We start from the raw sequence: 72,089 nt of genomic DNA on the forward strand, positions 1-72,089 counted from the left end.
ATGATTCTCTGACACGACAACAAGCCAGGTAAACAGCAGCAGTCACTTCCTGAGCACAGTGTTTTTGGAGAGGACCGAAATAGACGCTTCATGTTTTATTTAGCAGACAGCAGACAGACTGCCAAACCTGAGCTGACAGTTAAATGCACTGCACGTAATTAAAGAGGGGAGGAAAAAACTCTTAAGCAGCTGCCAAATGACTGAAGCTCTTGAGTGTGGAGGCAATTTGGAGATAAACTGCAGTAATGAAAAAAAGATCTGGATTGTAGCGCACATTTTTAATGTACTTTCCTTTTTTAACAGAAGTACATAATGTGTTGATTTAATTCCGATCCCAGATTGCATTTACCTTCATTTGAGTTAAAGTTAACTCTGGAACTGCTGTGGTGCTGCAGTAGAGATCGTTGTGTACAAACCTGTGTCCTTTTCTGTGTTATTTTCAGACATCCTTCCTGTGCAGTGGAAAGGCGTCACATCTCTGAAAAAAATAAAGTGCACATAAAAGAGGACAGTCTTGGCAGGCTGAATTGATGACCACATGTTTTGTTTAACTAATGGTGATTTCCAGAAAATCTTTGTGAAATCATACACAGACTCCTGGTAGCACTGATGAAGGTGAACGATGATGTGTCATCGGTAAAATTAATGTAACAGTGATTCAGCTCTGCAGAGTGCCGCATGCTGGAAACATTTTGCAAGTGTTCATGAACAACTTGGTCTCACTCTGAAGACGTCGAAATCTGGCGCTTGGGCAGTGACTTGTGATGCCAGATGTCCTTTCACCTCGGCACTCTGGGGGAAACGCAGCAGAACAAGAACAAAAGTTAAGGCAGCAAAAGTCCAAGTAGGGTGTGCGGAAGGGGTGGTGGACAGGTCCAACAAACATGGACTTTCACCCGGGAGAGTTGTGTTCATGTCCTGTGAGACTATTAAACCATACCCTGTTCTTTTTTCCTAAAGCTAACCACGTATGTTAGTTGTTGGAGGAAAAAAAACATTGATTCGCGTTGTTGTAGTTTATTTTGAAAGAGACTGTATGTAAATTGTAAATTTCCCATCAAAACAGATGGGTATTTTGAAATGAGATAATGCATGTAACAGGCAGAACTTGACATGGCGTCCCAGAACGTCAACAACCAACACACCCAGGGTACCTTTCATGTCGTATCTGGATGTGGAAAGTCATAAGATAAGATAAATAAATTTTATTGTCCCAAGCAGGAAATTTGTTTTGGGTACAAAGTGTGACATGGCTGCATAGCCCCACCAAGTCCATGACCAAATGTCGATATGTGACAAGGTAGGAGTGAGAATGTGTTGTCATGAAACAAAGTGAATATCATGACAGTAAAAGTGTACTCCACTGATTTAGCACTGCACCGCTACAACATCGTCAAACTCGCAAAGGAAAATTTAGAAAAGAATCAAGCAGCAAGACCAATGATATCTTCCTTTCGAAAACCTGACACTTACATTACCCATGATGCAGCTCGACCGCTCACAGCTTGTGCTATGCTAATCAGTCCTTTCAGGATGTTGCCATGTTGTGATCACAACAATTAATCCAGTCACTGCAAATTTTACTGTTTAAATTGGTGAAATCATATTAAATTGTAGAGCTGCACACAGCGTAGTGATTTGCTCACCCTCCTCTGTTTATCATGAGACTACTGCTGCATCAGTGTGCGCTCTGTGCCTGGGCATAGTCACTCATATGCAAGGACAGAGCTAACTGTTAGCAACACTCAGCTAGTGTTAGTTGCAGTTAACGACAGAGACGAGCTGTTTCAGTGTCGGTGTGAGTTTGTTGGGACCGCTATGGCAACAGTCCCCAAAATCACAAATAGATTCTAGTTTTGTGTTAAACACGTAATCCTTGTAATAATAGTCAATGGTTCTGAGATATTTTTTCTATTTTCACTTGCCCCCGTCATTTTATTGCAAATTTTTAAAAAAGGCCTCGAAATATTGTAACATGGATCAAAATATTATAGAAAAGCTGCCGTAAACTCAAGCATTTCAGGCCACAACAATCCCAAATACAGTTCACGAAACCCTGGAGACACTGGCTAACGAAGCAGGTGATATCACATAAGCAAAGACTTCCCTTTAGTCTCAAAAGGTCTCTAACTTTGTCACATAAGTTGCATTAAGCACTATGTGCCCAAAACAAATGTCCCCTTTAGGACAATCAAGTTTATCTTATATTATATTATCTTATAAACATGTAGTATTGGTTAATGTGTAATAAATATATTGAGTTTCTTTTTAATGTACAGGGAGGCCAACAAGCTGATTACACAGTTATCACTAAACAACTTTGATCTTGTTTACAACATAAGTCCTATACATCTCTCACCCTAAATAACCCCATAGCTTTACTCTCTCGAATTAGTCTATTGAATTAGCACACGAGGCCCATCTTAGCTGCTCTGAACTGGCTTACTGTTAAATTTACAATTGATTTTAAGGTCCTCTTCCTTGTATACAAAGCCCAACATGGGCTAGGACCAAGTTACATTGCTGACTCCCTTATTAACTATTTGACTCTAAGAACACTGCAATCATCTGCTAGTGGTTTACTGGAGGCTCCCAGCAACAGCCCAGAGAAGATCAGGGATGCGGCCTTTCTCAGTGACGCCCCAAAGCTATGGAACTTTGCTCCATTTTTCGTCTTTCTTCTTGTTGTTTAAGGGATAATATTAGTTTATAGGCTGAGATAACTCGGCCTTAGTTAATCTCCTTGCGATGTCAACCGGTGGTTTGTTCTGGCTTCACTATAAAACTATAGGAACACTAATCAGATCATTCCTAAACCCACTGCCTTTTTCCCTCTGCTGCTCATTTGTTATTTCAGCACTCTGTGCGATAAGAGGATTGAGTTAGCCTTCTCTCTCATTAAATGCTGCCGAGTACACCCATGAATCACAGGCAGCAGGGAGCCGTCACCTCGTCTGACCTGCTGCAGCGCTGAGGGGAAGGTGTGCTGTGGTAACAGGGTAAACCTCCCTTGTCTTTAACCCTGCCAAGCCTCCCCCCTGAGGTGACAACTGTGAGGACTGGAAATAGGATGGGCAGGTTGCTGTGATTAGCTGCCAACTGCCAGTGCAGTGTGGAGGGCGACCTGGGAGAAGGCGCCACCAAGGGGTGGCAAGGGGGGGGGCACAGCCACCCCAAAACAATCACTGCCCACCACATTCACGAAGATAATTGAAAATAGTTGAAGGCCCCTGTGTGGCTTGTTCCCAGTAAATGTTTTGACCTTTATAATCAATGTACTCCGTCAAATTAAGGCTGCCTCTAATGAATTTTTTAATTATAAATATAATTTGATTATAATTTTCGTTATTATATTAGTTTCAAAAGCCCCGTGTGATGTCTCCAAATGTCTTGTTTTGTCTGACCAGTTGCCCCTAAAGATATTCAGTATATGTACAAAGAAAACAGCAAAATAGTCACTTTTGAAATGCTGGACTTTTTTCCCTATTTTATTTTGAATTTCATTATATTATATTATATTATATTTTATTGTTGGGGGGGGGGGGGCAGTTTTGCTTGATTTTTTTTTTTCTTGGAGCAATTGAATTGATTCTCAAAATATTTACCAATCAATTATCTGTCCTTCAAATAACTAAATCAGCTCAGATGTCAAGTATCTACCAAAAAAGTTATTTTGTATTGTTTTTTTTATTTTACAACTTTGTGAATGAGGCAGAATTTCACATCAGCCCTCTGTTCAGCAGTGGAAACCAACATTAAATGTATTTAAGTTTTGGGTTTTACTAAAACTTTGGATTTAATCATTTTGTAGCCTACAGACGGATGAACTGCAGTGCGATGCATCAGTGACATTTCCTCCTCGTCTGTACTGCAGTGAACCCACCAGCTTGTGTCATGTGAGTAATACACAGTAATCAAATATATAACACTGATGACTAGTGATAATAATACTTATATGATAAGCATAGCAATAACCTGCACAATCATAGCTGCTTTGACACAACAAGTGGACCATTGTCTCTTGTGTTTCACAGGACTGAAATGTGTTTTAACATCACACCATCCTAAAAAATGCAACCCTGCAAATCTGTTTATTGAGAGAAAATAACATTAGAACATGTCATATCAAAACAATGCGATACCCAGTAAGTGGCTGAACAGGGGGACGTAAGAAAAAAAAGATCATGATTAGAGGGCAGCAGGGGGCGCCAGACTACAGCATTTAAATACACTATGAGCCTGAAACACTGCAGATTACCTGAAAGGTCAAAGATGGTTTTGTTCTCTTAAATTCCAGGTCCACAAATCTACGGTCAGTGCACTGTGATGATCTGAAAAACTGATGTTGGATCAGTTGTTTCTAGTCATCTGCAGTCATCTGGTAAAGATTCTGGACGTTTCTGAAGCACTGAGACAGAAATACGGGCAAATGCAGGGAACAGAGGTTCGTGCTCTCTCATACATCAAAGAAACAAAGGCCGATGATGACTTACTGAAGTCTATGATATTGATAAACACTCTCATAAAGATGTTCCCATACAAAAGGAATAAGACAGAGACAGAATTACATACTCCAAAAACCCAGTGACACTGTCAGTGGGATTCATGGCAGATGAACTGAAAATACTTGGAGAGATGAATTAAGCGGAGGAAGCGTGTGGAGACGGACTCTTGACAGCTGAGAGCACTTGAAGGAGCTCTTGAGGAGATATACTGAGGGAGAAAACTGCAACGAAGACCTGTCAAAAAGCAGACAGCCCCCCAAAAAAGCACTCTGCATGCAGCAAATCTGCACACAATGCACGCTGGATGACAGGGCCTCAGTCCCAGGTGGGTGGAAGTTTTATTTCTGAGGTAACAGAGCCATCCTTTCCTCATGCAGCGTCACGCTGAAACCCAACCTGTCAGAGAGAGAAAAGTGTACACCTGAGTGACAACTGAGATACTAAAGGACAATCAGAACAATAATGTGATCTTGAAAGGAGGGGATTAGAAGCGTGTGACAAAATACCTTTACACAGGGCCAATAAAGGGTCTTAGGCTCGGTGTCACGCTGTCACAGGCAATGAGAAGTGCCATATAATTATGTCATGAAATAATATTATACCAGTTCAGTGCGTTTAAACTCGTTGAGTTTGAGCAATTACCACACATTCCTGCTTTTAACACCCTTCAGTGAAAGTTACTGGAAGAAAAAAATGTCGGATGTTGGCAGGTATATTTTTTGTTGAAATGAGTAATTGAAGTGGATTAGTCATCTCATTTCATGCTCATTTTAAGAAGCCGGAGCTCTGAGGTCACACTCCTGAAAAAAGCAGCCTGACGAGTTAATGCACTGAGAGGATTTTAAGCTAAATCAATTAGTTTGACTTCATGTAAAACCTCCCTGAAATCACTTGTGTGATAAAGTGGGACAGCCGCAGAGCGAGGGGGGGATAAAAGATTTTTTTTTATTTATCAATGCATAAAATTAAGTTTTAACTTCTTTATGGAGACTTGAGTTATGATTAGACTTTAAGTAACTGTGTGTGTTGTGTTGGAGCGACTGGAGCCAAAGAATACAGAAACAGGAGGGAATGTGAAGCTGAATCTCAGCTAAATGCTAACACTAGCATGCCGACATGTTCATGACGGTGCCAACATGCTGATGTTAAGAGGGTGTGATGTTGAGCATGTTAGCATTTTAACACTAAGCCCGATCTCACTCCGAAGTCGTCGAAATCCGGTGCTTCGGCAGCGACTTGCAGCCTCAGAAACCAATGAAAAAAGGCTTCTGTTAACATCAGCATGATAAGTGGCTGGTTGCCGTTACAGTTTAATGGCTCCCAGCGGCATCAGGGGAAAATGTGGCGGGACGGACGAAAGTTAAGGCAGCAAAAGTCCAATTGGAGAGGGTGGGAGGGGTGGTGGATAGGTCCAACAAACACCAGGTTTCACCCAAGAGAGTGGTGTTTGTGTCCCGTAAGATTCTAAAGCCAAACCCTGTTCTTTTTTCCTAAACCTAACTACGTGTTTTTGTTGCCTAAGGAAAAAAATTGTCAATTCGCATTGTTGTACTGACGTAGTGCGTTTATTTTTAAAGAGACTGTATGTACACATTATATTTACAGATGACAGAAGTGTATCTTGAAAGAAGACAATGCATGTAACAGGCAGAACTTGACACGGTGTCCCAGAACATCAACAACCAACACACCCAGGGTACCTTGCACATCAAAGGTCAATATGTGACGAGGTTGGAGTGAGAATGTGTTGTAATATTCACTAATACAGTGCCCAAGGAATAAGTCCTAAAACCCGGAAATGAGTTAGCATTTTAGCACTCCCGGTTCCCTTGTCTAGAGGACACCGGATGTTTGATAGATGCCTGAAATAAGGTCAGCGGTTACTACAAGCTTAATAGACTTTAACGTTTTGTTCTGCAACATTAAATGCAGGAAATACCCAACTCGTAAATTCCGAAGCTTTTATGTTTCTTCGTCACGCTGACCATGGCTTTACAGCCTCGTTGAAGTAGAATCATGTGACTTGTTTATAGCCTAACGTTAGCTTTTTAACTCGATTGCATTTAGACTTCAAAAATCATAAAAGTGACGTGTATTTGTGAAGATTATCAGAAGATTATTGGTAGTATCATTAATATTTGTTTGCAACAAAGCTAATTTTCTGCAACAATCCAAAATCCAACAGAAAAATCCCACAGGCTTTTTAACAAGGGAACCAAGGTGACGCTAACTTCTATATCGGCCTACAGAGAAACATCATCCCTGGAGCACTCTGTTTGCAGAGGTTTGGACTCGGATCACATAACTTGGACTCAAGTCAGATTCAAGTCACAAATCTGATGAATTCTGATGAACTCAGTGAAGACTGGACTTGACAAAATCAAAGAAGACTTGTAAATTAGCTTAGACCTTAACACCAGTGATCCCTAACTTGACTTGAACGTGAGCCTTTTGACTTGAAAACATGTTGACATGACTCCTTCCCCCAGGGCCAAAGTATGTTCTTTTGAAAGCATTGTAGTGACTGATTAATTTCCCTTCATGTCCGGCAGCATCTAAGCAAGTTACAGGCGAAAAACTTGAAGAAGTAATGTTGCATTACTGAGCATCAGCTGGGGAAAATGATACCAAAGATAATTTTGTTCACGTACAAAACTACTGTGGTCAACAAAATTGTAACAAAATTAAATTGAAAATTTAATATATTATTAGTATATTGTTAAAATGGCATTACATTTGGTGAAGAGCACATTAGCTATGACTTGAAAGACTTGAAACTTACTTGTGACTTGCAAAACAATAAGTTGGTCCCACCTCTACAGTGTACAGCTGAGGCTATATGACATTAGTTTTCAGGCAGTAAACCAAAGTATTGGACAAATTAAAGTTCTGTGTGTAGCCTATAAATTTCATGGCAGTTCATCCAATAGTCATTGAGACATCTCACTTAAAACCACTAATGTGAAAGTCATGGGGTCACCACAAATCAGACAGCATTAACGATGAGCTCCAGACTCTGGGAACCATAAATGTCTTGACAAAATTTCACAGCAATCCTTCCACTACTTACTGAGATATTTCAGTCTGGACCAAAGTGGTTGACAGACGGACTGACGCTGCTACCATCACTGAAAATAGCATCAAGAATGAGCAGCATCACTCTGTTACAGTTATTATTCAAACACTAGAGGCTGATGTGGTAGAAACTGTGGGAGTCTCTGAGTTTTATCCACATTTACTCTGCTCATTAACTGTTCCTGCACACACACACACACACACACACACACACACACACACACACACACTGCGGAAGAGACACAAGAGATAGGTGTGAAAAGAGGGTAGCTGAAGAGGGACTGTGATTTGCAGGAAATAAAAATGTCAGTGGCGACTATTATTTTTCCAAAAGAGGAAGTGAGTGGGGAGGTAGCAGGATGTATCGATACACTGATTCACTGATAAAGGTTAATTAAACCCTTTCCAAATAAAAAAAATTGCTTTGGTGTTCTACTCTCCAACCTGACCCACAAATTTAAGGTATAAAGAGCAAGAAATGCAGCTTAAGGGCTGCAGAAATGACACAGGAAAAAATAGAGAACAGAAAAGGAAGTGTTCCTCAGTGACCTTCAGTCAACCTCAAATGCAGGGAAGGAAATTACAATCAGCCACCAGCCAAACTCTTGACTGTGGTGACGGGCAGCCAGCCAGAAACTGCAGCACATTTTCTGAAAATACTCTGAAAACATACCCAGTACTTACAAGTATCCTAGTACACTAGAGTTGCATTACATTGAGACAATTTTCATTCATTCATTCATCTTCTAACCGCTTCATCCTCTTGAGGGTCGCGGGGGGGCTGGAGCCTATCCCAGCTGACATTGGGCGAGAGGCAGGGTACACCCTGGACAGGTCTCCAGACTATCACAGGGCTGACACATAGAGACAAACAGCCATTCACGCTCACATTCACACCTATGGACAATTTAGAGTTATCAATTAACCTAGTCCCCAATCTGCATGTCTTTGGACTGTGGGAGGAAGCCGGAGTGCCCGGAGAGAACCCACGCTGACACGGGGAGAACATGCAAACTCCGCACAGAAGGGCTCCCACACCCGGGATCGAACCGGCAACCATCTTGCTGTGAGGCGAGAGTGCTAACCACCACACCACCGTGCCACCCGAGACAATTTTCAGCTAACTGTAATGGACATAGTATCGGAGCTGACTTTTACCCTTTTTCCATCGTCACTCTTAGCCGCACTGAGTAAAGCCATGCCGCGCCCATTTGTGTTTCCATTGTCAGTTTGGATGCACCGTGCCATGCCAAGATGTGCCGGAGATGGACCTTCTCTGGAGTAGGTCCAAAAGCTGGTGGTGACCTCTTGTCGACTTCAGCCATGCCCCAACAACCTCCCTTCTAGCTCCAAAACAAGCGTGTGTGTTGCGTGACTCACTCACCTCTGTCTGCAGGAGACCGGACATAAAGTCTCTCAGTACTTTTACTTCTAACAGAATCTTTGTGGTTTAGAGTTTAGTTTCTCTCCTGTATCCGGTTTTTACTTCAGATATCTGCTTTATTTTATTGTTTCATGTTCGCCATCAGTTATATTAGAAGTTGTGTGAAGTTGCTGCTCAAAAACTAGCACTAAAAGTTTATACGTAACAAAAATAACAGGGGACTTCACCTTTGGATCAGCCCACTGCTTTTAAACGTCATCACTCAAGACAAGCCATCTTGAGTTTAAGGGTGCATTCACACCAGGAGAGTCCGGGGGACTCGGTTTGATTGGGGGGGGAATGCCAAAAAATTTCACACTTTAATTTGGTTCGGTTCACTTTCACACTGCACTTTTTAAAGCGGATCAAACCGCGTCACGCGTCACGCAGTTACAACAGCTGCTCGTTTAGGGGCGGTATTGCCCGAAACGAGCACTGACCAGGAAGAAAAAAAGCATGAGGAAGAAGAAAACCCAGCTCATCAATTGGCCAGGACCGAAAATGGAAATCCATCCCTTCAGGCGGCTTGGTCACCACAAAAACACCAAACACCAAAATGGAATGAGCTCTACGTCATTTCCTCTCTTTGGTTCACCTCCTCTCATTAGTTCGCTGGATAGTCCGTTTGCATTTCCCACTGTAAGCAAACTGCACCAGGGTTCATTTGCAAGTGAACCGAGACCCCTCGGTTTTGAAGCAGACCAATGTTTGCTCTGTTTGGTCCGCACCAGAGTTCGAATGAGCGTTCACATCACTCCACACGAACCAAACTATCCGTGGAAGTGGACCAGGGTTCGTTTAAAGCGAACCAAATAGCGCCAGTGTGAATGCATCCTTAGACACACCTTTAAGAAGGTAGCCCTGTTGTAATGGAAATGGAAATCCCTGCTGTACTGGGCTGACAGCCCAAACCAAGCCGAGCCAGCCCATGACTGTCGAAAAGGAGTATTTGTCATCAGGAGGTGGAGGGAATGGAGGATGGTGTGACACCTATAGACGGCCGCCAAGCTGCAGACCACTGTTTGAGACCAACAAACAACAGAACTGGATGTTTTTTGCTGAGGCATCGGCGGCATTTCCAGCTGCAATTAACATATAAATGTGACATATTCATGGTGTGCAGAAACTCACAATGCCAACATTAAATCTGTTGATTGGGTTGGAGTTTTCCTTCATTAGGCAGCGCAGTAGAGAGACACAGGAAGTGTAGAGGGGGGAAAGACATGCCGGGGAATTCCCAGCTTCAGTTGAACCAGACACGTTTCAGTTTATAGTGTGTGGTTAGTTTGTATCTAAACCACTGACCTATCAGGACAGTGTTTTTTCTAATTCATCACAAATGAGTGGTATGTTTTTCGTTACTAAATCTAGCTTTTGATGTATAACAAAAATCTGTTAAAATAACGTCAGTACAGCTCATGAATTTCAGCTGATTTGGCCAGCGAATGCAGCTTGCTTGCTGTCTTGCTCGGAGAGATAAAGCAGAAAGCAATTGAGGAAGTGACAGACAAGCCATAATTCCTTAGAGGACGAAATTGGAAGCTTGGGACAAAGATGATGGCAGTACTGCTGCTTCAAGGACAGATAGAAAACGAGGGGAGGGTGGGGGAAGCTCCTGCTGGTGTACCATCGACTGACTGTTTTGTCAGACCTAAAGGGGCACAGAACCTGCTCTAGTAGTTCAGTATCAAAGAATAGGGTGGATATTTTGTGAGAAAGCAACAAAGATCTCCTCATTTCTGGCACAGGTTATTAGTTCAGCTTCCTTCTGGCATTCATAGTGATGTTTTGTCAGAATACTTGCTGAATGAATGCTCTATTAATCACCCTGAGTCAATATTTTGTAAAAACTCGACAGAAGGCTGAACAGCGGAACAGATAATATTATAGCAGAATCTGACAAACAGTTTTTACTCCAAGCTCGCTCTTGTTAAGGTCAGAGGCTCGCAGGCGATCAATATTTGGCAGTTACCTTTCAATCCATCGCTTCAGAGCACAATCAGCCCGAGCAGCTGTCCTGATGCACCTGATGGCTTGAAGCAAAGGATGAACCCCTTCCTGCATTAACTCTGCATTTATCTGCAGCTGGAAAACAAGATATGGAATAATTAAAGAGAGGAAGGAATGCACGTGCACATGTTTTATAACTACAGATAGAGACACGGAGAGGACAAAAAGGATTTCAGTCACCTCCTTTATTATCACAACGACTGCAATGTCCTCCAGCCGTCTAAGACAGAGACCATCAGTTTGGCTCTGCTCTGATCTCCATCTGTAACACACTGACATCTCCGCTGTTATCTGCCGCACACAATAAAACACAACAAAGATCTCAAAGAGTTGGAGTTTCTCTGTGAAGAGCAGCTGAGGCTCTATTCAAACCAGGAGCACATTAATCATTCATATTCACTGGTTTGGAAAAACAACAGTATTTTCTTTGTGTTTTCAGGGGTTATTGTTTGTGACACAGAGGTCTATTCATGGTAGCTGCTGCTGCAGTCCCAGCATGCACTAGTGCACAGTCGGCGACAGTGTGTGGGGTGCTGCTGAGGGCTGAGGAGGAGAGAATAATCAGAGGAAAGGTGAGGGAAGTGTAATAAAGAGAAACAGAGAGAGAGGGAGATTTATCAGGGATGAAGCTACACAAGCCTCTTTGTATTAATGTGCTTTAGATGTTAATTTGATTAGTGAGCTTTACGCCAAAAACACACCAGGCAGCAGCAGAATAGGGCTTGTGGCGCCATCATGCAATGTTCATGGAAAGCTGCAGCGGCCATTACAGGCTAAGGCCGTTGGATTCTGCAGCAAAGTGCGGCTAAACTAAAAGTTGGGGATAGTTTAACATTTAGTGGCAGATTGCAGCCAGAAAATCCTCGCAGAAGAAATGAAGAAATGACTAAAATCAAGAGGGTGTGAGACTGAAAATTATTTCTCTAGCTTTGAAGCTCTTTAGCTCTTTAACCGTAAATATGCTTTGTTCTTTCCACATCAGGGTTGTGTTGTCAAGGTGCTAACTGGACAATTAGCATCTTGAATCCGTCCTGTCCGTCTTCAAGTTTCCCTTTTTAAATGACATTTAAAGACTTCCGCTACCACCGTTATTTCCTCTCACACCGGCGCAGAAAGTTGGCTGTCATCTTTGCGATGTGTTCAGGTGCAACTTTTAGGCCGAAATGCGGGTGACGTAAGGTGATGCAACAGTTGGCCTCTGTTGCCACTAGTTCTTTAATGTTGATTCCGTGTGTCCAGGCCTTTAGAGGTGCTGGTTGACATATATTTTAACTTAAAACAGAGCCAGGCAGGCCAGCCGTTTCTCCTTGATGCACTATTTTTATGCTAAACTAATTGCCCCATGACTGCAGCTCTGTCATTGAAGCACAGACATGAGAGCGCTATCAGTCACCTCTAACTCATAGATTTCCCCCCCCAAATTTCTTCTATTATTCAGGTATGTACCTTTTACCATTTCAGTTCGAGCTAATATAGCTCCAATTTTTTTTTTGAGCTAATACATTCCTTCCATGGATATATTAACATATGGATGTTTCCCTTGGAATAAATAAAGTTCTATCTTATCTTAAAGTTGTAATCTCAAAGATTTTCATTTAGAAAAAAAATGTTTGTCACTATAAACTTCATAAATGGTGAATGGATTTTCACTTGTATAGTGCCTTTCCAGTCCTTAGACCACTCAAAGCGCTTTAAAAAGGCCCAGACCTACCAAACCAACATCAAAGAACTAGTGACGACTAAAGCCAACTGTTGCGTCCCCCACGTCACCTGTGCCTTGGCCAAAAAGTTGCACCTGAACACACCGCAAAGACTACGGCCAATGGCCAGCTCACCCATGCATTCTGCGGCTGTGTGAGAAGAAATAACTCTCCTTACCAGCAGGTGGCAGTAGTCTGTATTGTCATCAAAGAAATGGAAACTGTAAGACTGACAAGACAGATACAAGATGCTAGTTAGCATGTTAGTACCTTAACAATGCAGCGACCAAGAACACAAACAATCACAAACCACTTGTGGTAAAGAGCTCAATTAACTGACTTAAATTGTTTGTTTGCCTTCCTCACTTCCATTTCTCTTCTCATGCACTGAGCTGATGCCAATTCAACATGTTGCATCGGTCAGTAAAAGAGCCAACAAAGGTCGACTAGTGCCACCAGTGCGGGACAACCTACAAAAACTAGGGCAACAGATGCTCACTGACGACCCAACATTAACGAACGGCTGACCGTCGCCTTAGGGTCCCTTACACCACTTGTTACATTCACCCATTTACACACCCTTTCATGCACTACAGAGGCTACCGTACAAGGTGCTAACTGCTACTAGTTTAAACACTAACACTCATTTGGGGTTCAATATCTTGCCCAAGGATACTTCAACATGCGAAATTGAGGACTTGTGGGAGCAAACCTGGAAGCTTTTTAGTTTTTTAATACATCCAATGTTTGATAAGAATAAAACATATTTTCATGAGGTGTTTGTGTAATTTCGTTGCCAGGACACAAGTGCAGGTAACAAGATACCACGTGGGAGTTCTGTGAGTTATTTTCAGCTCTTTGAATCTCCAGGGTTTTTCAGGACATCGGCTGAGCATGATGACAGCAGGCCAGCTCGGGGCCTCTCTTTACAGCCTGTAAGAGGTTACTCTTCCCCCGGGGACTCCCCATCTAACCCCGGCCTGACACTGCTGGAGTCTGGGGGACAAACAGAGGACAGTTAGGCTCCAGACAAGCCTACTGCTACTGTCCAAGTTATTTGTCTCACACTCGACAATACAGACAACTCTGAACATGGACCTCATTTTATTTGAACTGAACTGTTATGTAATGTTTTCAAAGCTCAACATTTTGAAATGCAGCACACAGGAGACTTAGTCTATTCTCATCTTCTCTTGGTAGCGTTGTTGACAACGGATAAAGAAACAAGCTCCTCTGCTCAACAGGATACAGAAGCCTACATTATCATATGAGTGTGTGTTTGCACACTAGCACACGCTCACACACACACACACACACACACACACACACACACACACACACACACACACACAATTCTCTCCAACGTGCACGCGTCTCGCCCATCCTCGCACAGGCACAGACTGTTCTCACATGTACCCACACATTCCCCAATGACTCATCTAAAATAACACAAGAGGCATATCAAAATAGACATTAATACCCTCATGAAAATAAACGGTGGGGCTGAGCAGAAATAAACACTGGTCAGCGAGCTCGGTCTGTGGGCCGTGAGACTGCAGCGCCTGCAGCCTCTCCTCCAGCTCCTACTGTTACAACAACATACCAAACACATCCACATCCACGGGGAGCTCAGGCCGAAGTGACTGAGCAGCTCCTCAGGATACCACAAGGTTGTCTGATGAATAATGGGTGCTTTCACCAGGGCAAAACACTTGAAGGGATGTGTGTCAGCAGTAATATCCGGGGCATGATGACTGACGGAGGAGATTTATCTGATTGGACTTTTGTGGAGGAAAGGTCAACTGCTTTATAGGAAGTAAAAACCAGCAGAGTCAGAGGAGGATTTCGTCTATGTGGGTTATCTTTTACAAAACACAATATTTAGAGAGCACTGACATGCTGTTGGATTCTAGTCTTTACTAACAGGTGTATATTTTACTCACTGAGTCAGCAATGTCACCCAACAATCAGCACAATTTTAAGTCTTTTTACCAGCTTTGTCCACAGCTTTCAACCACATCTCACAGTCTTCCTCAGCAGATAGAGTTTGCTTACTCAAGTGCTGTAGTTAAAGGGTGACTATGGTAATTTCAACCTTGACCCTATTTCAGCATGTTTCTATGCCAAAGTGAAAAACAAATAATGTTGCAGTCACTATGAGTGGATAGGTGGAGTGTATTTTTGATGACTTGGACAGGTACATTAATTACCAACATTTCCTCATAATGTTAATAGAAGATGTAATTTGCTTTGCATAACATAGCTTCAAAAGTTGCATTTGCTGTTTCAGATTAGTTGTATATAAAAGTCATTTCAAGGAGACATGGCTGTATAATAACAACCTGAGCTGGTCAGCTTCTCAAAAATTGTTGTTCCCATTATAGTCACTTAGAAACAGAAACAGAAACATGAGAAATAAGATCCAGGTTGACAAGTTACCCCTTAAGTAAAATTTTGAGGCACTTTTACTTTACTTGTGTATCTAATTTAATGCTACTTTACTTGTACTCAGTGGCAGATCTTCCTATAGGCAGCCACCTGTGTCACACCAGTGGATGGATTACTGAACAAGCCTTTGAGGCGAAGATCCAGGGGCCCTAAATGTCAGAGACCTTTCAGCCTTCACTGGCAAAATGTCCCTTGAATTAACATGTACTGACCAGGAAGACACTTAAGATGACTACAAATGACACAAAATGACCTTAAGTAGATGCAAAGGAACTGCAAAAAGACATAAAATAAACACAAAAAAGGGGCAAAACAAGCACAAATGACACACAATGACCTACAGGAGACACTAATTTACCTCAGAGATAAAAACAGCCACAAAGAGGCACTAGGTAAATTACCCCAGAGACACGAAAAAAAAAAAGACACTAAATTACTTCAAAAACATTAAATCACCTTACAGTAAAGAGACATAAAACAGCTCCAAATATACACTATATTACCTCAAAGAGACACAAAACAGCCACAAAGAGACACTAAATTACCTCAAAAAGGCACTAGGTAAATTACCCCAGAGACACAAAAAAGCCACAAAAAGACACTAAATTACTTCAAAAACATTAAATCACCTTACAGTAAAGAGACACAAAACAGCCACAAAGAGACACTGAGTTACCTTTAAAAAAACACAAAACAGCCACAAAGAGACACTAAATTACCTCAGAAACACTGACTTACCTTCAAGAGACACAAAACAGCTCAAAAAATACACTATATTACCTCAAAGAGACACAAAACAGCCACAAAGACACAGTTAACAGCCACAAAAAGACAGTTAACAGCCACAAAGAGTCACTAAATGACCCCAAAGAGACACAAACCACAGAAAAGAGGCTAAATCACCACCACTGTGTATCTTGCTCCAATGTATTAGAAGTGGTGGAACCTTTTGCATATCTCTGCCCAGGGGCCCATTGTCTCATAATCCGCCCGTGGTCACACCGACATAAAAATGGAGGTGCCAAAATAAAACATAAAACCGGAACAAAGGGGAGTGTGTGTGGAGACCACCAGAGTAGGAGACAACCTGCCTAGGGCACCGAATGTGGTAAGTCTACATTTATCTGACAGCTGGAGTCACATTACAGATTAAACAAGCTCTGACATATACTGTATTAAATTAAAGTGAAATATAAAATCTGACTCATGTCCATTATCATATTGTTGTTGTTTTTTTCTGGCTGTGTTGAAGCTATCATTAATCAAAATATGATATAACATCATGAGGTGTTGCTTGTGATTCATTTTCATGTTTTCTCTGGCGCAGACACAAACCCAGAAATCCACAGAGCAGCTTGGCAGATTCAGTATGCTGATGATGGAGGAAGACAAACTCTAATTTGTTACACTGAGAAGCCTTTTTATCAACTAGTGAGGTATGTGGACAGGCTGACTTCTTGACCTTTGACCTTTGATATCACACCTCCTAATAACCTCGAAGTATGAATAACTTACTTCTCTCACACAGAAAATGACACCAATTTCAGTTCTACTGCCGGTATATAATATTTACATTTCACTGTGTTGAGCATGCCAGTCACAGGTGCACTCTGTAAGAACTGTGGCAGCTGTGTAAGCGTCATATGACAGCAGACATAAGTGTGTTTGTGTGTGTGCATGAGTGCATTCAGCAGCATCTGTTCGTACACTCGGGTACACCTAAGTGACAGCAGATGTCCTTTGCATTCCAGTGCTGACTGTGTGGCGATAACTAACGTGTTTGTGTTTATCCGCGCAGACTCCTGTTAGTGTCTGAAATACACGGTGACAGAGGAGGAATTCCAGCTGTTCGCCTGTTACCATCCCGAACATGACAGCAACACAGAGAAGAGAGAGAGACACACACACACAGCAGAGCAGATTGAACAGTGGAGCTGCAGAGCATGACTGAGAATTTGAAATTAAAGCAGCAGTAGTAGATTTTTTGGTCACTTGGGGGCAGTGGGATTAGCTGTAAATCATCCACAACTTTTTAAAGTCTTCCTTAGACATTCACTCATATTCCTCAAGAAACTCTAAAGACCTTTATCTTCCATATTGTCAGACTTCTCCTGATCAACATTTACTGAAATACAGAGAACTATCTCTTTGGAACAACCATCTTCCATATCAATCATTATCTACATTATCGTATTTCAAAAAACATCTGAAAAGGACTCTTTTGTAAACTGTACATCTGTAACAAATTTGTATTATTTCTTAGTCTGGAACTCTTCAGTTGTGCAATCTTCATTTTTATCTCTTTCTTTATATGTATGATTGTTGTTATTTAATAGGGGACGTATCTTCATATGCTATTTTTGGCTTCTAACCTCTCCTGCAAAATGTTTTAACTTTTAGTTTCCTTTTCCTGTATTTTCTGTACATGTATGTGCAAATAAACTAAACAAAGCTAAACTTAGCTAAGCGAAGCAAAACTAAGCTAAGCTAAACTAAGCTAAACCAAACTAAACTAAGCTAAGCTAAGCTAAAATACACTAAACTAAACTAAACTAAATTAACTAAACTAAGCTAATCTGCACTAAGATAAGATAAACTAAGCTAAACTAAACTGAGCTAAAATAAGATAAACTAAGCTAAATGAAACTAAACTGTGCTAAGCTAAGCGAAACTATGCTAAACTAAACTAAGCTACACTAAGCTAAGCTAAACTAAATTAACAACATTAAGATAAGATAAACTAAATTAAGCTTAACTAAACTAAGATAAACAAAGCTAAGCTAAACTAAGCTACGCTCACTGAACTATACTAAAATAAACTGAGCTAAGCTAAACTATGCTAAACGAAGCTAAACTAACTAAACTCAGCCAAGCTAAACTAAGCTAAGCTAAGCTAAGCTATGCTTAACAAAGCTAATCTAAATTAAATTAAACTAAATTAAACTCTGAACAGATTATCTATCCAAATAACCCTGCAGTGTGAGAGGTGTACAGACATAATCTTAAAGTTACTGCCTGTATTTGAGTCTCCTCAGTTTCTAAATATTAAACATGTTTGATCTTTACAACTTGAAATCCTGCTGTGTAAAAGGAACAGTGATGGAATATTGAGCAGGAACTCACAGTAGCCAGCAAGCCTGGCCAAGTCTGGGAAGTGTCACCAACATGCCTGCCTGACAAAATGTATTAATGCTAATTCCCTCCTCTCAGCCACGACTTTACCAACAGTTAACTCACAGTTAACAGTCTGCCTCCGTGTTTGTTGGTTTTTTAAAGTCACATTTCGCATCAGTTTCTGTGAGATCCTTACTCAGCATTGCAGAATCTCTTTTTTTAATCATGGCCGCTACCCTTTGCTAAGTCCCGCCCCCAGACGCAGACTGGCTAATCATGATGTAGGCCAGAGTCTGACAACACAGCTGTGCTCCATTGACTCTAATGCAATTGTTTCAGATTTCCTTCATTTTCAGGCTGGTTTTGTGGATTTGGAGCTTTGTCTTTTGAACCTGTTGTTGCTGCTGAGTCAGTTTGACATCCTGGATATATCCTTCAAACACAGACTGTAGACCCCTCTGTCTGCTTCTCTCTGGAATCACTGTTTCATTTTTCCAAAGATATGGTAATATTTCTTCAGGGAGTGCAGTTAGTTACAGTGTGGGCTCCATGCTTACTCCGACAGCTTGCGGATGATCCACTACTTTTGTTAGTTTTGTTTTAGTTTCCCCTGGAAACAGTTTCCATGAGCTTCTAGCAGCACGTTTCTCTATTTGTAGCATCTTTTCTAAATGCGGCGTTTGTATCATCAAATTGGTGAAGATGTTTCTTCATTTGCTTGAATTTGTTTTCTTAATGTGCAGTGCATTGAGCTGTCAGGGCCACCGCACTACCCTGATGTACACACATACACATATTTAGATGTCAGGTTTTCTAAAACACTGATAGCTCTGCTCAGGTTGTTATTGAAAAGATTGCTTTCATTTTTCTTATAATATTGTGATTACTCCCCACCAACATCATTTTCCTGTCTTGTTTCTGTTTTTCTCGCCTCAGCAGCTGGTCTGCTGTGTGACGGATGCTGACGAGCATCAGACGGACATCCGTCTGGGAGGAAGCATCAGAGCATCCTCTGCTGAGCCTCTATCTCCCACCTACAGACCGATCAATACTGACGGCAGCTAAAGTTAGAACCAACAAAGCATCTCCGAGGCCTCGGACCAGCAATCCACTCTGAATGCAGTGTGTGTATATTGCACTTTTCCTGCTTACAGAGACCTTCTCACAGCAGATATAAAGTATGTGTGGCTGTAAAAGCTGCATCCAATAAACCTGGTAATTAAAATATATGCTTATGAGTTATGACAATGAATATGTTACTGTGATATTAATATTAATACAGACATATCACAGTGAGGGGTGTGGAAGATAGGACTTGGTAATGGCACAGTTAACAATGTCAGCATGATCCAAATAACATTTACCCTACATTAACAGAAAACCCTATAAAGAATGTTCATGATTTATTATCTTAATAACAGCATCTACGTGGAGAGAAAGCTCTGAATCAATGAGGTGTTTTATAGTTTGATAATAAAGATTCACCACTGAATATAAGTGAAAACATATTTCAGTTCCCCGTCTGTTGTAATGTTTGAGCTTCACTGTGCAGAATGAATTATGTGTGTGCACTAGTCTGCTTACGACAGGAAAGTTTGTCTGTGCTCATTTTAAATCTGAGTTTAACATGTGGACATATGAGCAGGATTTTGTGACATTCCAACTAGTCTGGAGCCAGTTGGGGTTCAATATGTAATGTGTAGTGCTGTGAAAGTGTGATGTGGAAAATTTAAGTCTCCAGTGCATGAATACATGTGGACTTTCCAGTGAAGTCAGAGACATCTAGCGGTTTAACTTATGAAATATTAGATGTATAGATTGTGTATTTTCAGTGACAGAAATGGAGTACATGTAGTTTTCAAGAATTTTTAACCAGTTGATTTAACTTTTTGTGGAAAAAAAATACATCAGACACAATTTAAATAGGCTATATAATAGCCTGCATCAGTGGTTCCCAACTGGTCCATCCAGATTTCTCCTTAGTCATTAGTTCAATACATTCAGCGTCACACTTGCGTTTGCCCATATTGTTGAGCTACTTTGCTGTCTCTGTCAAGTAGCTGTTCATTAGTCATTTACTCCACATCAGAAAAAGGTACTTCAAAATAAAAGCTCTGTGCTGGAAATTCACTGTACTGAAAAATAAAGTGTGTTTTTTACAAACTTGTCATCTTTGCGTGTCACATGCGATCCATTCAGAATGGACCCGCAACACACTTTTGGACCCACCATTTGAGAACCACTGGCCTATATAAACTGTGTTGTAAAACATGTCTGGAGGGGATCTTTAGCCATAAGTAGGACTGAGACGATATGTTAATATCCCAACTCCATACTATTACAATACTTTGGAGCCAATTCGATATGTATTGCGATTTGTATGTGTCGCGATTCTACAAGTATTGTGATTTAATCACTTTAAGACAGCCTGTGGACCGGCCTTCAGTTTTCTAACAATTCAAGATTTATTGCAATTTTTGTTTACTTTTTTTAACACTGGACCAATGTAAAAAGATAAATTCAATACTTTTGGAGACAGTATATGATGAGGCATATTTCCAAAAACAATGCACATCTCACATCAGTCTTCCTGACTGTTATTTGCGCTGCACTATATACTGCATAGAAAGGCAATAAATAAATAGCATTGTAGTTTCACAGCAAGAGGGTTCCTGGTTCAAACCCAGGGTGGGGGAGCCCTTCTGTGCGGAGTTTGCATGTTCTCCCCATGTCAGCGTGGGTTTTCTCCAGGTACTCCGGCTTCCTCCCACAGTCCAAAGACATGCAGGTTAATGGTGACTCTAAATTGTCCGTAGGTGTGAATGTAGGTGTGAATGGTTGTTTGCCTCTATATGTCAGCCCTGTGATAGTCTGGCAACCTGCCCAGGATGTACCCCGCCTCCTCACCAACGTCAGCTGGGATATGATGAATGAACTGTAGATTCTAACATATATTCACTACAGTAAAATGACGCATGTATTTCTCTGTCATTGTTATTTAGTAGTTATGTCTTTTTGTTGTGAAACCATTGTTCACTTTAACAATCAATATCCCTATTATTACTGTTCCACTGGTCAAGTCACTTGAACGCGCTGTCATCCCTTATTACGGCTTCTATCAGCTGTCAACAAGCTGTCATCTGTTTGCAGCTCAGTCGATGTGACATATCTTCTGCTGTGCAGAGGATTGTGGGTCAGAATAGCCAGAAAAGCTTGCTGCCTGCACACTGCAAAATCCGACTGGATGTACTAGAACATCCTACGTATTGGGACATACGAAATCTTCCTCTGGCATACTAAATAGTGTGGTAAATGGGTATTGGAATGCACAGTTTGTTTCTGCAAACAGATACGACATCATGTTACTTCACAATAGCACAATAAAAGCGGCAGCTTCTTTTCTCCTCTCCATTTAAATTGCATTGATTCAGGTATTAAATAAATCAGTTAAAAAATAGTAAAATAATTTTTTTTCCCAGGGTGCCTTTCAAATAGATAGATAGATTTCATCACCAGGTCCTCAGGTGGAGCACCGAAAGCTGGAGCAGCCTCTCTCGAGAACAGATGGCAGCCATATTTCCATCTAAGTGCACTTGGCAGCGTGCTGACACAATCATCTATCTTAGCGGGCAGAAGGACACCACACTGTAAACCATGAACACAGCCTTCATGGGAAGGAGCACTGTACACACATTTGCAAAACGGGACTCATAAAATATAGGAATATGTGCTGCGGCAACATATCCGCTGAGAATCTTCTCACCGCTCCTACCACCCACACAACTTATGTCATGTTGAGGTACCTATCAATGTGTGCAGCATCCAACAGGAGTGAATTCTGCAGATAGATGTTTTTACATTAGATGTTTTGTCTTTTCTCAGTGTGATGTGAAACAGCACCTCATATGAAAAGATTTATTTGGGCAAATCTGCTTAATGACAAATAATGGTGCTGAGAAAAAGATCCTCGGCTGAAAATGCCAAATGATGCACAAAACCAGTATTTGTCTGTTGAGTCAGTCATCCTCAGCAGCTCTTCTGCATCTTTGTGAATCCCTGTTATTCTCTCTGTGAATGTGACAACAAAATTACACAAACTCGAGCAGAGAGTCCTCCGCTACATCAAGACATAACGGTTCAGCAGATGGCAGGCTCTTGTTAAACGACAGACATTTCCACAATATTAGAAAGGGATCATTGCTTGATGATGTCTCATTAAACATATTGAGTTCGCGGCAGTAAAGTGGAACATTTTCACAGGAAAAATCCACTAATAAGAGGTTGTATTGCAACAGTTCATCATTAGGCACTGCAGTTGGACAACCCTTCTAAAATGAGATCTTTGTTAATTAAACCTAACAGAGGTCTGAGTAGTGAAGCACGTCTTTGTCCAGTTTATTACCATCCAACATATTGTATTAGAGCATATTGCTGCAACACTCTATAATAAAAATATAGACACCATGGATGTTTTACCCCCCTGATATTTAACGACAAAGCAGACTACGTGTTACTTTCTCAGCAAAGCCACTGGTTAGCCGTAACAAGCATTTTGGGGCCAGAGAAATGGTTCACTTCCATCTGGACTGAGAGGACTGCTCTGGGATCCGTCAGTGTTGATCTGTCCTCCAATAACTCACTATTAAGCATCTGCTGCCGATCAGGGGGGCCTGACTAAATCAAGTCTAGCAGTCTCATCTGTGAGCTCTTCTTTATACAGTGACTCGTCCCCGCAGTACATATGCAATGTGATACTATTCGCGCACACACTGTGAGAGAGGGTGACATGGAGTAAGTCTGGGTAAAAGCAAAGCAAGAAAACACTGCAGGAGCATAGTAGAACTAATACAACATAAAAATGCCTTTCTGATTATGTGGTGTTTCCTGTTTTGATGAACAGGTGATGAGAGGCATTTTGTAATTGGTCAAACAGGAAGACTGTAACAGAGAGATCTTAATGCCTCGTGAAAAGATTAAAGTTGAGCTGTGAATGTGTGATCTTTTTTCAGATTCATTCAGAGCGATGTTGGTGTCCCATAAGATTATAAAGCCAAACCCCGTTATTTTTAAATTTCCTGTGAAAACGGACATTTATTTTGAAAGAAGACACTGCATGTAACAGGCATAAATTTGCATGGCGGCCCAAAATGTCAACAACCAACGCACCCAGGGTACCTTTCACGTCATATCTGGATGTGGAAAGTCCATGACCAAATGTAGATATGTGACAAAGTTGGAGAGAGAATGTGTTGAAAAAATACATTTGAAAAACCCAACAGCAATGTCTCTTTACAGAAATCATAACCTGGTTACTCAAGACAATCCACAGACCTCGTTGTGAACAGTTTCATGTAGGTACTATTTCTTTCTACTGAACTACACCTGCCATAGTATCGCCCTGCAGAAGGAAGTGTGCATCTACTGCTAGCTCACCTAGCACCATTGAGCTAACTATACAGCTCAGCTGAGGTGGACGGCCTTAAGGCTTTTGAGTCCTCTTTTTTGGTCCGAGATTATTGCATGTCTAAAAATAAATATGACTTCCTGTTGTGTCAATCCGAAACTTTCGTCTGTCATTAAAATTTTCGCAAACAGGTTTGATTTTCTGTGTGTTTCACATCCGTCAGAAGCCTTTAGAAACGTTTGACTGAGAATCAGTGAAGAAAATGTGGCGACGGGACACAGAATCGTTTCACAACTCAGATAGCTCACTTTCAACACATCAGATAGTAACATTCAGGTGGGTGATGATGAAGAGGAGGAGGATGTGGACCGCACACAGAGTGTGGAGGACAGAGGGGGAGGACAGCTCCGCCCCTTCATGCAGTTGCGGTGCCAAATGAAAGACAGAGAGGGAGTGATGACAGCCAGTCATTCAGTCAAAGGCCAAGGAAGAAAGGTGTCTTTTAATTTTGTCACATATTAAGAACTGTCACAATGAATAGAACAATAAAACACATTGGAATCAGTGCGCAAGGGTCCTGGGCGTAACAATTTTTTTCAATGACGGATTAAAAAAAACGAATCCAAAAAACACTGACTCTGTGTGCAAAGGCCTTTGATGTTTACGTCTCGCAAGCCTCTGGTCCATAAGTCGATGCACCCTTCCTTCTGTGTGGTGACATGGTTGGTGGGTGTAACTCTGTCGAAAAGCAGTGTAGCTCTTTTCATTTTTAAGGGGCTCTATATGATTCAGAGGTTGTCTGCACACGGCTCTCAACATGGATGAAGCTCAGCTAGCAGCTAACAGTGCTAACAATGACAACAGTGCACACATTTCTGCTGTTAACTAGGGGGGAACCAGATGGTGGGTGATACACTTTTGCGATGTCACAATCCTGATATCACCTAATCACCGTATGAGTGCAGTGCAGAGCGGCGGCGATAAGTGGGATACATACACGGGACTCACAGGGACTATGCGTGGCTGGACTGGCTGCCACAGCAACGAACAGGGGAGCTCAGATTGCAACACACACACACACACACACACACACACACACACACACACACACACACACACACACACAGATGGTGACTTTATTCTCTGCTCATTACTGCACTGTCTCATAGTAAATAGCCTGCTGCTATGCTAATGCTATAAATATTGTATGGGGCTCCATGAAACACTGTTGTTGTTACTTTTTTGTTTTTGTAAATTTCTATTTTATATGAAAGATTCCTCACTTGTGGTATTCTATTTACTTTTCTCTTACTATGTTTATTGTGAACAAAATACCACTGAATTCCTCATATGTGAAAGCCTACTTTGCAGTGAACCAGATTCTGGTGCCTGAACAGGTCAAACTTCACACAGTATGAAGGAAAAAAAATATGATTAAAGAAAAACCATGTGTAAGAAGCCATTGTATGAAAGCTGAGGTCAAATATTAATTGGTGCATTCTTCTCTGTAGTTCTGCTGAAGTCCAGCAGCTGTCTTCAGACAGCACAGTGCTGTTAGGACTGATGTGATCCGCTGAGCCGAAATACTGTGACCTTCTAAAATCCTAAATGGAAACACTGCTCATGCTCAGCTCCGCGCCGCAGGTCACCAAGAGGCTAATGGAGGTGCAGTCCTGAGAGGAGTCGAGCTGTCTCATCTCCAGCTGTACGGCGACAGTGAGAAAATGACAAGTAAATGAAAGTGACCCGTCTGGCCCAACGCGTGACAAACATGAATATAAAGACCTATTTATGGCAGACTTGTGCTGAGAAGTGAATGCTTGCCCTCAGATCTCTGTGCCTGTTGGTGTTTTCTTGAAGAACTCTGAGTTTGAACTGTTGTGGTGCACTGTTAGAGAAGGAACGGAGGGTGTAAATGTTAATTAGGAGAACCCATTAACTTAAGTGCTAATGCTGCAGAAAAACAACTTAGAGCAGGTTTCATGAGCCTCAAAGGAAAAGTTTGGCATTTTGGGAAAAGTGCTTATTTGCTCCCTTAATTGCTAAGAGTTAGATGAGATCAATACCACTTCCATGTTTATATGGTAAATATGAAGCCACCATCAGCAGTCAGTTAGCTTAGCTTAGCACAAAGACTGGAAGCAGAGGGAAACAGCTAGTCTGGCTCTGTCCAAAGGTAACAGAATTCACTTTGTTTTGTTGTGGCTGTGAACTTGTCAGGTAACCACTGGAGACTCCACAAAAAACTGTGCTAATAGTGCAGTACATAAAACCACAATGTGTTGTTTATACACCTCAGTTCTTGTGCTGAATATTTGGAGATGATATAACATGCTAATTAGAGAGCTTTTGATGTGCTAGTAGACAGATATTGTTACCTTTAAACTAGGGCTGTGCTAAATGTACTTTCTTTCCCATTGAAGCTTCTATTAAGGTTTTCAAATGAAGCTTTGAATATCTGTCTTCATATTTAATGATGTCATCACCCTAAAAACAAAATGAGAATAAAGGCCTTGTGGTTGTATGCCTCTGAAAACCAGTCAAGTTGCACTTCCAGTCTATATCCATGTCTGTAAAAACATGGGCGCTGGACACACATCTTCAATCTGAAGGATCTATACAGTTACTTATGTCACTAATACAGTATCTGACCGAATGTCTCTTCTTCTGTTCCTGAGTTGTGACGTTGATTAACGGCCAGAAAAGTGTTTTTGTAGATCATTACAATGTCACAGTGAAGTTGACATATGGCTTTTTGGCCATAAAATGTCATCACTTCATCATTATATCCTATTAAACATTTGTGTGAAATGTCATAATTCGTGTATGAATTCTTGAGTTATGGCCAAAAACATGTTTTGCAAGGTCACAGTGACCTTGATCTTTGACCTTCAACCACCAAATTCTGATCAGGTCATTCTTAAGTTGAAGTGGATGTTTGTGCCAAATTTAAGAAAATTCCCTCCAGGCTCCCTTGAAATATTGAATTCATGAGAATGGGATAGACGCTAAGTTGATGCTACCTTGACCTTGACCACCATATTGTAATCAGTTCATTGTTAAGTCCGAGTGGATGTTTGTGCAAATTTTTCTTGAGATATGGTGTTCACAAGAATGAGATGGATGCAAGGTCACAGTGTCCTTTGACCACCAAAATCTTATTATGTCCATCCTTGAGTCCAAGTGGATGTTTGTGCCGCACTATTGTGTTTCCGTTTATTTGCAGCAAGCAGGAGAGCAACAGTTTTTTGACTGCAGTGAAAATGTTGAAATGCTAAATGCCAACAAATATGGACTGAGGCACAATATTTTGTTGGATAAAAACATGTATTTTTAAAAGATTAGATCTATGTTTTGTTCAATGGACCCTTTTAGAGCCGACGTCAAAATGACGTCCGTTTGTTAGCTGGAGGCTAAACACGACTCTCCACCGCTGGGCTGTAGGCTACAAAGAAGTCTGTCATCTTGTTGTGTTACTGGGGGCCAGAATAGAAGGAGTCATGGCTCAAAACCGAAATTTTTATCATTTCCTGTCAACAAAAACAAAGGCAACTAGGGTTAAATGCATAAGACAAAAGGACTAAATGGAGTCGATCATCAAAATCATCATATCAGGTTAGGGAAAAAGTATTTAATGTTGTAGGGATGAATAACGTTATGTGTATTTAGGGTTATCATGTCCACCTCATCAGGCGTTGAGGAGGTATTAAGAGGAATATTGGATTTCTCCCTAACACTAACTTTTTAGGGCATTAGCTAACGTTAGCTTCAATAGCAAAACGCACTGGAGGAAACTGTTCGAGGTGTTGTTCTCCTTTGTAGGATTGGCATAGTAATTAACCACAAAGCTTCCTGTGACATCATCCATATACTGAGTGAGAACGTACGGGTCGGCCAGTCTGGTCCCGTTGGTCAGTGTTTACTCATTAAAGTAACGCTCATGGTCTCGGAGAGTGAGTGACCTGACATGGTGCGTTCGTAAATTCAGTGTGACGCTCTACACAAATGTGGACCCTGTTGTTTGAAGAAACGGAGCGTTATATTTCTGTATGAATTCACAAACAATTAAGTCAATCACCGCTCTGCCGCTCCGAGGGTGTGGTGCTCTGAATAACAGCACAATAGATTCCGATAGCGCTCTGAATTTTACAAACTATTCCCAAATGCACCACTTGTATCATCTTCCTCCATTGTCTAAAACAAGCCAACAGAACATGCTAGCCAGCGCCAGCTAATGTCTGTGGAGAATTGTTTTGCCTCCAGCTAAGCCCCGCCCACCAACAAACATCATACTGTTTACTAACAGAAAAAGGGTCTTTAAATTTTGCCTTTTAGACGTTTCAACGGTCAGGAGCTATTGGGATCATTCATCAGTTATTTGGATTCCATGAAATCGATGCTCTGCAGGCAACCACTGGAATCTGATTCTAGTAATATCAGTGTAGCCTAATCTTTAAGCATTTAAGCAAACAAACATGAGAGGAGGTATCAATCTTCTCATCTAACTCTCAACATAAAAGCAAAAAGGCTCTCCTCAAACTGTCACGCTATTACTTAAAAAACCCGTCACTCAGTCTTAAAAAAAACAAGTTTTAATTCCTGGCAAAACAATCAAATCATTTCTAGCAGGGTCAACACAAAGGGTACAACGGTTTATCCCAAGTGTAAAACCTCTGGGGTGCTCAAAACTACAGTGGTGATAAACACCATCAGTTGTCTTAGAAAGTAAGGTGTTACTGTGAAGGAAAATGTTTACTGTGCAAATTAAAAGCCTCAAAATAACTGACTTAATCAGACCACTTAGCCCTGACAATACTATTCTAAAAATAGCTTTCAAGGCCACTTAACAGCATTAAACAGATGCAGCCTGGGAACACAGATAGCCTTTCCACTGATGCATCCCGGGTGGCTGCCCTTGAAGTAGGTTTGTCTTTTTTTTCTTTCAGATTTAATGAAGTGGGAGAAGAAGGACATTTGGGTCACATCCTGCACAAGTGGCATGTTGATTTTAAGATTAATAGGATATGGAGAGTTCGTCTGATTAAATTATCTGCGCTGTTTTGTCCATCATCGCAGCTGCTGATTGGATTCACACTTCACATCCCCTTAAATAAGCACAATTAATCATAAAGACTGCGTCAGAGCCACACACCCATTTTTTTCCTCTTTTTATTCAGTGATAAATAATTTCCTATGATCATAGGCTTTATGTGAAGACATCCGATCAAGGCAAGAGACAAATTAGAGGGCACACATTGCCACCATTAGAAAATAATAGCAGAAACAAAAACAATGAGGTAAGAAGTTCTCTTTTTTTATACATTTGTGGTGCTTCTATTTCTGTTACCTATACTGTTGAATGCACAGTGCTTCCTAATACAGAAATCCTGCCTTTTGTGTGTCTGTACATTATTAAACAAAAACAGGTCATGGCACAATACTGAACCAACCAGGACAGGGAGGGCACTGCAGAGTGGAGAGTTAGCAGTATACATCGTCAGACTGAGAGGGAGAAAAGCTGAGCAGGAAACAGAAATACAAAACAAAAAAAAAAACTATAAGACTTCGCGACTGAGCTCTGTGATTGAGTCAACACACACACACACACACACACACACACACACACACACACACGCACGCACGCACTTTGCAGAGAAGATCTGTGTGTCAGTAGGTCGTATGCTCCCCACATTGTTACACGTAAACATGTAAAGTAGAAGCTTATATGTGGGTTATTTTTTCATACATGTGGAAGACGATAAAAATAAAATTAATCTGCAACAATTTTGATAATGGATTGTAAATCTGTGGGATATAATTTGGTTCAGGGAAGGCTGTGTTAAGGTCCCAGTAAAATAAACCCAACTCATTTCTGAGATGGAAGAGGTTTGACTCATTATTTTGAATAATGAGTTTGAAAAATAAGGTGAACAAATACAGAATTTGGTGCTTTGTATAGACCGGAGGCTTTTAATCTGTGAATAAACGGCCATGAATCAGCTTAGAAATCATCAGAAAACTCCAGCGACTCTCTTTTCAGCTCCAGAACTTGCCTGAGAATAATCATGTTTTCAGTTTTCTTCTGTATTAAAGTAATCCAGTGATAGTTGTCTGTATATCTACAAGGACATTGCAAAAAAGAATATCTAATTTGGCATACTTTTAATGGTGCCAATTTCAAATATAGCCTTTCAACACACACAGCATAACTCACTGCCTCCTTCTTCCTGTTTACATCCCTTCAGTTCTCCATATTATGGGATCTGTAGTTCTAAAACTTAAAAGTCTCAGTGAAACAGAAGTTAGAGCGTCTCTATGTTCTGTACTGTGACGTATTTCTCAGTGAAACAGAATATTTCATCAGTGTACAGTTACAAGGGGGATTTAAATCAAATCCACATCATATTTTGATTTACAGGAAGAAAACATGATTGGATTTTGACGTAAGAAGAAGAAGAAATTGAGTTTTATAGATAGTTGCACAAAATGTCTGGCGATGATATCTAAAAGGGTGAAAAGGGCTTCTTTTTTTTTTATCTCATCATGAGATCAGAGCATGATTATGCCCAAACCAAAATTAACCTTGGACACAACCTTGATGGAGGCAAGTTAGCTGAAAAGTTTTGTTGAGCCGAGTAAAGCATGGTTTTAAGGGTCACACTGATCTGCACCTCGCTGTGTCTGGGTGTTCTAAGTTAAAAGCTGGCCTTGTAACAAAATAAGCAATTTGAAGACATCACCTTTGGCTCTATGAACATCTAATAGGCGAATTTTCACTATTTTCAACAATGAAAAGCCCCAGTATATGGATTTACACTGAGACAGTGGTGACTGTCAGTGTGTGTGTGTGTGTGTGTGTGTGTGTGTGTGTGTGTGTGTGTGTTTCACATTCACTCGAGAGCAACACACTGAGGCGCAGCCCCAAGCATGGACCTGACCTGCAGTCCCTGTGCCTCCACTGTTGTACAAAACAAAAATTGCTCCTGGCTCGCTCACTTCCGATCCGACATTAAAGGAGAATACCACCAATTTTCAGCATTCACATATGTTATTTTTACACCTTAATGTGACCTCAACTTCTATTTATAAAAAGTCAGTACTGTCTGCTATAATTACAGATATATGAGTTCATCACAACTCCTCGAAAATATAACACCACAGTGATGTAACACCTTTGAAAAATACTTTGAAAAGGCCACTATGTTTGTGGCTGTACTTAACCGAGCTATTACTACAAATACAGGAGGTGTGTTTATGTTCAGATGATTATTCTCTAAATTCACAGTCTTCTAGTTATTGGCAAAAGATGTGTATCAGTGTCATGGGTTTAGCTTAGCAAAGTAGCTCACTAATACTCTGTTGCTGTCCATATAAATAACATAATGCAACTTCTTACATTGAGTGGCATTCTCCTTTATGGTACTTGACCTCCTGTTCTGCTGCACAGGGAAGTCGCCCCTCACTGCTACCTGCACCTGAGCTGCAGCTGGTTGGAGACAGCACACCTGCACCTTCCTCTCGTCCACAGCAGCCCGTGAGCTGGCCCAGACAGCTGTGCTCACAGCTGCTCTCCCCAGCCACACACCTGGGGCCTCGTGAAGTGACAGGCAAGAATAAACCCTGCTCTAAAGCCAAGCTGGCAGAAAACCACCCAGTTCCCCTCAAGGATTCAGTTCAGTGAACCTCAATTACACTCAAGCTACTTCAGTGGAAAGGCGTTGGTGGGTGGGGAGGCATGGTGGGGGTGGGAGGAGAAAATAACAATAAAAAAAAAAAAAAACACAAAATGTACAACAACAGAATAACACACAACTGAAATAGCTAAGAGAAGCCGAAAATAGCAACAGGAGCAGTCGTGTCGGCACAGATGTGTGCCGAGGGCGGTGCAGCGGGCGGCCGGGGGTCAAGTTGAGGAGTGGCTGCAGTGGTCCTCAAGAAATGTGCGCCAGCATTGTGGCCGCAGTTGCCATGACAGCAGCACATTAAGCACCCTTTTACAAAGGAACAACAACAGAGACAGCCGTATTTTAAATCAACAGTGGCAGGGTGCTGCGACAGCCTCGGCTGCCCTCTCTCCCTCTCACCCCCGCTTGTGCCCCGTGTCCCTCCTCTTAGTGTTTTGTTCGTTTTCATTTTTTAGTCGTTAGGTACTCCGTGGTGCTGCGGTCCCTTGACACATAATCAAAGACTCCCCTGTTTCAGGCTTCGGGCCAGAGTTTGTTGTTTTTGATTTTCAGTCACTGTGTGTTTTTGTAAATCCCATGAAATTTTCAGAGCCTCTTATGTCAGTCCAGAGGCGGGCACGGTCGAGTCCTCAGCCTGGGAGGCAAACTTTGCCTGCAAACAAAAGTCCCACTATGGTGAAGAAGATGGAGAGGACAAAGAGCACGTACGAGGAGCCGACCACTGTGTTGTTGGGCAGCTTGTACGGCTGGCCTCCCACCTCGTTGATATAGAAGCCTATGGGGAAGATGAGCGCCGCCATGCAGAAGAGGATCACTGGAAGGAAGGAGTAAGAGAGAAGGAGTTAGTTTACTGTGCACTTATATAACATATAATATGATTCTGTACAGACACCCAGTTATACTCACTAGTTTAGTGAGTACTAAAGTAGGTGTAATTCATGTCTGGAGTCATTTGACTGGCACTTACAGGGTTTAAGAAATAAAAGATGGGACGCAAAAGGTCTCAGTCTGTCTTTTAGTTTTTGTTCTCCACACTAGATGCAGAAAATTAAGCATGAACTCACTCAACTTGAGCAGGAAGCATAGGCTGTGCAAATTGAATTCAATTTTAGTAAGTTCATTAGCAATGTACAATAGTGCCTTTCAAATGGCTTTGAAGGGGCAATTACACAAAGCAGACTCATAGTACGCACCACGATCATGTCTTTTTTTGGGAAGATGTGAAAGAGACTTTCAGTCAAACGCACTCTGACAGTAACTGCTTCATTTAAACAAAGGTTATGTTATAGAATACACAATGTTCTGACAAACATACAGCAACAAAATATCAAGCAACAAATCTGTGAGGCTCAGCCAAACCAACATTTGGCAGTAAATCTTTTTTTTTTTTTTTTTGCTCTCCCAGACTGCAGAGATGATGGACTGATTGCTCATTTCACAACAATGTCTTCATTAAAAAAGGAGACAAAGAGAGCAGGTGCACAAATCACTGTGGATGCTTTAATTTCGTGACACATCTCAACATTCAGTTTATAATTACCATGGCAGCAATTACAGAAACTCAACATTTGACACCATGATCATTGTATCAGTGCTTTAGCTCGAACTTTCCACAAGCGCTGGCAGATGTAATTGTCCTGTATAAAGACTTCTGTTCCAGATGAAGACACCTCATTCAAAATCCCACTGACATTTGTCACCACTTTAGGAACTAAAAATACAGCCTTAAACAGAGCCTGTCACGCAACAGTACGTCATGAGGATCGCTTCTTTTGTCTGAGTAAGGACACTAGTTTTTTAAAAAACAATCTAATATCACTGTTTGTCATATTTCTATCTTTTAGCAGCTTTTAAAAGACAACATTTCCCAAAAGCCCTTGACCTTCACAGGCTGATTGTCTTGTGTCCATGGGCGAGTCAAGGTATAAGTTCAGACATGCCTGTGATTTGCAGCAGAGAAAAGAGGAGCAAACACTGTAAAAGTGTTAAGACAGCAGAGATTAAAGCTGACCGCCCTGTAGTTCAATGCCTCCATGAAAAAAGTCAAATTGCAGTTATAGTTTACATCGATGTGTGTGAAAACATGGATGCCTCACACACATCTTCCCCCCACGAGCACAGAAGATCTACAATCAGTACAGTTTCAAGGTGGGCACCAAAGATTAGTGTCACCAATTCAGTATCTGACTAAGGTCCATGTTTATACGACAACGATTTCAACCAAAAACGATAAACTTCAGTTGCGTTTTGGCTGATCTTTTATAGCGGCGTTTTGGATGCCTGAAAACACGTATTAAAAACAGGTCCCAGAGTGCAATGGACGGAACGGAACTTTTTTCAAAATGAAAATGAGAAACAATTCCGTTTTCAGCGGATCGTTTTCATGTAAACATGGCCTAAATGTAACCTCTTCTGTTCTTGAGTTGTGACGTCAAATAATGGCCAGAAAATTGTTCTTGCAGAATATTATAATGCCACAGTGAAGGTGACCTTTGACCTTTTGAAAATAAAACGTCATCACTTCATCATTTTATCCTATCAAACATTTGTGTAAAATCTTGACATAATCAGTGCATGAATTGCTGAATTATGGCCAAAAACATGTTTTGTGAAGTCATAATGACCTTGACCTTCGACCACCAAATTCAAAATCAGCTCACTCTTCAGTCTGAGTGGACGTTTGTGCCAAATTTGAAGAAATTCCCATAAAGTGTTCTTGAGGTATCGTGTTTCTGAGAATGAGACAGAGGCAATGTCACAGTGACCTTGATTTTTGACCAAAAAATCTAATTAGTTCATTGTTGAATGAAAGTGGATGTTTGTGCCAAAATTTAAAGACACTCCCTCAAGGCGTTCTTGAAATATCACGTTCATAAGAATGGGACTGACAACCCAGCTATCGTCGGTGCAGAGGCATGAAAAAATAAAAGCAATGACTTTAGCAGAGAGCTTTGGGAGGATGTGTGAGGTAGGAGTTGATTAGAGGGCGTTAAAATTCTTCTTTTAAATATAAATGTAATGACCCAGATAAGTCCCAACCACTCGACAGTGTCAGCATTGGCCTGACAAGATTCAGAGCTGATTTTAAACAGCAGATGGTGTGTTGGTCATTTTCAACCCATGAAATTATGATTTTTATAAATTTGGTAAGAAATTTACAGTCGTATCATTTAGTTTAAAGCTCAAAAATCACATGCAGTACCTCTTTAATAATGTTAAAGTTACCCGTTTACCTCTACTGTCAACAAACAGAAAAAAGGAGACATCAAATAAGCACAGTGTTCAAGTATGAACCTGTAAACCCACCACAACCACACACACATTTTAAAGACAGGGCCACACACATGCACACCGCAGATGTACTTATAATTCTAAAAATGATAACATTCACTTTTTACATGTTCTGTTTGCCATCCTGTTGGGTCGTTTCCTTAATCCCACCTTTAAATTACAATATTTCTGATATAACTCAAAGGCAGCCAAATGTTTTGGCAAATCTCTACAAAGCATCCCTCAGGTAGATGATTTATTTTCAGCTTTGAAGTTAGTAAAGTCAATCTTTTGTGTTGCTTTGGGCAAATATTTGTGGGTAAAACCATACTGAGCTCACCACAAATATACAGTATTTTCAGACACCACTTGAATGCAGCATTAGTTTCAGTAAATGTTTCTCCAAGAAGCATAAATAAGCTCTCCATAACAACCTTAGGCTGATTAACAATGTTTAAGGCTTCTCTACGTGCTTAAAGGTGCAAATCAGATTTCAGGCTTTCTAAACAGCCACATCCTGCTCTGTTTACTCGCAAGTTAGTAAAATCCTAAAGTAGCATTTCCTGAATTAAACAAAGGACAAACATTAGGGGCTGTAGAGGAAGCCACACAGTATGCTGATGTTGTAGTTTTTTACGGCTGCCACTAGATGTTACATAACAGCTTTGATTTCTTGAAATAAACTTTACGACATGAGTCAGACACATCATACACAAACTTACACTGCATCTAGGTTGTGTTTCTTTGAACTGTGGCCGAGTGAAACGGATTAGAAAAGCTGAAGGAAGCAACAACCTTTCATCCAAAACCTTCCACTTTCAAGTTTTCCCCTTTTAGATTAGTTTATAAAACGAATTACAGAGACTTTTTGTCTACTCTGGTGTGATCAAACAGCTTTCTATTTCGGATTTCTTAAACCTGCAGTGGTGAACTTTTGTCTCCCTCCTTTGGCAGTGAGAGTAATTACACAAATTAATAATAAGGTCAATGTATAATTAATTATACACTGTCAGAGCATGCTTAGGACATGGGCTATGCCTGCAAGAGAGCTCACCGTGACCCCCCCTGCCCCCAGGAGCACTCTCTTCAAGTCAATTACTTTCTTTTTTTGCCTTTCGTCCATCCTGTGAATGCTAAGTTTCTTTTTTATCCAAAGTGTAAGTACCAGTATCAAGAAACTTTGCCATACAATGCTTCATCAGCATTGTGAACTTGTCTAAGAAGAGCTTAAATGTAATAGACATCTATTTATGTATACAAGTCCCTCACTTCAGCTTAAACTCAAATATATACAGAGAACTGGGTTTTCATAATCAGGGTATAGGGTTAGAAAACAGAGTCCTCCTCTCAATTCAGCACTGCACTCCTATAACATGTCAGATTCACAATGGACAGACGATAAGAATCAATGGAGCAGGCTAATATAGCCTCGAGCTGCTTAAGCTGGCTTCTTTCTGACTCTACACCTCCAGATTTATTTTTCAAACTTTTAATCGTCAAGCCAAACCGATGCTGACTCAAGCGACATCCCTTGCAGCAATTTACCAGACTTCAGGCAGCTCCGTCTGGAGTCACACCTATGAAGCAGTGCTCCCCAGGACCCGCAAACAAACTCTGATGTGTAAAATCAGTGGAGTTCCCCTTTAGCCACATTTATAATTGGCTTTTTACAAGCACGCATGTGCGTGACCAAAGGAAAATAACTCCCCTAAAAAACAGTGAGCATGCTGTGATGATGAGCACAACATGTTCACAGCTGTGGAGCGAAGCAGAGGCGGAGTCAGTACCAAGTCTTATCGTACTGTCCAGGAAGTAGGGATCTGTGATTGGATAACAAAGTTGTCACTTATTAGGATGGCTCCTTTTCTCTTCTGTGTCCTTTGAAGATGTTTTTGCTGAAGCTTTGGGTCCAGCTCTGAGTCCATTTATGTCGACCACAGTGACGTTAAACAACTGTGAGACTCTGGTGAATCAAAGATCAATAGCTGTGCAGAATTTGTGGAACAGCTTCAGGTATTAAAAATAACTCTTATTGTTGCATTCAAAGCGCACAGTCGGATGTTTTCGACCAGCATTCTTTCCTGGACTGATTGTCTGTTGTAGCATGGTGGGGGTGGGGTTGCAGTGTGTACAGTACAGTGTGTAATCCATTTGGTGACAGCACAGGAAGCCATTTTTAGCCATCACCTTTTTACTCTATCTTTCCAATTAGCAGAGCTGTTCAGTACCTGAGGGACGACTTTTCCCAGTCTCAAAAATCTCATCAGTGTTGCCTTTAACAGCTTTCTTGTGTTATGCAGCCAGGGGAGTCTGGAGTGGAGCAGAAATCTAGATGTTCGGATTAAAATACATTTTGTGGCTGGAATTCTGCCAATCAATTATCTATGATTCACCCCAGAGTAACCGAAAAACTGCTCAGGAATAACCTGAGGAATGTTAGACAGAGCTCAAGGCGTTGACCTGGCCTCCTTATTCCCCAGATCCCAATGTGATCATCTGTGGGACATGCTCCCACCTTACAACCCACAGGACTGCAGAAATCCACTGCCCCGGTATCAGACACCACAAGAGGTTCTGTGTCCATGCCTCGAAAGGTCAGAAAGGTCAGAGCCAAGGTGGATCCATGGAGGACCCACCATGGATCGGGGGTACCTAGGGCACAGCCCATAAAAGCACAATCAGATTGGGATCTGGGGAATTTTAAAGCCAGGTCGATGTCTTAAGCTTTCTGTCACCTTCCTCTCGCCTTCCTCGGGTCATTCCTGGCAGTTTTTGCAGTGTGGCATGGTTCATTGTTCTGCTAGAGGGGGCCGCTGCCATCAGGGAGTGCTGTGCCATGAGGGGGTGTGCTTGGCATCCACAAGAATGCAAGAACCCAAGGTTTCCCCCGAAGAACATTGCATTGAAACAAGATGATCAATGTTATTCCCTTCACCTGCCAGTAACTTTAATGTTTAGGCTGATCGATGTAGATAAAATAAACAGACAGGAATATTTGTTTTTGACTAATCGAGCAATTTAAATACCTGACAAATCCGAGTGCAGTCTTTACAGCACGCTGGTGCAACAATCATATAAAAACTCAATGCTGCCATCAATCAGGCTGACTCATTTATTTGCAACATTATCCACAAGGTCCTAATGAAACCAAAGATATCCATGGGATAGCAATCATAGTATAAACAGTGTCTCACAATATATAGCATAAAATTGAGTGTAAGATTCATGCAGCTACTTGATAAACTAAACTGTTTTTAATAGAGTTATGGTCTTATTAACTGTTCATATCACTGTACTTTCTGAAAAACAGAACCCCTGACATGTAAATGATTACACACTAGTGTATACAATACTTTCAGAAACAGTCCTTAAAGAGCCAATTAGATGCATGTTGTGCTGACTCAAACAGGACAAATGTTCCCACCTGCCAGCATAAAGCACAAATGAACGATGTCTGATAAATCTGCATCACAAAGCACACACAAGATATATTTAGGTCTATCATTTTGCCTGCTCATTGCCTCAGCCATGTGTTAATCTATGATGGGGGTAATGATTGCAAAAGGATGCGGTGAACAGTAAGCTAAGTGGAGCCAGAAATGCGTAGCTCAGCATCATTGCTGCAAGCTTCACCAGTAAGTTAACTGAATTGCACCTCACGGTCCAATGCTTCTCTTAAGTGCCTGAACTGATGACACCCCACCTGCAGCTGGTGAAACTACAACACCTTATCAGCTAAGGTGTTGTAGTTTCACCAGCTGCAGGTGTTGTAGTTTCACCACCTGCAGCTGGTGAAACTACAACACCTTAGCTGATAAACTAATGACTTATAGTTACTAATCTATAGTACAGAAATTCACTTTGCACTTCAATATTAGACCTGCAACAAGTCTGTTTTGATAATAAATTGTGTTCATGCAAAAATGGCAAACATTATCTGATTAAAACTTTTCAAATATGAGGATTTGCTTCTTTTCCCGGTCTTACGTGACAGTAAACTGCGTATTTTTGGTATTCAGTAACAAATTAGATTTCAGACATAAAGGACATTATAAAATGGGAACAGGATCAACAAATAGTGTAATTAAGTGCTTGTTTACCAACTCAAAACTTGAAGTTATGTCTCACAGTTTTATGTCTCCACTGACCAGTCAAGCTGCAGTTTACATGTCTCTCAAGACTTTTAGATTATTAAGTGTATTTTTTGGCAAAAGGTGGAGGCTTCACACACATTTTCTACCCGGCAGCACAGAAAATCTATATCAGCTCAGTTTTAAGATGGACACCCAAGATTAGTGTCACTAATTCTGTATCCGACCAAATGTCTCCCCTTTTATTCCTGAGATAAGAGGTTGAATAATGGTCAGAAAAGTGTTTTTTTTTTTTTTCCAGAACATTATAATGTCATAGTAAAAGTTGACCTTCGACCTCTCAAACATTTTATCCTATTAGACATATTTGTGAAATCATATCAAAATTTGCATATGAATTCTTGAGTTCTTGAGGTTACAGTGACCTTTGACACCAAAATATAATAATTTCATCCATAAGTCAAAGTGGACGTTTGTGCCAGATTTGAAGAAATTTAGCTGTTCTTGAGAAATCATGTTCACGAGTAAGGGACAGACAGTCGTGCAACCCACAACCCGCAAAAATAATGTCACCAGTCACGGCTGTCGTCAGCACGAAAGCATATAAAGTGATTTAGTGTCAAGTCACTCTTTGAAATAAGGTTTCTGTTGTTGGTGGATCAGCCATAAAGTAGTCTCTATATACAGACTCTACATTCAGTGAATGTAGAGTCTGTAGGCAAACCCTGGATATCTTATCTCTGGAAGAGGTGTGGAAGAGCCCTGGTTTCTGGTTGTAGGCTGTTTGTAGTCCACATCGTATTGAAGTTGGAAACGGAAAATCGCCTCCTCCCCCCAAATCAAACCAGAATGCCAATAAATCGGGGGTCTGCCCCCAGAGGCTGTATCGCCGTCTGCCGGAAGTCAGACGCCAAATACAGCCGATGGGTTCCGAGAATGGCCATAAAAGGTATTTGGGGCTGTAATCAATATCAGGGGAGGGAGGGGAAAATAAATGTATTTTGTAATTTCATCATTAACCACCACATTTTCTGCAGTTACTGTTAATATAATGTAAGAAACATATTTATTATTTCCACCTCCACAGATGACCCTCACACCTTGGAGAAACACTGCTGGTGTGTGTGTGTGTGTGTGTGTGTGTGTGTGTGTGTGTGTGTGTGTGTGTGTGTGTGTGTGTGTGTGTGTGTGTGTGGCTACACAGAGGCGGGTCTGTGCTGGTCATACAAAGCTGTCCATTCAGGTGCCGTCGGCCGAGAGCCAGTTACACTACAGACTGCCCACCTCCTCTCAACCTTCATCACCTGGTTGCCCTGAATGCACCACCACCCCCGTCTCCTCACAACCAGCTTCACTTTATTCTTCGTCTCTCCGCGTCCATTTGTGCCTTTACATTGGCTCCTGACCTGTACAAACATGATTATTCACTCAACGTGCCGTCTTTACTCGACACTTCCTAAGCCCCCACCCATTTCCTCACTTAACCTCTCACCCTCTCCCGACAGTAGAGAGGTGTTCGCCATCAAAACTACAAGTTCAGCAACATCAGAGGGGGGAAAAGCTCATTTCAGTTTCCAATTTTGCCTTTTCAGCCCTCTCCTACACTTCAAACAGGCTCTTGAGATACAAGAGAATCCCAGAAAGACCATCAGTTGCCATGGTGTCAGTGAATGGGGGCCCTCAAACAGAATAAAGTGATGATTTCACATATTTTTTAATACAACAAACCAAGTTTCTTCTCCCTCGTGCCTAAAATATATCTCGGGTCCCCCCGTCTGGCTCTATTTCCTGATTTAAAGTGATAATCATCATCATGCGTTAAACCCGTTGAAAAGAACAATATACCTCTTGTCTAATATTGCCAACAGAAGCTTAACAAGGGGACAAGGGTGACAGTTGCTCACTGTTTCCATGGCAACCGCCTTACTTTCCTTGAAGTGTGATTGTTAAACAATGACTCAACGCCATCCAATTTAGCTTGTGACACAGATTTGTGCTCACCGGACAGACAGACAAGTTTGTGGGGAAAGTGGTGATTCATCAAGAACTTGCAAGTGATTAGGGAGCGTTACAAAACCTAATTATCAATCTGCATTTGGCCTGGCTGGTATAAACAAAAACAAAAAAACTTGAGGAAAACACTGGGTGTTTGTTCAAATCTGCAGAACAAAAAAAAAAAAAAAAAAAAAGCTGCAGTGTCCTGAAAAATGCACCCAGCTTTCAAACAATAACACAGAGCTTCACAGGCCACCGCTCCATCTGTACAAGTGTGCTTGAGGCCGTCTATTCCCTTAACTCACCGACCAATCAAACTCCGCCCTCCCACACAGCCTTACGAAATCAGCCCAGCTACGGTGCACGAGATGGATGCTGGGTTATTATCGAGTGCTGGAAGTGCATCTATACAGAAATCGTGTTTGAAAAAAAAAAAAAAAAGAGTGGCAATGTTCAAGGCAAAGAGGGAGAGAAAACACTAGAGAAACGCTGTGGCACATAAGCCACCCACTCGGGTATCAGAGGAGCTGCATTACTCAATAAATCAGCTTCAGGGAGCAAGAGGAGTCGTTAAGCATGCAAGAAAAACACTCATGAATGTGCAAACGCAACCAAATACACACACCCACGCACAGGTTTTCACGTCACTCTCAGGAACACAAACACACAAAAGGTCCTGTATATAGCCTTGGATGCTTCTGACGTCATTTTTATCTGCACATCTGAATTAGCAATGCGTGGCGGGGCCAATTTCTTGCACCTATTCAACCTCATCACTTCTCCTTTTATTATTTCCTGCCCCAAAGAGAGATAATTTTCAAAAGGTTATGCAGTGAGACAGAGAAGAAGGTGAGAAAGCTCCGAGGGAAAATGCGCTGACTGCAAGTCTAGTGTAGCAAAACCATTGGTTCACTTACTGCCAGTGAAGGCGATCCAGCGGGCGTATTTGGTGGCTTCTCGGCGCCAGTGTGATGCCACGAGTAGTCCACAGGTGACTGTGAGGGAGATGATGCCCATGATGATGAAGAAAAGCGTGGTGACCCACTCTGGGGGCAGCCGAGGTGGAATACAGGTCCGGTCTCGTCCGTGAATGGTCTGACATTGCCGGACTAGACCGACTGTAAGGGCACCTGCAGAGAGAGGTTGAATGTTCATACAGTGTCCATTTTGTTTTATTTTATGACTGACCAGCTCACAAAAACACTGGGCACGGGGGTTAATAAAAAGCTCATCAACACCTCAGCATGGGTAAATGCAAACACAAGAGAAGCAGCTTTGTCTACACCAGTGATACTCAACTTACGGATAAGGTGCTGGGGGGCCTGCTGATTGTATTCTAATTCACAGTGACAATAAATTGATTCACAAGTGCCACGGCGGGATCCCCAAGACCCCCCCATAGAGTTCGGGCTAATCTCCAATGTCTCCAATTCCTACAAAACGCCCCTGCATCCACCTGATTTGGCAAAGACGAGCGAGAACAGCAAATAACGAAAGGTTAAAACTGGGTGATTCATGTATTATATACACTGATAAAAATAGTTGTTTGTTTGATAATGGAGCAATTTGTCAGATTCAGAGGATTAGAAGTGAGGACTGCAGGACTGCAGACTGCAACAAGCTTAAACTTCTCCCATGTGCCAAGTGTGAACTCCCACTTAGGATTCCTTCGTATTCAAGAGCTAAATTATCCACAGAGGTTTCTTCCTCTCCAAAACGAACGAATCAGATTATGAAAACCAGTAAAAACACTGAATAAAGCAGTAAGGCATCAGTGTTTCTTCAACGCTATTCGGCCACAAGCCCAGCACCTGCTAATGTGTGCTCACCTTTTTTCTGATCCAGATATTCAGGAGGTTTTTACCAGGAGCAGAATTATCCACAGAGGCCTCTTCCTCTCCAAAACAAATGGACCAGGTTATTTAAACCGGTAAAAACACTGAATAAAGCAGTTTCATGTCAAAAAAAGTCAGTGTTTTTCCATCGCTGCTTGTCGCAGAGGGGTTGCTAACTACTGTGACCGAGGCGAAAATGTGAATGGCCCTATCTAGAGTCAGTGTTGTCTGAAGAAACATGGCGGTGCAACATGGCAGAATCTATGGGCACGGACCTGCTCCCTATGTAGATACAAACAGCTCATTCCAAGGTCACAAAAACACAACGATTCTTATTTTCAGGTGATTATACACTTAAGAAACCATATGTAATTTATTGTATTCCATTTCTGCCAATCTATTTCTCCAAATCCAACACACTGACCCTTTAACTGGCCCCTAACCTCTTGTCATTTTGCAAAAGTAGCCCCTGGGCAAAGCCAGTTCAGTATCCCTGCTCTACACTGTATACCATTATCGATGCTGCATAGAGCAGACATCAAAGTATGGGGAGGCAGTCAAACAGCCCAAGACCTACTGCACACACACTTCATACATGCGAGCCAATGTTTGAGCGCGTGATCCTAATTTCACAGACTACTCTCTGAGCGTGACAGTATGCCTAAAGGCTGAATAAAAAAGGGGAAGTGGGAAAAAAACTACAAAACTTTAAAGGTCTCATTCTGATCAGTGCGCAGCGACAAATAAATGCCTCGATCAACGAAGAGGGAAGACCAAAGTGTAGGAGCTCTGCTGAACAAGTAAAGGAGGAGGAGGAGGAGTGGAAGAAGCTTCTTTAATTTGTCACCAATTCAGTGCTGGCAAGGAGCTGGGGGAGCTGCTCTCACACTGGTGGGCCCGGTTATGCCTGTGATTGGCCAATATTTTTTCTTCTGCTTAGCACTCAAGTAGAGAAAGTGAGGACTAAATCAATCCTGCCAATTACTGAATCTATCCCACGCAGGTATGACACTGTTGAGGACACTTAACATTGACACACAGTCTGCAAAAAGTTACAATGATATCAGACGAATTTGCTGCAGCATTTGAGATCCAGTATCTCTGTTTATATGCCTTCCATACTGAACTATAACTATCTCCTCCCTCTATCTTTGAATGTCTAAATATTGGGGGTGTCACCATACATTGATATATCAATTAAATGATCGACAATCCAATGTCATTAGGGATGCACATCAGTATCAGCCCATATTCGACTTGTTGACTGCCATCGTCCTATCTACAAATAAGATGAAATTCACTGATGGCAGTGGCCGATGCGTTTCCATTTGAGACTGACAGCGTCCTGTTGTCCAGGGGAGGTGTTTGGGACTAACCCTATTGTTTCCCTGATAATGCTACGTTGCGAGCAACAAATTTGTGTTGTCATCAGCAGGAGAGCTAGTTAACGTTAGCTGTTAGCAGTCAGTGGCCGGAATGGACAGCTGATGAAGGTTGCATCAAGTTACATTATGATGCGCTCAAGCTCTCTTCCGTGACAATGAGTATTGGGCAAAGGTGAATTATTGTCATTCTCATGATGTGTTCAAATGTCATCTTGTAAAATGTTTTTGGTGAGAAACTTGAACAATTACAGTTGTTTGAAGGAGTAATTTGTTAATGTTTTCATAGCGACATAAAATAGATCAACCTGGAATTCCACAGTCGGTGCAGCCCTAAATTTCATGGATGCAAAGATATGCTTTGATTTTGAAATTCCCATAGCACGCCTCGGTCACTATTTCCATCCAGACACACCTCCTTCTTAAACGTTCAAGCAGTGCTAGAGGCCTAGTGCCCAGCAGACAATGGCAGGCAGCCAAACAAAAAAGACAATGAGGACATTTACTGATTGCAGGCCCCCTGAACTGAATCAATCCCAATCGTACAGGCCGAGTGGCAGACTTTGTGATATCAGCAAATACTGTATTGTCCAAAGAATCAGTATATTGTATTGTGATGAAACTGGTGATTTACACCCCTGCTAAGTATGCACACTGACGTTCTACTGTACCCATCCATCACTGATCAGACAGGGAGTCAAATGGACTCGCGCCTCACTTTGAGTCATGAGTGGAGCTCTGCTAAAACTCAAGTGTGAAGGCCAGTACTCAGCGCAGGAACATGCTCCAGTGGAGCAGCCACTCTAGAGGGACGCCATTCAATTAGAGCATGTCCTCAAGGGGAGTTTCTACCTGAGTAAGCAGAACAGCGTCGCATCACTCAGGCCTCTGCTGATCACAGGTCTCGGGCAAAGAAAAGGCAGACTATAAGTGATGGGTTGTGGGGGATATGATGTAAAAAACTAGAGGGGTTTTAGTGCACTTGGATGATGTATAGTGGTGTTTCTGGATGGCAGATGAGCTGTCCTACACCCCATGTTTTCACACTTTCTATATGTAGACACAAAACAGGACGTTTTGAGACTGAGTTCAGAGAGACAACAGCACTGCATGAAAAATGCAGCACCCTCCTTCATTTCACTGAGGCCACAAGACTGCATAGAAAGCAAGTTTGTCTGGGAAAAAAGTTTAACGTGGCTCTATTTTTTTTTTTTTTACCACAACACAATGTAACCTCATTCAGAAATGCACTGCATTGGCCAATCTAATACAAGCATACATTCCCTGGAAATTAATTTGTAACATGGATGAGAATAATTCTGCAGTCTACCTGGCAAGAGATAAAAATACTGATATCTCTCCAGGAGTTGTCAAATCCAGTTTGTCTCCTTCAGAAGACAAATTGCAGTACAGTGTTCTAGTGTTTGATAAGCCTTCAACATCATGATATTTTAATTAACCTGACCTTCCTGGATTGCATTACATTGTCACATTGGTGCCTGAAGCAACACAAATACAGCTCCTTGCAAATCTTTAACGCAGCATTGTTGTCAGTCTGAACATTCAGTCTTAAAGTTGGCACTAGCTAAAAATGTCATATAATAATTATTAATAAACCCCAAACTTGCAAAACAGATTCACGAGTAAATAAAATAATTTCGAATTAAAGGTGCAACATGTAATTCTGGAGAAAGGTAGTTCATTGTTGAGTCTCATTTCCAAGTTGACAAATACCGATGCTTTGGGTTGGTGGTTCGGTCTGACGACCAACCCAAGGTCATCAATATTTGACAACCTGAGAATGAGCCTCAACAACCATCTTTCTCCAGAGTTGCATACTGAACCTCTTGCCTTGGGGTGTTTTCTTGTACACAAACACATGTTATGCCAGCCACTTCCTACCCCTAACATTCAGTGTTACTCAACCACACCCACTGCGAGAATCCTCTAACAAGCTTGAGTGCATTTCCTTCCTCTAAAACATCTGCAAGGCCAAAAGTTAAAGTACTTTAAATCCTGCATTGTTAAATGCTATCAGTCCTCTTCTTCCCTGCCTTTACTGCATATCATAGCTCATTACCACAACCTGTTGATCAGGAAATTGCCGTGTGTGTACGCACAAGATGGAACACAATCATGGAAAAATAACTTCATAGCACGACTAGAGATCAAAAGCTCCATGGGAACCTTTAAATAAACTTTGTCCACCTGTGTAAAAATGCTAAACATAGGCTGTATGTGGCTAAGCTAACTCTGGTTAGCACTACTGCCTCACAGCCAAGGGTTCTGGGTTTGAATCAGTCGGCTGGCGGGGGTCCTTCTGTGTGGAGTTTGCATGTTCTCCCCATGTCAGCGTGGGTTTTCTCCAGATTCTCTAGTTTCCTTCCTCAGTCCAAAGACATACAGGTTAACTGGTGACGGTAAATTCCCTGTACTTGTGAATGTGAGTGTGAATAAATGTCTGTCTCTATGTGTCAGCCCTGTGATAGTCTGGCGACCTGTCTGGGATGTACCCCACCTCTCGGCTGGGATAGGCTCCAGTACCCCCATGACTCTGTATAAGGATAAGTGGTTATGAATAATGAATGGATAATTCTGAATTGAGGCTTTAAAAGGCACAATGTTGTCTCACAATAATACAAGGACTGCATTTTCTCTACATGTTTGAGGCATAATCTGATATAAAGAAAATCTAATGAGCGGTAAACACTTCTTCTACTGACCACAAAATAACCCATTCACTGAAAAGGCAAGCCTGTGTGGGCGACATCATGAAAGTTCAACAGTGGCTCGGCAGGTGGGTGGACGCGTGCATGAGACAAGTATGTGAGCTGGAATTTCAGAAGGTCAAGCGTGTTACTTGCTCTGTCTGGCACCCAAATCCAGACATTTTATAACCCGTCTACTATAACCCTTTGTGTATTTACACAATGAATATACAGTATGTGGCTGCTAATAACCCTACTGAGTCTGAAGCACTTGAATACAAACAGAAAACAAAGCCTGTGTGAGAAAAATGTTCTTGTTGCCTGGGGGGGTGTGGTGGGTTCTACAGGCTGTCCAAAGGAAATCCTGCCCCCTTTATAACACCCAGCGAAAGTGCTGCTTTTACAGTAACAACCCACACAAACAATGCAAGTGGTTTAAAAGAAAACGCCTCTGGAGGCTGTACATGTGAAACTAAGTTATATATGGAGCTGCAGGACTGACTGAGGGCTTTACATCTACTCTTACAGCCACAAAAATCTACCTTTTAAACCACAAATGCACACATGCTGTCATTATGGCACGTTTCCTTATGACAAGGAAAAACTAAAAGGATGTTTTCATTTACCTCGTCTGTCTTATTGCTATGGCAGTTCTCGCTGTGCAGAACACTTATGCAATGTCAGTGAAAAGGTAAAAAAAAAAGATGGAGGTCATGGCTCATGACAAAAATGGCACCTGAATGGCTCAAAGGCTTACTCAACAGCCTATTCCTGAAGTCGGTTACAGCGTAACCTTGAGTGAATCAAAGAATGGGAGGTGAGCATGGTAAAGAGAGCAGGGACTGGTGCTGGGAACAGGAGACCATTAAGCAAAAGTTTGAAAACTGCAATTAATGGCACCGGTTTATGACCCTTTCCCCTGGATCCTCTGGCCTCCTGCTGTTTCACTGGCTCTCTGTGGAATTACTGCCTTACAACAGGCAGGCACGCTATGGTACACGGATACAGGTAAACAACTCGACAAGCAGCAAACACACAAACAAGTCTCGTAAAAGCCTGTGTGATAGTCAAACAGCAAGGGCGTGTTCATGACGCATTTTTTTCATTATAAAACAGATAGTTACAGCACTTACAACTGGCACTTCATTGAACCAGCTCCTGGACAAATGGCGCTGCTTTCAGTATTAATGTAATGCTAATTCATACTCACACGAAGCAGTCATTCTTAAATTCCTAGGTTTCCCCTATTGATGACAAAGCTGCTGTCAGGCGATTATACTTGACTTTGCATAACTGCATGTTGCTCTCCAGTCATGGCTGACAGGGCAAAACATCTTAAGTGTGTGCTCACTTTACTAAAACACAGCTAAATGCGAAATATGTAAAAAGGAAGTTGCTTGTAAAGACGGAGCAATCAGCAACATCATGAAAAACCTTCACATACAACATTTTATAATCTGAAGCAGTGCAGGATGTATAAGTGCTTTAGCAAAGCGGCTGCTGCAGCTACGTCCTCAGTGCAGCCTCCCGGCTCTGATGCTGATGGGATTTGCCAACCTAAAAATGCAACTCTCACACACTCATCAAGTGAAGGTTATCTCAGGACACAGTTATCATCGTTTAAGAACGTCCAACGTATGTTGCTAAATAAACCCATAGACAACTGGTGTGTCCGTAAATCCAATACGACACACTAAAATGAGAACGTGTTCTATTTCTACATGAATTAAGGAATGGTTACGTTAAGCACTTTCACTGTGCATGGTGTACTGCTGCTGCTTCCAGAGTTTGTGCTAAGCTAAGCTAATCAGCTGTAGCTTCATATTTAGCCAAAAGATATGAGAGCTGTATCAGTCTTCTCATATACAGAAAATGATAAGCCTATGTCCCAAAATGTTTAACTTTTTAGATAGGAGTTGTGCAAATCTGCAGGAAAGCCCAATCAGTCTTTTTTCAGCATTGGCAGTATAAAAACAAAATCGAGGAGTGCGGCAAAATGCTGGCTACCTACTTAAGTTTATACAGAATGCGCCTTTTTCAGGGCAATGGAGGGCGTGAGCAAGTAACAAAACGTGTAGCTCAGCGTGTGACGTAAACAGTGACGTGGGAGGGAAGCCGCGGCTAGTCAGTCCTTCGGCGATTCTCTCATAAGTCGGCCCGTCCTTCACCATTCCTGTCATCTGATGGTTAATGGCCTCTTCCTTTGCGAGGGCAAGGAGGGTGTGCAATTCCTTGTCTTCCCAGTTGCTCATCTTTACAGTGTCTGTCAGGTTTGCGTTTCCCTCTTGCTACTAGCTGCTCGCTAATTCCTGCTATCACCTGTTTCCTGTTTATCCACCGCCAGTGGGTCGCATGTGTGGCGTCATCAACAGCTCCTCCCACAAGTCTTCAACAGCCCCTCCCGTTGTGGAAGGCCGCCTTGGTCTGTTTAAACTGAAAGGGTTCCACAAGTATGACTACCCTACGGAGGCAGAAAATTGGGCACCTCGGATCAACTCGCCAATCCGGCTCTGTGTGTCTAAACACTTGCAGCTTGCTGGCAAAACGGCCAAACATTCGCGGAAAATCTGGCAGTGTAAAAGGGGCTAGTGGCTTATTTTCACCTTCCAGCTGAGACGATGGGATGTAAGGATAGCACCTTATAGGTGCTGTATAAAGGTGATGTCACTTTTCAGTTGTAAAAACACTGAGCAGAGATCAAACAGTCTGTAAGAGCATTTGTTCTTAAGAAAAGTCCTAACATAAGTCTACGTCAGATTCACAACGTGTTCTTAAACGGCAGAATTGTTCACACCTGTGTTTTCATCATGATAAACCTCATTATCCTTGCAAGTTAACAGAGCTTGCCAGTTGACTCTAATTAGCATAGGTTAACACCTCGCAAATCCTGTGTGCACACAGGGAGACTGAGGAAAAAGAAAAATTGAAAGACAAGAATGTCCAAACAAAAGCCTAAAGAGATGAAGCACCAGAGTCCAAACACTTCTGTTTTTAAAGCCAACCGAGCTGTCATATTTAATAGCATCACTAGTGGATATAAAATAACACAAAAAAGATGCTAAATATACATGTTGATCAACCACCTGACCTGCAAAGTACAAACTTTATGCATTATAGTACCACGACTGTCAGCACTGAGGAAAGAGACGGGTGCCGTGGCGCTGTTCAAGCTCTGCATATGTGTGTGAAGAGAGAGACAGAAAGAGGAGGAGAGAGAAGGTGAAGGTAGACTCACGCAAGGTCTCTGTAAGTGAGCCTATTCATATAATAACTTAATTGAAACACTACTTTGTCACTTTGCTACCAGTGATATTTACTAACGTGATCAATCACTAATTACTAGATGGCATGGCTCTGATAACTGATGTGAATTAGTGTGGTAGTGTAGTGTTTATTTTAAAAGGGCATCATGCTTTTGTAAAATAATCAAATTAATTAGTAGAGAATATTATAAATTATTAACATAAAAAAAGTATAGTGTTAAAGAGAACGCAATAGCCAATTTTTCTGTGCACACACATCAGCTCAAAATATACATAAGAGTGCTCTTCAGTGTGCGTAGATTCTGTTCTTAACTAACAACAAATCCCAAATAAGAAAACAAAACATTGGTGAATTGGTTCAATTGAAAAAAATGGGAGACAGAGCCAGTGTGGATATACCTTGAGCCTGCAAGAAACACTCAAAATGGATAATCTTTAGTTTACAAACAAATCTGGCGTAGCTCCTCTGTCACACACTCTGAAAATAATGGGCCCATTCTCCATTTTGTCGCCCTGCTCATTTTCACGCTCCTGTTGGACCCCGTTACCCTGCCGTCAGCTCTGTGCTCGCTATGATCAAAATACTCCTCTCACCATGTCTCGGTCTAAATGAGAGGAAATGAGGTCCGTGTCTGCTCATCTTCAGCATGATGATGCTGTCATTAGTGGAGTATAGGGGGGGTGCTGCTGTTTAAAGGCTCTGGAGGGATGAGTCAAACAGGCCTCTGAACTGTGGTGGGCGTCAAGTAGGCAAGCTAAAGCAGCCAACAGCTGTGTCTTTAGCCGCCGCTGCTGCAGGCTTTTACAGCGCCCACTTGCATTGTTGGGGCACAGGAGGACGGCTACTGAGTACGGGCCAAACTTGCATACAAAACATGGTAGATAAACCCAGGAGCATTGCTTTCTCTCAGCCTAAGTGCTAAATGATAAATTCAATCTGATCTACAACCTGCAGAGCATATGTGAAAACAAAATAAGTAGGTAGGCAGCAGTTGAAATGCCTCCACCTACAGGTAATGAAAGTAATAGCTGCTACAATTTTAAAAGAACAGTTCACCCCCAAATTAAATACAAATTTTTCATCTTACCGGTGGTGCTGAGTTGCCATGTGTTGAAGATATCAGTCATAGAAACGTCTGCCTTCTCTAGAACATAATGGAACTAGATGGCACTCAGGTTGTGGTGCTCAAAGCAACAAAAAATACATTTGAAAAACTCAACAGCAATGTCTCTGTCCAGAAATCATGACCAAGCAACTCAAGCTAATCCACAGAGCTTGCTGTGAGCAGTTTCATGTAGGAACTATTTTCTTTCTACCAAACTACACCCAAAATCTGTGTCGCTGTGCAGAAGGAAGCGCGCATCTACTCATGGATGAGAGGCTCCCCACTGAGCAATAGACGGATATTAGACGTCTAGTTATTTTTTAGACCTAATTTCAACCGCCTGGATTCCGTCTATTTTTAGACGGAATTTAGACGTTGCACTTTAATCCAGTATTCGATAGCTATTAATTAAAAAAACAACTGTAAGGTGCATAACTGATCTCCAAATACTTAACTAAAATAATAATGATAGCCGTTGAGCGATATACAGTATAGTATAGATATAGTCGAGATTTAGACGTCTAAAAAACTTTCATTTCTATACCCCTGATAGACCAAGGAAGATTTAGATGTATATTAGATGTATAATAGACCTAAAAATGCTCGGTGGGTCATGCTTGTGACAGCGCGAGATACAAACTTTTAGGGCATCTTCCTCGGCTGAGATGTATCATAAGGTAGCTAAGGTGAGCTAACAGTAGATGCACGCTTCCCTCCGCACATGGCTACAGTTCGCTGGTGTAGTTTGGTAAATAGAAAATAGTTCCTACCTGGAACTGCTCACAACAAGGTCTGTGGATTATCTTGACTAATCAGATCATGATTTCTGGAAAGAGACATTGCCATTGAGTTTTTCAAATTAATTTTTTTGGTGCTGCCCAGTGTCATCTACTTCCACAGGCAGACTGAACATCATCTAAAGTTTGTATTTGGTTAAGAATATCAATGCTTTTCATCACTGTCTGAGCCCCACTTTAATAGCACATTTCGCCACCCCACTGCATCCCTGTGTGCACATCAAGCTAGCATAACATCAGCTAACTATGCTAAATGACACAGTACCACAGCTAGAAACAAAACATGACTGGTTGAAGCTTCATGATTGGTTGATAGCTGAAAAAGGTGAGGTCAACTTTGGTTTGTAGAGCATCACACGTGTCTGCAGTGACAAGTCTCAGGTGTCCGTTTGTAGCTTCAAAATGACTTGTAGCCTGTTGCTGAGTCACTCGTAGTGTGAACGCAGCATCATAGCTGCAGTTTTCTTTGTGACATTCAACACTCAGGATACTCTTGTAATTATGAACTGTGCTGCTGTTTGTGTCCTTTCCTTTTGGTGGCACAAGTTGGACTGAACTGCAGGTCTAAACTGCTGAATGTGCGGCTCCTTAACTAGATGATATTGGCTGGGCCTGGTTTCAGTTGCTTTGCATCAATGACACTGTGTGTCCTTGTGCTTTGAAAAGGGATACTTAAAATAACACAAATTTATTATTCTCCTATTTCATTTGCTTCAGATGTCAGACTATAGTAGCAGTCCCTGAGCACCATTGATTATTTACTGCAGTTTTATAAATTCTACTTTTTTATTCTTCATCCGGTTAATAATCTATTCTGGAAGGATTTCCACCTGAATTCAATCCACTGCTGACACCTAAATGGTTAACTGGCCTATGATCTGGGCACAACAGTAAAGCAGGGGAGGTAAAACACTACTGTCAAAAAATAGATTCTGTGAAATGGTCACCTTCAGGGTTTGAGATTTTCTTGGAAACCTACATTTTCTTGGATACAGCAGCGCCATGAAAAGCCAGTCTGTATCTGGAGGTGATTTAGCATTTTTAAGAGTATGTGTGTGTTTGTATGCATGCAGAATGTTTCAAAGGTTATTCAGGCTCTAGAGAACAACATCCACTCTGGTGACAAGTATCTGCAGGGGGGCAGTCGGCGGCAAAGCTGACGTTTGGGTCTGACACTACAGCAACAGTGCTTTGTCTTGAAGCCCAGCACAGGAAATCAACCTCAGCTGTTACAGCCTGAGGATATCACACTGAAGTGAGGACAGTGTCATGGATACACACTGTGTCATTTGTATTGGGTTACAGTAGTGCTACTTTTCTTTCTACTGGGGCTATAAGTCTGGACGACTGCAAGAAGCAGCATTCATCGGTGCTAAATGATCATACGCACACGCGTCACAATTTGTGTACTTGTTCCCGATTTGTTTTCCAAAATGCTTTGATGAAGTCACTTGACCAAAACGGGAGGCAAAAGCCACACACTCAATGAGCACAGTCAGCTTTTATTGATGCTAACTGCCCAGGGGAACATGTCTGTTTCTCCACGCTCTGAGTACAAAGACGGCACACTGAGGTCCTACAAGGGCACGTTGTCAAGCACTGAGCACTGACAAGACAACAACAAAGCTGGGGACCAGAGGTCAGCTGATTGGAGATAATACAACATGGGAAGTCACCAGGGGCTCTATATTTCAAGCAATACACTAGTCTGTGGAATAGGGTGGAAAAAATAATGCAAACAGCTCATGACAGTTAAACACTGCAAAAAATGTGGCTCTCATCAAGTTAAATCCCATTTAGTAGGACATCAGCTGTAACAGAGGCCACAGACAGTGTAACAGAGCCCCGATCAGAAACTGTTAAGTAATTTAATATGACCAGACCGTCTTTAAAGTCAAGACAAAACAGGCCAAAAACGGACAAGCTGTGCCAACAAAGAGGAGCCAATGTCACAAGAAATGTGAAATCAGTAGGCAACATAAAGGGAGACTGGCAAATGCCACCCAACTTTTAAGCCGTGTAGGCAACAATGAATGACTCAAAAGTCCTTTTCCAAAAAGTGTTGGGTGAGTATGTCAAATGAGGATCTTTACAAAAAGTTTTTGGCTGCAGAAAACTGTGTGTATAAACCACAAGGGTACTCGGAGAGAGCATATTTCTGCCAAGGCCAATGGTCCAGTCTTCTGTGAGTGCATTTACATAGACACAAATAACCTGTTTATGAGGCTTATTCCAGTTGTGATCATATTGGGGATATGGTGTTTACGTGAGCACAGAGAAATTAGATTATTCATATAGCTTACTAATAACTTGGTTAGTGATCACTGCAGCCTATTTGCACAGACGCCTGTGATGTTTACAAAAACAAACCAACAATGGAAGATCACAGAGACAGGACATATTTAACACTACACTGTACATTTCCTATCACTTGACAACTTAACAGCTCATTTCTTCTCTGCTCCGATCGCCAACACCCATCTGATCTGACCGCATCCGCATCTCCCTCTCTCTGCCTCACACACACACTACTGCTGAGCTGATGTTATTCCTGAAAGCAGCTACACTACTCTTACAAAACTGTCCTCCAGGGGGGGCAATCGACGAAAATAAGCAGCCTCTTTCATTACCAAAAGACTTAGCTCCACTTCTGCATCGCTCCAGAAGTGAGACTCTTTTTGCTAGGGCTGCACCATATTGGAAAAAACTGACATTGCGATTTTTCTTTTTTTTGCAATATATATTGCGATATTACAAAAATACAAGAATTTTCACCAGATGACTTAAACTAAGAAAATTAAAAAATAGAGGCGGGGCTTTTACTCACCACAACTGCAGAGGCCACCAGCTTCATTTGAAACAGACTACATTATAGACGGTCCGTTATTTATTAATCCCTCTGTATCTTTATATTTTTACTTTTTATCTGCTCCTGTCATTTCAAACTCCCCACTTCCTGAATTTGTTTCAAATTAAAAGCCCCTTATAACCTCGGCTGAAAGAATCCCTCCATTTTCTAAACAGGCTTTTATTATGAAACATTTGTAGGAACTTGTTGTGGAGGATTCGGTGACTTGTATGTTTGTGTACGATACTTCAAATGTAGCTCCTGCCATCTGTTGGCGCTTTTTACGTTACTACAACAACAACATTTCAGCTGGCACATGAACAGACACAGTGACTCAAATAATAGTAAAAGTAATAAAAATAGGACAAGAATAACCCGATGACATCACACACGCCGTCAAAGACGGCTGGGGATAATTGGTGAGTACCATCATGTAGTGTGTCATGTCTGTCAGCCAAGTCACAGCGCAATTTTATGACTCCACAATCGTGTAATGTGACACAGTGACTTTCAGAACGGGCAGGAAAGTCGTGTAGTGTGAACCGGGCATAAATCCTACCGTTTCTCCTTCTTGCATGTCACTCATTTTCAGTGTGTGACTGCAGCGTGTGCATGAGAGGGGGAGGGGCTGCTGAATGCTCAGAGGGGCGAGCAGAGCGGAGCAAGGAGCTTCCTTCAGAGCTGCTTTTCTGAAGCAAAAGTTTACATGTTCTAAAAAAAAAAAAAAAAAAGAGAAAACATTGCATGTCCTGCGATGTGACTATCGTACATGCGCGCATCATGATGGCGATGTTCAAACGATATATCGTACAGCCCTATTTTTCGCTGCTGTTGTTGTTTGTATTCCTGTTACGTCACGCCTGAGGCCACACCTTTGCAGTTAGTCGGTGGCATTTGATAACTGGGATACTGTGTAAATATGCAACAGTACCCCAGTTGTTTTCGAAGGGCTCCATTATAGGGCTGCAACTAACGATTATTTTCATGGTCGACTAATCTGTCGATTATTTCTTCGATTAGTCGACTAATCATTTTATCAAAAAATGTGTTAAAATTTTAGAAAAATGTCGGTCTGTCTCTCCCAAATCCAAAAACTATGTCATCTAATGTCTTGTTTCGTACTCACGCCAAAGGGTTTTAGTTCACCGTCATGGGAGAGTGTGTAAAGCTGCCAATATCTGAACATAAGAAGCTGCAATCAGAGTATTCTGGGATACTGTTAGAGTACTTTTTTTATGAAAAAAGACTCAAACCGATTAGGCGACTACTAAAATAGTCAACGATTATTTCAACAGTCGATTAGTCATTGATAAGTCGACTAATCGTTGCAGCCCTACTCTGTAATGACTGATTTCTCTATGAAGTTTGAGTAACTACATGTGTAGGCTACCCCAGAGTATTACTGATACCCCGTGAATCTGGATTCTGATACGGAGTCATTGTATTTCTACAACGGGCTATGCTTTGGATGTTTATCCCCTATATGTCCTGTAAATACGGCAGAACTGACAATTAAGTTGACTTTGGTCACTACTGAACTTTACTACAGTCTACTGGATTTTAGGATTCATGGCATTTAGTCCGCTGAGGCTATTAACCTTTCACACAATGCTAACAAAAAAATAATTTGTGTATCTTCCCTGTGATTCAGATCTGCTCCAAAATGTAATGTGTTCTTCCTTGGCCTATGCTACACCCTTGCTCCAAAGTTACTGGAAATTCGGCTGGTAGATTTTGGGTAATCCTGACAAACAGACTAAACTGAAAACATAATCTCCTTAGCGGAGGCAAAGATGCAAAAATGGTATAATACCGTCAAAACTGCGAGATAAACACCTAAGAAAAAAAATGGTGACACTTCCTTCAATCCCCCTTTTTAACATTTATAATCACTACTGCACATATGCTTTACAACACACTATAATGCAGTTATAAGAAGAGATAATGACATGTTAAATGGTACAGTATTTGAAGACCTAACACTTGTTTTACTTCATTGTGATTTATCTGTTGATACACCAGCCTCCACTTAATGGTGCCCACAGGAGGAATTACAGTTGTTGTCAAGTACATTAACAAACACTTTGGCTATATCTGCGTACAGCTACATTATAGTATGGCATAAATCATGTGTTTATTACTCATTTGACATTTAGGTTAATGAAAAGTGGTACCGTAAAAACGCAGCACGAATGTGTGTGGTTGAGGCCGCACGCTCGCCCTATAAAGATATAATGGTCTTTTAGTAACACTCAAAGCTCTATCACAAATAACGCCTCATACATTTGGCACTTAAGACGCACATTATGTGGCACTTCTAGTTTATCCGCAGCTGGGTATTGACAACCTGCATTTATTTGCCCATTGAGTATATAATCTGAAAAGGCTGTTGTAAGACTAACTTGTGCCATACTTGCTACTCACGCCATACCAAGGTGAAAATTTATTCAGAATTTACTTTGCAGGCAAACAAATGGTGCCATTTACTATGTAATATTCCAAAACAGTGGCTGGTACAATCTCAAAACGAGTGTGAAGGAGATGTCTATCACCTGCATGTTGTCTTATAAAACCATCCAGGACAAGTCACATCACAATCATCAAACAGGGCAGTGAAATCTGCGAGGGGAAGTGAGAACAGTGACGACGAGGTGGAAGTCGTTAGCTGTGTGAAACCTGGTCTGTTACACCCACACTCACCTCACTCTCCACAGTTTTAGGTAACAAAGGTTTAACTTTATGTAAATGGAAGTAGTGGGAGGTTACTGTCCACTTTTTCTGCTCTAACTTTAGACGTGATCGCTCCGACACAATCAGATGGCATAAACTGTCGACAGTGCCCTCCTTTCATTTGCATCCTATTATTACTTTTGCACAGACTGCTTATTCTGTCAAGCTAATACAGCTCGGTTGTGTGCTGGTGGATGATGTGGACCCTCCCTGACCCAGTTACTAAGCTGTCATCCTGCAAAGGGAACAAAGAGGAGCAGCTGTCTATCAATAGCCTGGATGTGTTTTCAGGAGGGACACAAATAAAGCGAGAGGACAAATCAGCGGGGGACGCCACAGATGAGCACCTGCTTTGGTTCCTCAAGTGATCTTTGATTAAAGTGGTGGCATGGAGGTCACTTCGAATGTGAAATCACCCGAGAAACACAGGACAAGTAGTAGTTTTAGTGCTGAAATGATAAGCCACTTAATCAATTAGTTGGTAGACAGAGAAAAGGCTGACATTAACAATAATTTCCCCCCATAACAGACTATGTGGTCTACAAAATGTCTGAAAATGCCCGTCAAATTGTCATGTCTTCAAATAGCTTATGTTTTCTCATAGCACAAAACCCAAAAATGCTTGATTTACAATAATATAAAACAAAAAAGCAGCAAAGCCTCACATCTAAACTGTTAGCAAATTACTTCCTATTAATCTATCAATTGACTAACCTCTTTCAGCAACATTACTAAGCAAAGTAGGAATTTGCTGTTATTTCTTATATATTTGTATGAAAATCTAATATCATTTTTTGTTTGTTTCACTGCTGATCATCATACAAAACAAGCAATCTGAAGACCTTGAAATCAAGATAATCATAATGAGCATCTTTCACTATGTTTTGCTATTTACTAGACTAAAGGTTCATCCACTGATCAAATGTCATAAAAATGACCATTACTTGCAGCCCCTGAAGTAGCTGCTGTCCACGGGGCTGAATAATGAGCTATGAAATGGTGATTTTTGGTCTGGGAGTCAACAAACATATGCACAGGACACATCGCTGTGGAGGACAAAAGATGTTGCAGCAGATGAAACCCTACACACAATGGAGCATATCTTTGTTGTGGAGATTATCTGATGACAAATGCTCCTGCGGTGTGTGTGTGTGTGTGTGTGTGTGTGTGTGTGTGTGAGAGAGGGGGGCAGTGGCAAGAAATCCTGCTAAAAATCACACAAAAACACAACAGTAGTTTTCAATAGCAGCTGTGGCCTGCTTCATTTACCTGCTGATTCACCAGTGTTGATCCAGTCTGGGTTTGCAATGCTGGCTATTGCAAAGATATCTGCTGCCAGAAACAGGCACCCTGAAATGATCGTTAGTTTATCCATATCGCCAGCTGACGACGCGTTTGAGTAACGTGGAAAAATGTGCTGCTCGTTGTCCAAAGTGTGACCCCGAGTGTTGAGACACAGGGTGGGCTGTTATCAGTCTAACCTCGCCCCCTTCAACAGGAGCCTGCTGTTGTGGTTCTGCTGTGCATTTTGCAGCAACGTTAGCTCCTTCGCGTCAAGCAGGCGAGAGCGTCCAGCTACAAAAGGCTCACAAACGACACACAAAAGCATCACATCTCAAATGTCCTTTGTAGTCCAGTACGGTAAAACTATAGCTCACTCCGCACCGGGGCCCTGAACTGCTTGTGTTGTCTCTCGGATCCGTTTAGCAGCAGCAGCCGCCGCAACAGCAGCATCGGGTACAGCTGCGGCTAGCAGGTAGCTAGCTAGCTAGTTCCCAGATTCGGGCTCGGTGTGCCGAGCTGCGGCCCAGAGGCTGCTCGACGGCCGAGACCGCGACTGCGCTAGCATTTCAGTCACAATGTCACACAGACGGAGGCCGAGAAGAAGCAAACCAAGTTCCCCTCACTTCGCGGTGTCCGTGTTTCTAGCGGAGCTCTAACGTTAGCCGTCAGGGAAACGAGAACCCATCACCCTCTCTCGCTTATTCGAGCCCGTTCTCCTTCTCCGCTGGAATAGCATCTGGTACTCTCAGTCCGTTAGCTTCACCTCCTCCTCCTCCTCTTCTTCTTCTTCTTCCTTGGACCACGGTGAGCACGGTATTTAACGCTGCGTATTTAAATCCCGAGGAGCCGTTAACGTTACAAAGTCCCGATGTGGACGGCAAAGCGGTAACGTTATTGTTATGCTTTCCACCCGTGTGTGTCTACCGTTAGCTCAGCCTCCCTTTCTGCCAAATGACATCAGGCGAACACCCCCACGCAGCGTCACACACACACACACACACACACACAAAACTCAGTGTCTTCACGTTCAAGAAGGGGGGGGGGCATTCGTCCACTTCTCGCGATACTATACATTGCACTGAACGGGGTGTATGATGTCCTGAGCGTCCTGAGTCGCCCTGTTTGTGGCAAATTCTAATAATAATGATAATAATAAAATAAGACTAAAAATAAAAATATAGTTATTATTATGACTATAATTATTACTGTTATTATTATTATTATTATTATTATTATTATTATTATTTTGTACATCATTTTTCAAGTTTATTAAATAGTAACCCCACCTAAATTAAGAATTCCAATGTTATTTCTATGGTCTAGGAAATTTTAATCAGTATTTGTGAAGTTCTCTCTCTCAAAGACAGAGACCAGGGAAGTCTCAAACAGACCATCATTATTATTATCATTTATTTATTTATTTTTTGTATAGCATTTTTCAAGCCTTTTAAATAGTAACCCCGCCTAAATTAAGAATTCCAATGTTATCTCTATGGTCTAGGAAATTTTAATCAGTATTTGTGAAGTTCTCTCTCTCAAAGACAGAGACCAGGGAAGTCTCAAACAGACCATCATTATTATTATCATTTATTTATTTATTTTTTGTATAGCATTTTTCAAGCCTTTTAAATAGTAACCCCGCCTAAATTAAGAATTCCAATGTTATCTCTATGGTCTAGGAAATTTTAATCGTACTTGTGAACAACTGACTCTCAAAGCCAGAAACCAGAGAAGTCTCAAACTTGTTGTCACAGAATATAAAATTCTGCTTTAATCTATTGTAGTATTCTCAGCTCTGAAACATACAATGCACCTATATACTCGTAACATCCCCTGGGTGCTCTCAGTTTCATCTACAACAAATTTCCCAATACATTGTCTATGGAGGAGCTCCAGACTTCATACCTTATGACATCACAAATGTGAGATTTAGCACTCTAGCTTTTGGATCTGGAGGGGAGTTGTTCATGTTTACTAATGTTTTTGGACTGTCTTAGACCATAGGAATACATCATATGAATTTCAAAAACTGGTGATCCACTTCAACAGATTTAAAGAATAAACATTTAAAAAGTCCCCACCCATTTAAGTCCCCTACTCACCACATACAAAAATTAAGAACATGAGCGAATATGTTAAAGTGCGCTAAGCCCATACATGACCAAATGGAGGTACAAGGTAAAATAAAATAATAATAAATTCATATATAAATAAGCTCATATGAAACAGGAAAAGGATATAAACCACATACATAAACAGATAAGATGCAAACATGAGAGATGGTCTCATATAAAGCAGACAGAATGCAAAGGTCTAAGACTTTTGCTGTTATTTTAACATTATGTGAAGCATATTGCCCTCAAAAAGCCTTTTTTAGTTGAACTAGAGCTGGAATAATATGAGAAAATTAATCACCAAAATTTTGATAATCAGTTTTTCACTTATCAAGTTAACTATCACTGAGTACTTCACCTTGGGCTTTGAGGGATTGCAAATGGCATGTTTCAACATTCTTTGACATTTTATCAATAAACAGTGAATCCAAAATAGTTGCTAACATCATCAGCAATAGTGAAAATAATCATTAGTTGTAGCCATAATTCAATTTACCATAAATGAACTGGCACAGACAACACGGTGGTATGATTTCGTCATAAGAGCGCTGTTAATTTTTTTCCCCTGTGGCCACCAAACGTTTATTTGGAGATTTAGGGCACACCTTCTCAAGTGCTTTGTGTAAATGCATTTCTGAAGTACCTGTACATTTTATTCTTCAACTCCACTACATTTCTGAGGGGAAATATTGTACTCTCTCCTTCACTGTATTTGACAGCCATAGTAACAAGCCACTCTGCAGATTTATTATTTTACACACAAAACACATGAGCATCTTATAATATATATAATGCATTATGATTTAGCTACAGTGAAATGGTTCTTAGCTAACCCAGCTGCAACATACTACAATACTATAACATTTAACAATACCACACTGACAGGGGCCAGTACATGAGTACTTTTATTTTGATTCTTTATGTACATTTAGCTGGTATTGCCAGTTTTACTTAATACTTATTTCACAACTCGTCCTCTGCAGCTACTGCACTGGCTGCACAAGCAAAAACAAGGCTGCTTCAACCTAAATATAGGATGTGCAACACTGGATTAAAGGCAACTTTCAATCCTGCCAAGTCATGTTTGAGCCTTTGGGGCCCCCTACTGGTTGATAAATGGACCATCACCTCTATGTGCTAAAAATACCTGCTGCCTGAACAGCCTTTTTTAACCACCACACCACCCTCTCACTCCTGATACAGCACTAAAAACCCTCTGTGAATCCGGATTTATTTCAAGATACAAATTCAAGTGACAACCCGTTGTTATTACTGTCTTTAATTTACATAGATATACAGTTAAATTGACAAAAAACAAAAGAGAAATTGCATCGTGATTCTCCGGCTTCTTGTTGGTGCTTACACTTACTGCGGGACAGACTACAAATGATTGGTGACATCAAATGAATTTTTGCAGGAGGCTGTGGCCTTGAGGTCCTCTCTCCTTTTTAAGCAGCCAGGCGCAACACGCCCGAGTTAAAATCAACCGTCCTCAAATATTATATTCATACTTCGTCCACAAACGGCGTGTTCACCAGATGTCCGCTTGCTGCCATGGTCTTCTTGCCATCCACAAATTTTTTCGCAGCCTGTAAAGAAAGGAACATGGGGAATTTTACTACTATTTACAACTTACATAAATTCTAGATACATTTCAACTCACTCTACTCCACTTACTGACATAAAAGAAATTTGATTAAAACACCTGCAGACTTAGATTATTAAGAGTTACATTACTTAACTACCCATTTCTGCATTTACATCCCAATTTCCTTTGCATTTATTTTTTCATTACTCATAAACAGCTTCATAAAAAGGTCACTACACACACACACAAAACCAGGCTGCTCCAATTTACACAGTGAGCAGACATCGAGCAACATGAACTTTCACTGGACTCATGTTTCTGGCATTTTGTAGCCTGACATTGCCAGACCAAATTCCAAATGCCAGTTAGTCATAGACCGAAATCCCTCTGGACGCAATTGGATAGACTTACAGTCAATCAGAGCAACATGACACGTGATAAAGGGCTGAGCGACAGACAAATGTAAACACACTACAGCGTGCAAATATGAGCTGTGATGGTGTAGCGTCAGTATGTCTGTGCAGCGTTTCCCATATAATAGAATCTGTGTGGCGGCAGCTGATGATCCACTGATTGATAGCGAGGTGCATGATTTCCATGGAAACACAGCTGGTTTTATCTATAGGTTGGACATACGATGGGCAACACTAAAACAAGAGCTCTAAGAAATACAGCTTTCTATTTTTATATGAATTATAACATTTAAATTTCCCTTTCACTGAGGTTGGCGTTGTGCTGCTCCGTCTGTGCCCAGAGTATGCTCTGTGCTCCGAGGGTGTGGTGCTCTGAATAACGAATTTGTATATGTATTCCAACAGTGTGCCTAATGAATGGTTTGGCTCCAAAACGCCACAAATAATTGAATGTGCGAGACACCTTGCTGTGAACAAGTGTTGTCATTTTTGCCGTCAGAAGTCCAAAAATAAAACTTCAACAGAAAGTTTCACATCAGCAACAGCCATCTTGGGTGTTTTAAAAAAATGCCTCCACATTGCTCCTATTTACTAAGCTAGGTTTGGATAAACAGTTGCGACTGGTCTGATCTTGGCCAGGCTGGCTAGAAATCTGTCTGAACTGGAGATGGAACCAAAGACATCTGCCAGAACAACTGAAACATAAGCTCGCAGATCCATCTGGTTCCAAGACTAGGCAATCAGATGACTGCAAGTCCAATATTCACTCATCTTTTTAGTTCTGTTTTTGGTCTCCACTGACGCCTGAAACAAATAGCTGTCTCTTTAACTACTAAATGTTCAGCAGCTACACTAAATGTAAAGGTTCAAAATTGACAGTTTCACCATCTTTACAGTGGAGACACTCACTTTGACCACATCGTCGTGGGTGACAGCGTCTATAGCCTGGAGAACAGCGTCAGGGAGCTGGTATGCTGCAGTGGTCAGAGCCTGCGCACCAATCTCCTCCATCAGGCCGTCAGAGCCCTCAATTGACATCAAGTACTCTGATTTCACCTGGTTCCTACACAGGGAAGTCAAACACACACCAGGGTCAACAACATAATACTTTAGTACACAACCATTTCACCTCTGTGTCCCACTTTGCCCAGGACTCACTTTGCTCTGGTGACATCAGCCTCTGATACATTTCCCTCAGCCACACCCCTCACCTGAGTGACGGCAGCTTTGATCACCTACACAGAGGACGGCAACAAGCAACACTTCAGTGAAATGCAGACTCTGGCATCTTTGCACATTTTAGATTTGTCTTGGAAGGAGTGAATTTGGCAGTCACCTCTCCTGCGGAGTCAGCTTGTGCGATGGTGTAGACGCCAAACAGGCCAGAGTCAGAGTATGAGGCATTGAAGGCTGTGGCCTGAAAGACAGCCAGAGGTCATCTGACATTAGGGGACAAACTGTCCAAAAAATGCCATATAACTCTGCCTTTTCTTTTTTAAAACTTACATCAAAGGGCTGTGTGGTAGCTTTGGCAATACCCTGGCTCAGTTTGCTGGTGATGTTGGAACCCCTCTTTACATGTGGCCCAGATCCCAAGATCCTTTGCAGCACGCTGAAGGCATTAGCCTCAGCACTACCTGTGACGCCGCCCTCGCTGGTAATCAGTGCGTGGACCAGATCGTCGTTATTCTGCACCCGCAGCTCACCTACACACAAAAAACAGCATCATGACAATAACGCAGTGATGAATCTTACAGAGTTTAATGTCGCTTTCAAATCAAAAACTGTATAAAAAAAGTCAACGTAGCCTCAGAGTCTGAAAAGTGAATCAGATGAGGAAGTGACTTAAACCTGCAATGCATCTAACAGCCACTAGGAGGCTGGTTGTATGCAAAACTGTGCGAAAATTACCCTACTTTGCACTTGATTTATCACGTTAGTAAACATTTTCCTGATGAGTTTATGGTCTCAGTCACTAGTTTCAAGTCTTCTTCAAATATAGCATGATGTTCATTTTGTCAATTTTGGTCCTATTTAGAGTAACATAGTAAATAAAACAGGGTATGCCTTGTGACTGACAAGTGGCGACCTGTCAATTAGGACAGAGGAATAGCAATGCCAGCTCCACCCTCTCATCCAAATACTGTCACTTCTGGCTCAAAAAAGCCAAGATGGCGGTGATCAAAATGCTACATTCAAGGCTTCAAAACGTCAGTCCACAAACCAATGGGTGATGTCATGGTGGCTACATCCACTTGTTATTGTACAGTCTATGATTTAAACATGAGTTTTACCTCCACGGTACACAGCCTTAGCCACAGGTGCTCCAGCCCCACTGCGGACGCTCAGGAGCCCCTCGCCCATCTGCCTCAGGACGGAGTGCTTTACACCTGAACGCATAAATCAGACAAAACTAACATTAACATACAACTGAGGTGGAGCACAGAGCACCTTCATGAACTGAAAAATACCGCACATTCCCAGGATAGAAACATCCACAAGAGCACGCTGAGTCATCATTCAGGCATGCTGACACTTGTAGCGTTCGCCTTATGACAAGTTCAAAAATCCACATCAGTATCACCGCTGGCTTACTGTATTGACACACACCTCTGTGCCCTTGGGCAGAGGCCAGAAGGACATTTGAGAGGAGTGTAAGCAAGCACGCATGCACGTATGCGCACACACACACACCCACACACACACACACAGAGTTTATTTACATTAACGAGACTACCATGATTTCACAGTACACACTACTAAAATGCAGCCTTGATAAAAGAAGCCACGTCAGAGAGGAGAGCGGCTGTGACAAAACCACGCAGTCAGACTACACAGCATGAGCAGACACTCACCTAGTCCTACAAGAGCCATTCTGCCAGTGGTGAAATTGTCCTCAACATATGAGTGCAGCTACAAGGGGACGATAAGGAGGAGGAGACGTGTGTAAAAGCTACGCACAGACTAACGAAGAATGAAAGGTTATGTTAGGTAGATTTACATGTCTTGCTAACAAGGATCCGTACCTGTGTGGGGGTGATTCGACCGACCATGTAGTCAGGGCAGTACAGAGAGTTGGACAGGGCGTTTTTGTACGCTGCTTCGTGCAACTTCTCAATTACACCTGCAGGAGAAAATAGGAAACATTAAATCTATAAAACTCTATTGAGGTCTCAGGTGATGAATGATTTTTGACACATCATTAGCATGTAAGAATAAATGAGATAAATATACAGTTAGCTCATCCAACAGAGAACCAACAGCCCATGATGTATCTACTTGCACCTTGAAGCCAAAAAGAAACTGCTGGTAAATTACTTGTCAGATAGACTTGTCAGATAGATCCATTATTCTCCACCTGCAGTAGTGTGACAAACGTCTGAACTTAACATCTGTTCGCTTCCTTTTAACTCTACAGTATCGTTACCTTCACCTTTGACTTAAGTGATCCTTTTCTTATCCTTACGTTAGTAACTTCAGATTTCAGTTATCTTTGTACATTTGCAAGTAGTATTTACTGTTTGTTTTGTATATAGTATTTTTGATCATTTTCACAGCAAGATTAGCCAGTCAGCTAACCTAGCTAGCTACTAAAATGAAGAAATGCACCATCAGGTTTATGAAGAGGACAGTCAGCTTGATGAGGCCTTACTGCTGGCTTTTACAAGACGGTCTGCGTCAGTCACTTTAATATATTTGGCAGCTCTTCAAGCAGTGAGTATAAAAGAGAGCCATAGCGGCTAAATATTAGCTAAGCTAAAGAAACAGGCTAACTTTGGTGCGAAACTGAGAGACTAGCTAACGCCACTAACAGTTGCGTTACACACTGAGGAGATTATGAAAATCTTCAAAAACAAAACAAACAGTGCATACCATTAACAATATGTACAAAGCTAACTGTGAAAAGTGAAGTTACGTTAGCTAACTAAAGGACGAAAAAGCACTGTGATCACTGAAGGTGGAGGCGAAAGTAACAACATTCCGTAGAGTTGACAGGGAGTAAACAGACAACACTTTTCAGTTAACCCTGTAACTTTGTCTGTCTCCACCCTTAGTGATTGCAGTGCTTTTTCATTCTTAAGTCTGCTAACGTTACTTCACTTTTCACAGTTAGCTTTGTTAGCACTGTTAAAAGTGTTACTGTTCATTATTGTATATAATGTATTTGAACATTTTTATAATCACATCAGTGTCTTAGACAACAATCAGTTAGCTAACGTTAGTCACTCAGTGTAGCACCAACGTTTGTCTAATTTTCAGAGGTTAACTAACGTTAGTGCACTACAGCTCTGTTTTTAACTCTCTTAAGAGGTGCTAAAAATATATTATTGACTGACATGAACTGTCTAAAGCACAGTAGAGCTGCCGCCCTCTTCATAATCTTGACAGTGCTTTTTCTTCTTTTTCGTAGCCAGCTAGGCTAGCTGACAGGCTAACCCTGCTAATTTAAGACTGAGGTGATTATTTAAATGTTCAAAACACTATATACAAACACAAACAGTAAACACTATTAATAATATGTATGAAGCTAACTGTAAAGTGACGTAGCGCCAACTAACTTAAGGACGCAAAAGTACTTTGATCGCTAACATCAGAGGTGAAGGTAATGTTGCTGCAGAGATGACAGAGGTAAACAAACCTGACGTTCATGAAACGATACACGTCACAATACACTGTGTAAGTAAAAACGTCCTAGCAAGAGCAACTCAATATACTGTATAGCAGTGGTTTCTAACTGGTGGGTCATGGTCCAAAAGTGGGTCCCAGGTCCACTCTGAATGAACTGAAGTTTGAAAAAACACTTTATTTTAAGTACAGTGAATTTTTGGCACTGAGCTTTTCTTTTGAAGTGCCATTTCCTCCTGTAAAGTGAGCGACTAATGGACAGCTACTTGACAGAGACAGGAAACTAGCTTGATGACATGGCCAAATGCAAGTATGACGCCGGATGTATTAAACTGTGTGGACCTTGAACTAATGACTAAGGAGAAATCTGGACCCTGTGGCTGAACCAGTTGGGAACCACTGCTGTATAGTACACAAAGGCCAAAGTTCTGTGGCTGTTTATTTCCCACAATGAAAAAGCGGGTAGTTAGGAGCTGAACTGTTGTACCAACCTATCTGAGGACACTGCTGGGCCAGAGCCTTGTCGATCTTCACCCTGGACGTCAGGTCGCTTACCTCCCACGGCCGAAACTCCTGAGCTGCAGTCACGTTGACCAAATACTCAAACAATAAATCTCTGCACACACACATACAGAAACATTAACACAAACTGAGGAGTAAGTAAAAACAAACATGACAGGCTTGACATAAGATGGCCGCACTTACAGGTTATCTCTTAAGCACTCTGCGGAGTAGACCATTGTCTCTCTTGATGATGTCACACTGCAGGTAAAGACATGACAACACAGTTAGTTCAATGTGGTGGGCTATGGTTACACTGGTGTTTATTTATAGCCGGAAATGCATGGACTGTCAGTGTGTGCAATGTGCAGAGCGTATCCTCACTGACCTCAGGCTGCCCCCCAGTGCCTCCACTCCACGACAGATCTTGAAGGCAGACACTCCCTTAGTAGTCTACAAAACAAACATAAGTGTTTCAACAAGATCCTGCTGCATGCTGGCGATACAAGAAATAGAAACAAACTGAAAGCCGACTGTCCGCCACAGTGAGCAGTTAAGAAAAGACAAAAATTACCAGGTTTGATGCCAGTCGTAGCACATGAGAGACGCCCTGGTTCTCCACGGTCTCATAGCGACTCCCGGCTTTCACGAACACACCAACACTGGACAGGGGGGAATAGTTCTCCAGCGATGCTATCACCAGACCGTTTGGAAGCTTGGACACCTGAAGCAGCCGAAAAAATGTTACCGCAAACTTGCAACCACATATTCAAGTATGTATTTTATACTTCAACTGTAGACTGCAACAGTTTTTCACATGTAGACCAGAGCAGCACCCACCTGGACATTTTGGGGAGGGAGAGGTGCAGCTGACGAACGTGCACGGCCCGAGAGGGGTTCAGTCAGAGCTTCACTCCTCCTGGCAGCGGCATAGCAACGTTTCTGTGGGAAGCAGTGACACCATATTGAAGATGAGTGACTTCTTAAGCAGCTGCTTAACTTTTTCCCTGAGAGCATCCTCTTTGGTTGAACTTCTTCTACTCTCCTTGACTAAAGCTAAAAGTGTTTCTGTTTGACTGTAGTACAGCTTCAAGTAGTGTGAACAGTAAGGTCAACTGGAGAAGGATACTTTCCTCCACTTGCTCAAGTGATAGTGCTCCACAAAAGCAGGCTGACATTAGATCGGAAAAAACTTCACCCAGAGTAACATGACCTCTAATGTCTCATTGTAGCAGTTGTCACGTACCTCACGCCGCTATAAGCACGAGTGCTTGAGAGACACCTATATCCTTGCCATAATTCAGAGGGGTCAACAGAGGACCAACAGGAAATGTTTGCATTAAAGGAGCAATGTGGACGACATCTAGCAGTGAGAATTGCCGACTGCAACCAGCTAAAACTTCTCCCATGTGCAAAGCCTGAGCTCCCAGTTAGGATTCCTCCAGTGCTCATTGTTCAGAGATTTCTACCGGGAGCTGAATTATCTGCAGAGGTCTGCTCCTCTCCAAAACAAACAGACCGGGTGATTAAAATTGGTAAAAATGCTGAATAAAGCAGTTTCACATTACAAATCGCCTTTTTCTCTCTGATAACTAAAAATCCAGACATTCAGAGGGTTTTAACCAGGAGCCAAATTATCCACAAAGGTCTCTTCTTCTCCAAAACAAACGGACCAGCTGATTTAAACCAGTAAAAACACTGACAAGCAGTTCCACGGTAAAAATCAGTCTTTTTACAACCCTGTTTGCCAAATCGCATGCGGGGCTGCTAATTACGGTTGCTGACATTGAAACGTGAATGGCCCGATCGAGAGGCAGTGTTCGGTTTGTCCATTCCAGGCTACTGTAGAAACATGGCAGCGCAACATGTTGGACTCTGGGTGAGGAGCTGCTCCTTTTGCGTTTATAAACGGCTCACTCTAAGGTAATGAAAACACGACTATTCTTATTTTCAGGTGATTTTACACTAAAGAAAACTCACTTATTAAATTATAGTCTATATCTGCCAGTATATTCCCCTAAATCCTACACACTAAACCTTTAATATATGTTTATTTTGCTGCTCAAATCTGGTTTATATGATGATTCCTTTGTGTTTTTTCTTCTAAATTACTGGACAATTTTACCTTTTATGGTCTCTACAAGTTATTCAGAATTAATCAAGGAAAATCATTCAACAATTGACCTGGTGATAACCCACACAGACGAGGTAACTCTAATTTAGACAAGGAGTCTTGAGCCAAAAATCAAGGTCTGTGATGTAATGCTACCACTATCTATAAGCTGTATTGTCATATAACTCATCAACTACGATTTAATTATTGAGTTATTAACATTTTGTCAGCAAAAAGTCAAAAGCACTGGCACAAGTGATGACTTAAAACCCTGCCAATTACTTGTAAATAACTCAACAGACAATTAATTTGATTTTTTTTTTCATCAACCAAAAGAATAATGACGTGTATGCACTACATGACCATCTCCATCTATGGCATGCCAGACACTGACAGCCTGTCAAGTTGGGTGCGTCAGTGTAGGCTGTCCTAAAGTGACCCGTGCAACTTCTGTACACTAAAGCCACACATACATGTCTCCTGTAAACAAAGCTTGGAGCAACTGACAGTAAACTACATGGATGTCATGAGACTATGACCAAATATGGGGTGTTGTTTCCTTCCAGACACCTCGATCAAAATAATTAAGACAGGCTAGTTTGGAGATGACCTTCAGGTTGCATCCAGCTGAACCACAAGAAGCTACAACAAGCGACAAAGCTAAACCCAACCAACAGACTGTTACACTACAAAAATACTTCGCATTACACTTGAAAATAAGTAATTCATGTGAGCGACTCATGGACCGTGCAGGCAAAAGCTTTACGTTAGATAAGCCTGCATTAGCTAGCCACCTAGCAAGCTAACTAGCCAGCTAGGCTAACTGGAGCTAACTGCGGCGGCTCTTTACAAACAGACCGAGGACCGTTACGAGCAGAGTTTAGCTCCTGCCGGTGACACAGCTCAGATACAACCGAGAAAACACGGGACTCACGGGGATATTGTTCAGAGACCGGATTCCTCTCATGACTCCAGGCTCTCTCCTTCAGCCGGTACAGAAAGACAGATATGGCGGTGGGCTGACGTATTACCCACAATCCACTGCGCCATGTAGCAGATCAAAGATGATATAGAACGTCAAGATAATGCCCCTCCGTCTGTTACTGTTCTACAGTCTGTTACAAACTCTTTGGTTAATGGAAGATTATTATCTATATAATTAAAATTAAAGAAATACAGATGGACATGTTTTATAAAAATCCTTATTTTTATACAGTCTATGATAAAAATATGTATTTTTGTGTTACAGGTTAAAAAAATGTTAAAAGGGCCCATTTGCACATTGGCAAAGATTCTAATTTAATTGTAAATATTGAGAAACCTTTCATTGCAAAAGAGGTTTTGAAGAAGTTTTTTTTTTTTTTTTAATCATTTTATTTAAATGAAAGTAGCTTGTCTTTGACCATTTTGCACCAGAAAAGCATCGTACAGAGTGCTAGATGGTTAAAGACAACCTACTTTCATTTAAAATAAAATTCTTTAAAAAATGAACTTCTTGAAAAAGTCTTTGGCAATAAATGGTTTCTCAATATTGTTATTTAAATGTAATCTTTCCCAATGTGCATATTGGCCCTTTTTTTTTTAACCTTTTCTGAACACAAATATATTTATCTTTATGAAACATGTCCATCATCTTTCTTTAGCTGGTTTCCAGTGATAAGAACCATGATAGCGACTGACCTCTACATGCTATATCTCTACTTAAGAGGTACATTATGAAATACTGAGTCACATTATAAATAGTCAAATTTAGACTTTTTACTTGAAATCTAATTTACTGACCAAAAAAAGGTACTAATCCCGAAATTTTAAGTAAAAATGTTGACTTTCTGAGATTAAACATGCACCTTAAAGATACACTGTGGAGATTTCATTGCCTGATTCCAGACCTTTGAATCTGCCCACGCCACAAAGTTCAAGTTAAATGATTCATTTGGCATGATCCGACACGAAATAGTGGTTTCTTGGTTAACATAAAAAATGACCAACGAGCACCGCTGTGACTCGATTAGCTGGTCAACACCACGGCCCAGACTAACACTGTTGTCAAGCTGTGCACCG

The 72,089-nt window shown here is 41.5% G+C and overlaps 2 protein-coding genes and 1 long non-coding RNA gene across 3 annotated transcripts; all 3 read right to left on the bottom strand.

The window, feature by feature from the left end:
* Window positions 1-4,157: 4,157 nt before the first annotated feature.
* On the bottom strand, window positions 4,158-11,291 carry LOC125879564 (uncharacterized). Its single transcript, XR_007447952.1, has 3 exons — window positions 11,194-11,291; window positions 10,976-11,088; window positions 4,158-4,901 (listed from the first exon to the last, which is right to left on the bottom strand). It is a non-coding gene; the product is annotated as an uncharacterized LOC125879564 (long non-coding RNA).
* A 17,521-nt stretch (window positions 11,292-28,812) lies between these two features.
* Window positions 28,813-59,663, bottom strand: mosmoa (modulator of smoothened a). Its single transcript, XM_049561742.1, has 3 exons — window positions 58,659-59,663; window positions 41,638-41,850; window positions 28,813-32,178 (listed from the first exon to the last, which is right to left on the bottom strand). The coding sequence occupies exons 1-3, from the start codon at window positions 58,762-58,764 to the stop codon at window positions 31,994-31,996; spliced, it is 504 nt and encodes a 167-aa protein (XP_049417699.1). The 5' UTR covers window positions 58,765-59,663; the 3' UTR covers window positions 28,813-31,993.
* Window positions 59,664-62,050: 2,387 nt separating this feature from the next.
* Window positions 62,051-71,097, bottom strand: LOC125879831 (cytochrome b-c1 complex subunit 2, mitochondrial). The gene is made up of 14 exons (XM_049561929.1): window positions 70,963-71,097; window positions 68,756-68,857; window positions 68,490-68,639; window positions 68,304-68,368; window positions 68,120-68,176; window positions 67,906-68,030; window positions 65,815-65,912; window positions 65,644-65,701; window positions 65,083-65,178; window positions 64,295-64,494; window positions 64,125-64,205; window positions 63,947-64,023; window positions 63,698-63,851; window positions 62,051-62,376 (listed from the first exon to the last, which is right to left on the bottom strand). The coding sequence occupies exons 1-14, from the start codon at window positions 70,993-70,995 to the stop codon at window positions 62,293-62,295; spliced, it is 1,380 nt and encodes a 459-aa protein (XP_049417886.1). The 5' UTR covers window positions 70,996-71,097; the 3' UTR covers window positions 62,051-62,292.
* Window positions 71,098-72,089: the final 992 nt, after the last annotated feature.

Source organism: Epinephelus fuscoguttatus, linkage group LG19 (assembly GCF_011397635.1).
Source record: "Epinephelus fuscoguttatus linkage group LG19, E.fuscoguttatus.final_Chr_v1".
Classification (NCBI taxonomy): Eukaryota; Metazoa; Chordata; class Actinopteri; order Perciformes; family Serranidae; genus Epinephelus; species Epinephelus fuscoguttatus.

What these genes read in the sequence shown, in the direction of transcription:
- mosmoa (XM_049561742.1), bottom strand. Translation starts at nt 58,764, where the DNA reads ATGGATAAACTAACGATCATTTCAGGGTGCCTGTTTCTGGCAGCAGAT. An exon ending in CAACACTGGTGAATCAGCAG is followed by an intron (nt 41,851 to 58,658) that starts GTAAATGAAGCA and finishes CTCTCTCTGCAG; the next exon opens with GTGCCCTTACAGTCGGTCTA. An exon ending in CTGGATCGCCTTCACTGGCA is followed by an intron (nt 32,179 to 41,637) that starts GTAAGTGAACCA and finishes CCTTCCTTCCAG; the next exon opens with TGATCCTCTTCTGCATGGCG.
- LOC125879831 (XM_049561929.1), bottom strand. Translation starts at nt 70,995, where the DNA reads ATGAGAGGAATCCGGTCTCTGAACAATATCCCC. An exon ending in CTACCACACAGCCCTTTGAT is followed by an intron (nt 64,206 to 64,294) that starts GTAAGTTTTAAA and finishes GCTGTCTTTCAG; the next exon opens with GCCACAGCCTTCAATGCCTC. An exon ending in GCTGATGTCACCAGAGCAAA is followed by an intron (nt 63,852 to 63,946) that starts GTGAGTCCTGGG and finishes TTCCCTGTGTAG; the next exon opens with GAACCAGGTGAAATCAGAGT.